We start from the raw sequence: 66,525 nt of genomic DNA, 5'->3' as shown, positions 1-66,525 counted from the left end.
TGGGGAAGGGGAGAGAGTGGGGAAGGGGAGAGAGTGGGGAAGGGGAGAGAGTGGAATGAGTAAGAAAAGTAGCGGGGAAAACGAGAGAGCGGGAACGAGTAAAAAGAGGCAGAACGTGTAGTGATGGGGAAAGTCGGGAGAGAGGGAAAGGGCGGGTCAGGGGACGACAGGGGAGAGAGACAAGAACAGGAAAGCCTTTTGATCTCGGGTCAGTCTCGGAGCTGTTTAATATTTGTAATTAAAGCCCTTGTTATTTGACATAAATTTAAATACTGAGCAAATTTTGTGAAGGCCCCAGTGAGATTTGAACCCACAACCCCTGGTTTACAAGACCAGTGCTCTAACCCCTGAGCTATGGAGTCACCTGCTCTGAGAAATACAGGGGAAGGAGAAGGAAAGAGAGGGGAAGGGAAAAGAGAGCGTGGAAGGAGTGAGAGACAGTGGAAGGGAGAGAGAGAGAGAGGGGGAAGGGAAGAGAGAGGGGGAAGGGGTGAGATAGGGGTGGAGAGAGAGAGGGGGGAAAGGAGAGAGAGGGGGAAGGGATGAGGGGAGAGGGTGAAAGAGGAGAGATACCGAGGGAAGGGGAAAGGGTGGAGAGTGAAGGGGGGAAAGGGAGAGGAGAGAGAGTGAGTGAAGGAGAGAGAGAGGGAGGAAGGGAGAGAGAGGGGGAAGAGGAGAGAGAAAGGGGGAGGAGAGAGAGAGAGAGAGAGGAGGAAATGGACAGAGGAGAGAGAGGGAATGTTTGAGAGAGAGGAAGATGTATGAGGGAGGAGGAAGGGGAAGGGAAAAGAGACAGAATGTGTCGTGATGGGGAAAAGAAAAGGACGGGAAAGGAGAACCTGTTGTTCCAGGGTCGGTCTCGGAGCTGTTTAATATTTATAATTAAAGCCCTTGTTAATTGACAATGAACTAAAACACTGAACTAATTTTGAGTAGGCCCAAGTGAGATTTGAACTCACCACCCCTGATTTACTAGACTAGTGCTCAAACCCCTGAGCTACAGAGCCACCTACTTCGGGGAATACACGGGAAGGAGCAGGAAAGAGAGGGGAAGGGAAAAGAGAGAGTGGAAGGAGTGAGAGAGAGGGGGAAGGGGAGAGAGAGAGAGGGGAAGGGGAGCGAATGGGGAAGGAGTGAGAGAGAGGGAGAAGGGAAGAGAGTGGGGAAGGAGTGAGAGAGAGGGAAAAGGGGAGACAGGGAGGAAGAGAGAGGGGAAGGGGAGAGACAGAGGGGGAGAGGAAAGAGGGGGGAAGGGGAGAGAGTGTGTGGAGGGGGGAGAGAGTGTGTGGAGGGAGGGAGAGAGTGGATGGAGTGAGAGAGGGAAGAGGAGAGAGGGGGAAGGAGTGTGGAGTGAATGAAAGTAGAGAGGGAAGTGGAGAGCAAGAGAGTGGGAAGGGAGGGAGGGGGAAGGAGAAAGTGGGGAGAGGGGAATGAATGAGAGGCGGGGAAAGCGAGATAGCGGGAAAGGGAGAGAGGGGTAAAAAGATGTAGAACGGGAGAGAGAGAGTGTTACAGAGGGGAACCTGTTGTTCCAGGGTCGGTCTCGGAGCTGTTTAATATCCTTGTTAACCGATGGCGAATTTAAATACAGAATTAACTTTGTGTAGGCCGCATTAATATTTGATCTTATACCAAACCACTGCTTTAACCCCTGCGCTATGGAGCCAGCTGCTCTAAAAATGACAGGGGAGGAGCAGGAAAGAGAGGGGAAGGGAAAAGAGAGAGTGGAAGGGGTGAGGGAGAGAGGGAAGGGTGAGGGAGAGAGGGAAGGGGAGAGAGAGAGAGGAACGGAAGAGAGTGGTGAAGGAGTGAGAGGGAGAGGGAAGGGTAGATGAGGAGAAAGAGAGAGGAGAGAGAGAGGGATGGGGAAAGAGAGGTTAAGGGAAGAGAGGGGGAAGGAGTGAGAAAGAGGAGAGAGCAGAAGGGGAGTGAGACAGGGAGAGGGGAGAGAAGTGAAGGGGAAGGGAAAAGAGGGGAAGGAGTGAGAGAGAGGGGGGAAGGGTGACAGGGAGGGGAGGGGGAGGGGAGAAAGAAGGGAAGGAGTGGGGAAGGGGAAAGGGAGAGAGATGGGGAAGGGAAAGAGAGGGGAAGGAGAGAGAGAGGGAGAAGAAAGGGAAAAGAGAGTGAGAGGAGGGAGGGTAAGTAGTGCGAGAAAGGGGGGAAGGGTGACAGGGAGGGGGTGGGGAGGGGAGACAGGGAGAGAGAGAGGTGGGGAGAGAGAAGGGAAGGAGTAGGAAAGAGGGAAGAGAGAGGGGAAGGGGAAAGGGAGAGAGATGGGGAAGGGAAAGAGAGGGGAAGGAGAGAGAGAGGTAGAAGGGAAGAATCTGAAAGGAAAGGGAAAAGAGAGGGGAAGTAGTGAGAGAGAGGAGGGGAAGGGGAAAGAAGTGAGAGAGTGGGGGGAGGGCAGAGAAAGGGGGAGAACCTGAAAGGAAATGGAAAAGTGGGAGGAATAAGAGACAGGTATTTAAATACTAAATTAGGCCCCAGTGAGATTTGAACCCATGACCCCTGGTTTATTAGACTAGTGCTCTAACCCCTGAGCTATGCAGCCACCTTCGCTAGAAATGATAGGGGAAGGAGTAGGAAAGAGAGGGGAAGGCAGAAGAGAGAGTGGAAGGAGTGAGAGAGGGGGGTAGGGGAAAGAGAGGGAGGGGAAGGGGAGAGAGGTGGGGGGGAAGGGGAGAGAGAGGGAGAAGGGGAGAGAGGGGGGAGAGAGGGGGGAATGGGCCAGAGGGGGAGGGGGAGAGTCTGATGGGAAAGGGGAGAGCGAGAGCGAGAGAAGGAGATAAAGGGAGGAGGGAGGGGGGCGAGAAGAGTGGAGACAGGGGAGGGGAGGGAGAGAGTCGGGGAGAACATTAAACGGGAGAGGGGATGGAGTGAGCGACAGTGGAAGGGGAAAGAGGGGGAAGGGGATGGAACGGGAGAGGGTGAGGGGGGAAGGGGAGATATAGGGGAATGAGAGTGAGGGGGGAAGGAAAGAGAGGGGGGCAAGGAGAGAGAGAGAGAGTGGAGAAAATGGGTAGAGGAGAGAGAGGCAACAGTAAATAGAGGAAGATGTGTGAGAGAGGTGGAAGGGGAAAGAGTGGGGAATGAGGGAAGGGGAGAGAGTGGAATGAGTGAGAAAAGTAGCGGGGAAAAGGAGAGAGCGGGAACGAGTAAAAAGAGGCAGAATGTGTAGTGATGGGGAAAGTCGGGAGAGAGGGAAAGGGTGGGTCAGGGGACGACAGGGGAGAGAGACAAGAACAGGAAAGCCTTTTGATCTCGGGTCAGTCTCACGACCCCTGGTTTACAAGACCAGTGCTCTAACCGCTGAGCTATGGAGCCACCTGTTTAGGGATACACAGGGGAAGGCACAGGAAAGAGAGGGGAAGGGAAAAGAGAGAGTGGAAGGAGTGAGAGAGAGGGGGAAGGGGAGAGAGAGAGGAGAAGGGGAGATTGAGAGCGAGGGAAGGAGAGAAAGGGAGGAGGGAGGGGGCGAGAAGAGTGGAGACAGGGGAGGGGAGAGAGAGAAGTGGGGGAGAAAATGAAAAGGGAGAGTGGAAGGACTGAGCAACAGTGGAAGGGTAGAGGAAAGGGAGAGAGAGAGTGGATATTGTTGCAGGGTCAGTCTTGGAGCTGTTAAATATTTATAATTAAAACCCTTGTTAATTGACGGTTAATTTTGAGGAGGCCTCATTAAGATTTGAACATGCAGCCCCTGGTTTATAAGTCTAGTGCTCTAACCCCTGAGCTACTAAGCCACATTTGCAGATGACAACAGGGAAAGGAATAGGAAAGAGAGGGGAAGGAAAAAGAGGGAGTGGAAGGATTGAGAGCGAGAGGGGGAAGTGAGAGAGGAAGGGGAAAGAGAGACAGGGGGATGGGGAGAGACAGGGGGAGGGGAGAGAGAGTGGAGAGAGTGGGGAAGGTGAGGCAAGGGAGAGTGAGAGAAAGGAATGAGTGAGAGACGGGGAAAGCAAGATGGTGGGAAAGGGAGAGAGTGGGGAATGGGCCAGAGGGGGAGGGGGAGAGTCTGATGGGAATGGGGAGAGAGTGAAGGAAGAGAGGAGGGAGTGGGCGGAAGGGGAGAGAGAGAGGGGGAAGTGGAGAGGTGAGAGAAGGCGAGGGGAGAGATAGCAAGGAAAGGGGAGAGAGAGAAGGCGATTGAGAGAGAGACCGGAGGATGGGGAGAGAGACAGGAGGAAACATAGAAACATAGAGAAACATAGAAACATAGAAAATAGGTGCAGGAGTAGGCCATTCGGCCCTTCTAGCCTGCACCGCCATTCAATGAGTTCATGGCTGAACATGCAACTTCAGTACCCCATTCCTGCTTTCTCACCATACCCCTTGATTCCCCGAGTAGTAAGGACTTCATCTAACTCCTTTTTGAATATATTTAGTGAATTGGCCTCAACAACTTTCTGTGGTAGAGAATTCCACAGGTTCACCACTCTCTGGGTGAAGACGTTTCTCTTCATCTCGGTCCTAAATTGCTTACCCCTTATCCTTCGACTGTGACCCCTGGTTCTAGACTTCCCCAACATTGGGAACATTCTTCCTGCATCTAACCTGTCTAACCCCGTCAGAATTTTAAACGTTTCTATGAGGTCCCCTCTCATTCTTCTGAACCCCAGTGAATACAAGCCCAGTTGATCCAGTCTTTCTTGATAGGTCAGTCCCACCATCCCGGGAATCAGTCTGGTGAACCTTCGCTGCACTCCCTCAATAGCAAGAATGTCCTTCCTCAGGTTAGGAGACCAAAACTGTACACAATACTCCAGGTGTGGCCTCACCAAGGCCCTGTACAATTGTAGCAACACCTCCCTGCCCTTGTACTCAAATCCCCTCGCTATGAAGGCCAACATGCCATTTGCTTTCTTAACCGCCTGCTGTACCTGCATGCCAACCTTCAATGACTGATTTACCATGACACCCAGGTATCTTTGCACCTGCCCTTTTCCTAATCTGTCACCATTCAGATAATAGTCTGTCTCTCTGTTTTTACCACCAAAGTGGATAACCTCACATTTATCCACATTATACTTCATCTGCCATGCCATGCATTTGCCCACTCACCTAACCTATCCAAGTCGCTCTGCAGCCTCATAGAATCCTCCTTGCAGCTCACACTGCCACCCAACTTAGTGTCATCCGCAAATTTGGAGATACTACATTTAATCCCCTCGTCTAAATCATTAATGTACAGTGTAAACAGCTGGGGCCCCCAGCACAGAATCTTGCGGTACCCCACTAGTCACTGCCTGCCATTCTGAAAAGTCCCCATTTGCTCCTACTCTTTGCTTCCTGTCTGACAACCAGTTCTCAATCCATGTCAGCACACTACCCCCAATCCCATGTGCTTTAACTTTGCACATTAATCTCTTGTGTGGTACCTTGTCGAAAGCCTTCTGAAAGTCCAAATATACCACATCAACTGGTTCTCCCTTGTCCAAGGGAGGAAGGGGAAAGAGAGGGGGAAATGGGTCGAGAACAGATGAGAGAGAGGGGCAAGGGGAAAGAGAGTGAGGGGAACAGGAGAGAGAGATGGGGGGAAGGGGAGAGGAAATAGAGGGGAAGGGGAGAGAGAGAGTGGATGTTGTTGCAGGGTCAGTCTTAAAGCTGATTAATATTTATAATTAAAGCCCTTTGACGGTTAATTTTGAGGAGGCCCAAGTAAGATTTGAACATACAACCAATGGTTAACAATTCAAGTGCTCTAACCCCTGAGCTACGAAGGCGCATTTGTGGATGACAACAGGGAAAGGAGTAGGAAAGAGAGCGAGAGGGGGAATGAGGAAGGGGAGAGATACCGAGGGAAGGAGAGAAGGTGGTGAAAGGGAGGAATCTGATGGGAATGGGGAGAGAGCAACAGAAGGGGATAAATGGAGGAGGGAGTGGGCGAGAGAGAGACCAGAGGAAGGGGAAAGAGAGACCGGAGGAAATGGGTAGAGAAGAGAGAGGGAACAGATGAGAGATACATATTTAAATACTTAACAAATTTTGAGTAGGCCCCAGTGAGATTGGAACTCACGACCCCTGGTTTACAAGACCAGTGCTCTAACCCCTGAGCTATGGAGCCACCTGCTTAATGGAAAACAGGGAAAGGAGCAGGAAAGAGAGGGGAAGAGAGACAGCGAGGCAGAGAGAGGCGAAGTGGAGAGCGAGAGTGGAAGGAGTGAGAGAGAGGGGAAGGGGAGAGAGAGGTGGAGGAACGGGAAAGAGTGGTGAAGGAGTGAGAGAGGGAAGGGTAGATTAGGAGAAAGAGAGAGGGGCAGCGGAGAAAGAGAGGTTAAGGGAAGAAAGGGGGAAGGAGTGAGAAAGAGTGAAGAAGAGGAGGGAGCAGAAGGGGAGTGAGACAGGGGGAGGGGAGAGAAGTGAAGGGGAAGAGAGGGAAAGGAGTGAGAGAGGGGGAAGGGGAGATAGAGAGAAAGAGAAGGGAAGGGGGAAGGGGGAAAGAGAGGGAGGGGAAGGGGAGAGAGATGGGAAACGGAAAGAGAGGGGAAGGGGAGAGAATGGGGAAGAGAGTGCCACACATGAGAGATGCATATTTAAATACAAAACAAATTTTGAGTAGGCCCCAGTGAGGCTTGATCCCACGACCCCTGGTTTACTAGACCAGTGCTCTAACCTCTGAGCTCTGGAGCCAGCTGCTTTGCGAAAGACAGGGGAAGGAGCAGGAAAGGAAAAGGGAGATTGTGATGGGAAATAGAAGAGCGAGAGCGAGAAGAGTGGAGACAGGGGAAGGACTGAGCAACAGTGGAAGGGGAGAGAGAGATGGGGGCAAGGGGAGAGGAAATAGAGGGGAAGGGGAGAGAGAGAGTGGATGTTGTTGCAGGGTCAGTCTTAAAGCTGATTAATATTTATAATTAAAGCCCTTTGACGGTTAATTTTGAGGAGGCCCAAGTAAGATTTGAAGATACAACCAATGGTTTATAAGTCGAGTGCTCTAACCCCTGAGCTATGAAAGCCGCATTTGCAGATAACAACAGGGAAAGGAGAAGGAAAGAGAGGGAGTGGATGAATTGAGAGCGAGAGGGAAGGGGATGAGGAGAGAAAATCTGATGGGAATGGGGAGAGAGCGACAAAAGGGGAGAGAGACCGGAGGAAGGGGAAAGAGAGGGAACAGAGAAGAGAGATGCATATTTAAATACTGAACCAATTTTGAGTGGGCCCCAGCGAGACTTAAACCCACAACTCCTAGTTTACAAGACCAGTGCTCTAACCCCTGAGCTATGGAGCCACCTACTTAATGGAAAACAGGGAAAGGAGCAGGAAAGAGAGGGGAAGAGAGACAGCGAGGCAGAGAGAGGCGAAGTGGAGAGCGAGAGTGGAAGGAGTGAGAGAGAGGGGAAGGGGAGAGAGAGGTGGAGGAACGGGAAAGAGTGGTGAAGGTGAGAGAGAGAAGGAAGGGTAGATTAGGAGAAAGAGAGAGGGGCAGCGGAGAAAGAGAGTAACGGGGAAAGAGAGGTTAAGGGAAAAAAGGGGGAAGGAGTGAGAAAGAGTGAAGAAGAGGAGGGAGCAGAAGGGGAGTGAGACAGGGGGAGGGGAGAGAAGTGAAGGGGAAGGGAAGAGAGGGAAAGGAGTGAGAGAGGGGGAAGGGGAGATAGGGAGGTGGGGAGAATGTAGAATGTAGAAGGGGGGAGAGAGAAGGGAAGGAGTAGGAAAGAGGGAAGGGGGAAAGAGAGGGAGGGCAAGGGGAGAGAGATGGGGAACGGAAAGAGAGGGGAAGGGGAGAGAGAGGGAGAAGGGAAGAATCTGAAAGGAAAGGGAAAGGAGAGAGAGAGGAGGGAGGGAAGAGAGAGTGAGAGAGAGGAGGGGAAGGAGAGAGAGGGGGAGGAAAGGAAAAGAGATGTTAAGGAGAGAGAGGGGGAAGGAGTGAGAGAGAGAGAGGGGGAGGGCAGAGAGAGGGAGAACCTGAAAGAAAAGGGAAAAGAGTGGGAGGAATGAGAGACAGGTACGTAAATACTAAATTAGGCCCCAGTGAGATTTGAACTCACGACCCCTGGTTTACTAGACCAGTGCTCTAACCCCTGAGCTACGGAGCCGCCTGCTTTGGGGAAGTCAGGGGAAGGAGCAAGAAAGGGAGCGGAATGGAAAAGAGCGACTGGAAGGAGTGAGAGAGAGGGGGAGGAGAAAGCGAGGGAGGGGAAGGGGAGAGAGAGGGGGGAAGAGGAGAGAGGGAGAAGGGGAGAGAGGGGGGAATGGGCCAGAGTGGGTAGGGGGAGAGTCTGATGGGAAAGGGGAGAGCGAGAGCGAGGGAAGGAGAGAAAGGGAGGTGGGAGGGGGCGAGAAGAGTGGAGACAGGGGAGGGGAGGGAGAGAGTGGGGGAGAAAATGAAAAGGGAGAGGGGAAGGAGTGAGTGACAGTGGAAGGGGAGAGAGAGAGGGGGAAGGGAAGAGAGAGGGGGAAGGGGAGAGAGAAAGGGGGAGGAGAGAGAGAGAGAGAGAAAGAGAGGAGGAGGAAATGGACAAAGGAAAGAGAGGGAATGTTTGAGAGAGAGGAAGATGTGAGAGGGAGGGGGAAGGGGAAGGGAAAGGAGACAGAACGTGTCGTGATGGGGAAAGTTGGAGAAGAGAAAAGGGCGGGAAAGGAGAACCTTTTGTTCCAGGGTCAGTCTCGGAGCTGTTTAATATTTATAATTAAAGCCCTTGTGAATTGACGATGAACTAAAACACTAAGCTAATTTTGAGTAGGCCTAAGTGAGATTTCATCTCACGACCCCTGGTTCACGAGACCAGTGCGCTAACCCCTGAGCTATGGAGCCACCTGTTTTGGGGAAGTCAGGGGAAGGAGTAGGAAAGGGAGGGAAAGGGAAAAGAGCGACTGGAAGGAGTGAGAGAGAGGGAAGAGTAAAGAGAGAGGGGAAGGGGAGCGAATGGGGAAGGAGTGAGAGGGAGGGAGAAGGGAAGAATCTGAAAGGAAAGGGAAAAGAGAGTAAGAGGAGGGAGGGAAGAGAGTGGGGAAGAAGTGAGAGAGAGGAGGGGAAGGGGAAAGAAGTGAGAGAGAAGGGGGAGGGCAGAGAGAGGGTAGGAGAACCTGAAAGGGAAAAGTGGGAGGAATAAGAGACAGGTATTTAAATAATAAATTATGCCCCAGATAGAATTGAACCCACGACCCCTGGTTTACTAGACCAGTGCTCTAAACCCTGAGCTACGGAGCCACCTACTCTGTTAAAGACAGGGGAAGGAGCAGGAAAGAGAGGGGAAGGGAAAAGAGAGAGTGGAAGGAGTGAGAGAGGCTGGAGGAAGGGGAGAGAGAGGGAGAAGGGGAGAGAGGGGGGAATGGGCCAGAGGGGGAGGGGGAGTCTGATGCAGAAGGGGAGAGTGAGAGCGAGAAAAGGAGATAAAGGGAGGAGGGAGGGGGCGAGAAGAGTGGAGACAGGGGAGGGGAGGGAGAGAGTGGGGGAGAAAATTAAACGGGAGAGGGGATGGAGTGAGCGACAGTGAAAGGGGAAAGAGGGGGAAGGGGATGGAACGGGAGAGGGTGAGGGGGAAAGGGAGATATAGGGGAATGAGAGTGAGGGGGGGGGAAGGAAAGAGAGGGGGGCAAGGAGAGAGAGAGAGAGAGAGAGAGGGGAGAAAATGGGTAGAGGAAAGAGAGGCAACAGTAAATAGAGGAAGATGTGTGAGAGAGGGGGAAGGGGAAAGAGTGGGGAATGAGGGAGAAAAATAGCGGGGAAAACGAGAGAGCGGGAACGAGTAAAAAGAGGCAGAACGTGTAGTGATGGGGAAAGTAGGGAGAGAGGGTCAGGGGATGATAGGGGAGAGAAACAAGAACAGGAAAGCCTTTTGATCTTGGGTCAGTCTCACGACCGCTGGTTTACAACACCAGTGCTCTAACCCCTGAGCTATGGAGCTACCTGTTTAGGGACAAACAGGGGAAGGCACAGGAAAGAGAGGGGAAGGGAAAAGAGAGAGTGGAAGGAGTGAGAGAGAGGGGGAAGGGGAGAGAGAGAGGGGAAGGGGAGATTGAGAGGGGGGAATGGGCCAGAGGGGGAGGGGTAGAGTCTGATGGGAAAGGGGAGAGCGAGAGCGAGGGAAGAAGATAAAGGGAGGAGGGAGGGGGCGAGAAGAGTGGAGACAGGGGAAGGGAGAGAGAGTGGGGGAGAAAATGAAAAGGGAGAGGGGAAGGAGTGAGCGACAGTGGAAGGGGAGAAAGAGAGGGAAAGGGAGAGAGAGAGTGGGGGAAGGGGAGGGAGAGAGGGAAGGGGAGGGAGAGAGGGAAGGGGAGAGGGAAGGGGAAGGGGAGAGAGAGGGGGGGAGGAGAGAGATGGGGGGATCAGAGACAGGGGGAAGGAGAGAGATAGCGAGGGAAGGGGAGAGGGAGAAGGGGAAGGTGCGAGAGCGACGGGGGAAGGAGAGAGAGAGAGGGAAGGGGAGAAAATGAAAAGGGAGATAGGAAGGTGTGAGCGAAAGTGGAAGGGGAGAGAGAGGGGGAAAGGGAGAGAGAGAGGGGGGAAAGGGGAGGGAGAGAGCGAAGGGGAGAGAAATGGGGATGGGGAAGGGGAGAGAGAAGGGGGAGAGAGATGGGGGGAAGTGGAGACAGCGGGGAAGGAGAGAGATAACGAGAGAAGGGGAGAGGGAGAAGGGGGAAGGTGTGAGAGACGGGGGAAGGAGAGAGAGAGAGAGGGAAGGGGAGAAGAGAGTGAGGGATGGGGAAAGAGGAGCGAGAGGGGCAGGGGAGAGAGGGGGAAGGAGAGAGAGGGGAAGGAGAGAGAGGGGAAGGAGAGAGAGAGGGGAAGGGGAGAGGGGAATGAGTGATAAAGAGAAACGGGGAAAGCGCAAGAGCGTAAAAAGAGGCAGAATGTGTAGTGATGGGGAAAGCAGGAAGAGAAGGAGAAGGAGAGTTTTCTGTCAGGGTCGGTCTCAAAGCTGCTTTATATTTATCAGTGAATTTAAACAATGAGGTTAATTTTGAGTAGGCCCCAGTGAGACTTGAACTCACGACCCCTGGTTTACTGTACCAGTGCTCTAACCCCTGAGCTATGGAGCCACCGGTTTTGGGGAAGACAAGGGAAGGAGCAGGAAAGAGAGAGGAAGGAAAAAGAGAGGGAAGGGAAGGGGGAATGGGGACAGTCTGATGGGAAAGGGGAGAGCGAGAGCGAGGGAAGGAGAGAAAGGGAGCAGGGAGGGGGTGGGAAGAGTGGAGACAGGGGAGGGGAGAGAGAGAGTGGGGGAGAAAAGAAGGACTGAGCGACAGTGGAAGGGGAGACATGGAGGAAGAGAGCGAGAGTGGATGTTATTGTATGGTCAGTCTTGGAGCTGTTTAATATTTATAATTAAAGCCCTTGTTAATTGATGGTGTATTTTGAGCAGTCCACAGTAAGATTTGAACATACAACCAATGGTTTATAAGTCTAGTGCTCTAACCCCTGAGCTACTAAGCTGCATTTGCAGATGACAACAGGGAAAGGAGTAGGAAAGAGAGGGGAAGGGAAAAGAGGGAGTGGAAGGAGTGAGAGCGAGAGGGAAGGGGAAAGAGAGGGGCAAGTGAGAGAGAGAGAGGAAGGGGAAAGAGAGACAGGGGGATGAGGAGAGAAAGGGGGAGGGGAGAGAGAGAAGGGGAGAGATAACGAGGGAAGGAGAGAAGGTGGAGGGTGAAGAGGGGAAGGGGAGAGGAGAGAGAAGAGAGAGTGAGCAAAGGGAAGAGAGATGGGGGAAGGGGTGAGATAGGGGAGGAGAGAGAGAGGGGGGAAGGTAGAGAGAGGGGGAAGGGGAGAGAGAGAGGGGGAGGAGAAAGAGAGAGTGAAGGAAATGGACAGAGGAGAGAGAGGGAATGTTTAAGAGAGAGGAAGTTGTGAGAGGGAGGGGGAAGGGGAAGGGAAAAGAGACAGAACGTGTTGTGATGTGGAAAGGACAACCTTTTGTTCCAGGGTGGGTCTCAGGGCGGTTTAATTTTTATAATTAAAGCACTTGTTTAATTGACAGTGAATTTAAATACTGAGCTAATCTTGAGCAGGCCGCAGTGAGATTTAAACCCATGACCCTTGGTTTACGAGACCAGTTCTCTAACCCCTGAGCTATGGAGCCACCTCTTCTGGTGTATATAGGGGAAGGAACAGGAAAGAGAGGGGAAGGGAAAAGAGAGAGTGGAAGGAGTGAAAGAGAGGGAGAAGGGGAGAGAGAGGGGAAGGGGAGCGAATGGGGAAGGAGTGAGAGAGAGGGAGAAGCGGGTGTTTGGGGAAGGAGTGAGAGAGAGATGGAAGGGGAGACAAGGAGGAAGAGAGAGGGGAAGGGGAGAGACAGAGAGGGAGAGGAAATAGATGGGAAGGGGAGAGAGTGTGTGGAAGGGAGGGAGAGAGTGGATGGAGTGAGAGAGAGGTTAGGGGAGAGAGGGGGAAGGAGTGGTTAGCGGACAGAGGGGTTGGGGAGAGAAGTAAGATAGATGAGGAAGGAGAGAGAGGGGAAGGAGTGGGGAGTGAATGAAAGTAGAGAGGGAAGGGGAGAGCAAGAGAGGGGAAGGGGAGAGAGAGGGGAATGGTAGTGAGGGGGAAGGAGAGAGGGTGAGGCGATTGAGGGGAAAGGGGCAGAGGGGAATGAGTGAAAGACAGGGTAAAAAGATGTAGAACGGGTCGTGATGGGGAAGGCAGAGAGGGATTTGGAAGGGGAGAGACGAGCCTGTTGTTCCAGGGTCGGTTTTGGTGCTGTTTAATATTTATAATTAAAGCCCTTGTTAATTGATGGTTAATTTAAATACTAAGTTAATTTTGAGTAGGCCCTAGAAAGATTTGAACACACAACCAATGGTTTATAAGTCTAGTGCTCTAACCCCAGAGCTATTAAGCCACATTTCCAGAAGGCAACAGGGAAAGGAGTAGGAATAGAAAAGAGAGAAAGGAGAATAAGTGAGAAAGTGAGATTTAAACTCACTACCCCTGGTTTACTCGACCAGTGCTCTAACCCCTGAGCTATGGAGCCACCTGCTCTGCAAAAGAAAGGGGAAGGAGAAGGAAAGAGAGGGGAAGGGAAAAGAGAGAGTGGAAGGAGTGAGAGAGACGGGGAAGGGGAGAGAAAGGGGAAGGAGTGAGAGAGAGGGGTAAGGGGAGACAGGAAGGGGAAGGAGTGAGAGAGACGGGGAAGGGGAGAGAGAGGGGAAGGAGTGAGAGAGAGAGGGAAGGGGAGAGAGAGGGGATGGAGTGAGAGAGAGGGGGAAGGGGAGACAGGAAGGGGAAGGGGAGAGAGCGAGGCGGGGAGGGGAGACAGGGAGGGGAAGGGGAGAGAGCGAGGTGGGGAGGGGAGACAGGGAAGGGAAGGGGAGTGAGCGAGGTGGGGAGAATGTAGAAGAGTGGAGAGAGAAGGGAAGGAGTAGGAAAGAGGGAAGAGAGAGGGGTAGGGTAAAGAGAGGGAGGGGGAGGGGAAGGGGAGAGAGATGGAGAAGGGAAAGAGAGGGAGAATGGGAGAGAGCGGGAGAGGAGTGAGAAAGAGTGAAGAAGAGGAGAGAGCAGAAGGGGAGCGAGACAGGGGGAGGGGAGAGAAGTGAAGGGGAAGGGAAGAGAGGGGAAGGAGTGAGAGAGAGGGGGAAGGGGAGACAGGGAGGGGAAGGGGAGAGAGCGAGTGGGGCGGGCAATAATCAAGGGAATAATGGAGGAATAATGGAGGCATGTGAAAAAGGAACGGCAGTAGTCATGGAGGATTTTAACCTTCATATCGATTGGTCAAATCAAATCGCACAGGGTAGCCTGGAGGAGGAATTCATAGAATGCATACGGGATTGTTCTTAGAACAGTATGTTACAGAACCTACAAGGGAGCAAGCTATCTTAGATCTGGTCCTGTGTAATGAGACAGGAAAAATAAACGATCTCTGAGTAAAAGATCCTCTCGGAATGAGTGATCACAGTATGGTTGAATTTGTAATACAGATTGAGGGTGAGGACGTTGTGTCAGAAACGAGCGTACTATGCTTAAACAAAGGGGACTACAGTGGGATGAGGGCAGAGTTAGACTGGAAACAAGGACTAAACGGTGGCATAATTGAGGAACAGTGGAGGACTTTTAAGGAGCTCTTTCATAGTGCGCAACAAAAATATATTCCAGTGAAAAAGAAGGGTGGAAAGAGAAGGGATAACCAGCCGTGGATAACCAAGGAAATAAAGGAGAGTATCAAATTAAAGACCAATGCATATAAGGTGGCCAAGGTTAGTGGGAAACTAGAAGATTGGGAACATTTTAAACAACAGCAAAGAATGACTAAAAAAGCAATAAAGAAAGGAAAGATAGATTACGAAGGTAAACTTGCGCAAAACATAAAAACAGATAGTAAAAGCTTTTACAGATATATAAAACGGAAAAGAGTGACTAAAGTAAATGTTGGTTCCTTAGAAGATTAGAAGGTGGATTTAATAATGGGAAATGTGGAAATGGCTGAGACTTTAAACAATTATTTTGCTTCAGTCTTCACAGTGGAAGACACAAAAACCATGCCAAAAATTGCTGGTCACAGGAATGTGGGAAGGGAGAACCTTGAGACAATCACTATCACTAGGGGGATAGTGCTGGACAGGCTAATGGGACTCAAGGTAGACAAATCCCCTGGTCCTGATGAAATGCATCCCAGGGTATTAAAAGAGATGGCGGAAGTTATAGCAGATGCATTTGTTATAATCTACCAAAATTCTCTGGACTCTGGGGAGGTACCAGCGGATTGGAAAGCAGCATTTGTAACGCCTCTGTTTTAAAAAGGGGGCAGACAAAAGGCAGGTAACTATAGGCCGGTTAGTTTAACATCTGTAGTGGGGAAAATGCTTGAAACTATCATTAAGGAAGAAATAGCGGGACATCTAGATAGGAATAGTGCAATCAAGCAGACGCAACATGGATACATGAAGGGGAAATCATGTTTAACTAATTTACTGGAATTCTTTGAGGATATAACGAGCATGGTGGATAGAGGTGTACCGATGGATGTGGTGTATTCAGATTTCCAAAAGGCATTCGATAAGGTGCCACACAAAAGGTTACTGCAGAAGATAGAGGTACGCGGAGTCAGAGGAAATGTATTAGCATGGATAGAGATTGGCTGGTGAACAGAAAGCAGAGAGTCGGGATAAATGGATCCTTTTCGGGTTGGAAATCGGTGGTTAGTGGTGTGCCACAGGGATCGGTGCTGGGACCACAACTGTTTACAATATACATAGATGACCTGGAAGAGGGGACAGAGTGTAGTGTAACAAAATTTGCAGATGACACAAAGATTAGTGGGAAAGCGGGTTGTGTAGAGGACACAGAGATGCTGCAAAGAGATTTAGATAGGTTAAGCGAATGGGCTAAGGTTTGGCAGCTGGAATACAATGTCGGAAAATGTGAGGTCATCCACCTTGGGGAAAAAAACAGTAAAAGGGAATATTATTTGAATGGGGAGAAATTACAACATGCTGCAGTGCAGAGGGACCTTGGGGTCCTTGTGCATGAATCCCAAAAAGTTAGTTTGCAAGTGCAGCAGGTAATCAGGAAGGCGAATGGGATGTTGGCCTTCATTGCGAGAGGGATGGAGTCCAAAAGCAGGGAGGTCCTGCTGCAACTGTACAGGGTATTGGTGAGGTCGCACCTGGAGTACTGCGTGCAGTTTTGGTCACCTTACTTCAGGAAGGATATACTAGCTTTGGAGGGGGTACAGAGACGATTCCGGAGATGAGGGGGTTACCTTATGATGATAGATGGAATAGACTGGGTCTTTAGTCGTTGGAGTTCAGAAGGATGAGGGGTAATCTTATAGAAACATTTAAAATAATGAAAGGGATAGACAAGATCGAGGCAGTGAGGTTGTTTCCACTGGTCGGGGAGATCAGAACTAGGGGGCACAGCCTCAAAATACGGGGGAGCCAATTTAAAACCCAGTTGAGAAGGAATTTCTTCTCCCAGAGGGTTGTGAATCTGTGGAATTCTCTGCCCAAGGAAGCAGTTGAGGCTAGCTCATTGAATGTGTTCAAGTTACAGATAGATAGATTTTTAACCAATAAGGGAATTAAGGGTTACGGGGAGAGGGCGGGTAAGTGGAGCTGAGTCCACGGCCAGATCAGCCTTGGTCTTGTTGAATGGCAGAGCAGGCTCGAGGGGCAAGATGGCCTACTCCTGTTCCTAATTCTTATGTTAAAGGAAAAGGAAAGGAGAGAGGAGGGAGGGAAGAGAGCAAGAGTGGGAGGGAGGAAGGGGAAAAATGTAGATCAGATAGAGGGAGAGAACCTGAAAGGAAAGGGGTATTTAAATAGCAAATTAGGCCCCATTGAGACTTGAACATCACAACGCCTGATTTACAATGCCAGTACTCTACACCCTGAGCTATGGAGTCACCTACTCTGAGCAAAACAGGGGAAGGAGCAGGAAAGAGAGGGGAAGGGAAAAGAGAGAGTGGAAGGAGTGAGAGAAAGAGGGGGAAGGGGAGAGAGAGTGGATGGAGTGAGAGAGGGAAGGTGAGACAGGGAGGAAGAGAGAGGGGTATGGGAGAGAGAGGGAGGGGAAGGGGAGCAAGAGGGGAAGGAATGAGAGGGAGGAGAGAGGAGCAGGGGGAGAGTGGGAAGACGGGAGTGAGAGGGGAAGGGGGAAAGAGAGGGGAAGGGGAGGGGGAGGGAGAGGGAAGGAGTGAGGAAAGAATGAAAGTAGAGAGGGTGAAGTGAGGGAGGGGGAAGGGGGGAGAGGGAAATAAAGATGTAGAATGGGTTGTGATGGGGAAGGGAGAGAGAGAAGGGGAGAGAGGGTGGAGAGAGTGGGTAGGGGAGAGAGGGAGAGGGGGGAAGGTGAGAGGGTGAGGCGAGGGAGATGGGAGAGAGTGAGAGAGGGGAATGAGTGAGAGACGGGGAAAGCAAGATGGTGGGAAAGGGAGAGAGGGGTAAAAAGATGTAGAACGGGTCATGATGGGGTTTATATATGTAAACCTATAAATACCTTGTGTAACCACCAGAGGGCTCATCCCCTGGAGTCCCTAGGGATCCCACAATCCCTTGGGAGCACCTGTACTTAAGGAGGCCTCACAGGCTGGAGAGGCACTCTGGAGACCTGTAATAAAAGACTAAGGTCACACTTTGCTTTGAGCCCACAGTATCTGGTCAGACTCTTTATTCATACACAACAACTGGCGACGAGATACAGATGACGAACCCAACGATGCAGAGAACAGTGGGCATCCTGGAGAAATTTTCGGAGGGAGATGATTGGGAAACCTTCGTGGAGCGACTCGACCAATACTTCGTGGCCAACGAGATGGAAGGAGAAACGAACGCTGCCAAACGAAGGGCGATTCTCCTCACCGTTTGCAGGGCACCAACGTATGGCCTCATGAAAAACCTGCTTGCTCCAGCGAAACCCACAGAGAAATCGTACGATGAGTTGTGCACACTGGTCCGGGAGCATCGGAACCCGAAGGAAAGTGTTCTGATGGCGAGGTACCGGTTCTACACGTACAAGAGGTCTGAAGGCCAGGAAGTGACAAGCTATGTCCCCGAGCTAAGGGGCCTTGCAGGACATTGCGAATTTTGAAGGACATTTGGAGCACATGCTCAAGGACTTCTTTGTACTTGGCATTGGCCACGAAACTGTACTTCGCAAACTTTTGACTGTAGAGACCCCAACCTTGAGTAAGGCCATAGCGATAGCCCGGGTGTTTATTGCCACCAGTGACAATACTAAGCAAATCTCTCAGCACACAAGTGCTGCTACAAGTACTGTGAACAAAGTGATGTTGTTTTATAAACCTTTTATGATGGGGGGAGAGAGAGCGGGGAGGTGGGGAGGGGGGCAAGGAGAGGAAAAAGAGGGGAAAGGGAGAGAGAGAGAGAGAGAGAAGGGGGAGTCTGAAAGGAAAGGGAAAAGTGAAAAGCCAGAGGCAGAAGAGAGAGATGCATATTTAAATACTAAACTAATTTTGAGTAAGCCCCAGTGAGATTTAAACTCACAACCCCTGGTTTACAAGACCAGAGCTCGAACCCCTGAGCTATGGAGCCACATGCTTTAATGATGACAGTGGAAGGACCAGGAAAGAGAGGGGAAGGGAGACAAGGCAGAAGTGAGAGGGGAAGGGGAGTGCGAGAGTGGAAGGAGTGAGAGAGAGTGGAAGGGAAGAGAGAGGGAGAGGAACGGGAGAGAGTGGTGAAGGAATGAGAGAGAGAGGGAAGGGTAGATTAGGAGAAAGAGAGAGGGGCAGTGGAGAGAGAGAGGGACGGGGAAAGAGAGGTGAAGGGAAGAAAGGGGGAAGGAGTGAAAAAGAGTGAAGAAGAGGAGGGAGCAGAAGGGGAGTGAGACAGGGGGAGAGGAGAGAAGTGAAGGGGAAGGGAAGAGAGGGAAAGGAGTGAGAGAGGGGGAAGGGGAGACAGGGAGGGGAAGGGGAGATGGGGAGGTGGGGAGAATGTAGAATGTAGAAGGGGGGAGAGAGAAGGGAAGGAGTAGGAAAGAGGGAAGGGGAAGGGGAGAGAGATGGGGAACGGAAAGAGAGGGGAAGGGGAGAGAGGGGGAGAAGGGAAGAATCTGAAAGGAAAGGGAAAGGAGAGAGAGAGGAGGGAGGGAATAGAGGGTGAGAGAGAGGAGGGTAAGGGGAGAGAAAGGGAGGAAGCGGAAAGAGATGTTCAGGGGGGAGAGGGGGATGGAGTGAGAGAGAGAGGGGGGGAGGGCGGAGAGGGGGAGAACCTGAAAGAAAAGGGAGGAAGGAATGAGAGACAGGTACTTAAATACTAAATTAGGCCCCAGTGAGATTTAATCCCACGACCCTTGGTTTACTAGACCATTGCTTCAACCCCTGAGCTATGGAGCCACCTGCTCTGGGAAAGACAGGGGAAGGAGCAGGAAAGAGAGTGGAAGGGAAAATAGATAGTGGAAGGAGTGAGAGAGAGAGGGGGAGGAGAAAGAGAGGGAGCGGAAAGGGAGAGAGAGGGGGGAAGAGGAGAGAGGGAGAAGGGGAGAGAGGGGGGAATGGACAAGAGGGGGAGGGGGAGAGTCTGATGGGAAAGGGGAGAGCGAGAGCGAGGGAAGGAGAGAAAGGGAGGTGGGAGGGGGTGAGAAGAGTGGAGACAGGGGAGGGGAGGGAGAGAGTGGGGGAGAAAATGAAAAGGGAGAGGGGAAGGAGTGAGTGACAGTGGAAGGGGAGAGAGAGAGCTGGGGGAAGGGAAGAGAGAGGGGGAAGGGGAGAGATACCGAGGGAAGGGGAGAGGGTGGAGGGTGAATGGGGGAAGGGGAGAGGAGGGAGAGTGAGCGAAGGAGAGAGAGAGGGAGGAAGGTAGAGAGGGGGGGAAGGGGAGAGAGAAAGGGGGAGGAGAGAGAGAGAGATGAGGAGGAAATGGACAAAGGAGAGAGAGAGAATGTTTGAGAGAGAGGAAGATGTGAGAGGGAGGGGGAAGGGGAAGGGAAAAGAGACAGAACGTGTCGTGATGGGGAAAGTTGGAGAAGAGAAAAGGACGGGAAAGGAGAACCTTTTGTTCCAGGGTCAGTCTCAGAGCTGTTTAATATTTATAATTAAAGCCCTTGTTAGTTGACGATGAACTAAAACACTGAACTAATTTTGAGTCAGCCCAAGTGAGATTTGAACTCACGACCCCTGTTCACTAGGCTAGTGCTCTAACCGCTGAGCTATGGAGCCACCTGCTCTGGTACAACCAGGGGAAGGAGCAGGAAAGAGAGGGGAAGGGAAAAGAGCGAGTGGAAGGAGTGAGAGAGAGGGGGAAGGGGAGAGAGAGGGGAAGGGGAACGAATGGGGAAGGAGTTCGAGAGAGCGAGGATAGCAGGGAAAGTGGGTAAAGTGGGAGAAGGGGAGAGTGGGGGGAACGGGCCAGAGGGGGAGGGGGAGAGTCTGATGGGAAAGGGGAGAGCGAGAGCGAGGGAAGGAGAGAAAGGGAGGTGCGAGGGGGGCGAGACGAGGGGAGGAGAGGGAGAGAATGGGGGAGAAAATTAAAAGTTAGAGGGGAAGGTGTGTGCGTCAGTGGAAAAGGAGAGAGAGAGAGACGGAAAAGGGGAGAGAGAGAGATAGAAGGAGCGAGGAAGGGGAAGGGGAGAGAGAGACGGAAGGAGAGAGATACCGAGGGAAGGGGAGAGAGACAGGGTGAGGGGAGAGAGTGTGAGCGAAGGGAAGAGAGGCAGGAGGAAATGGAGAGAGAGTGAGGGAAACATAGAAACATAGAAACATAGAAAATAGGTGCAGGAGTAGGCCATTCGGCCCTTCCAGCCTGCACCACCATTCAATGAGTTCATGGCTGAACATACAACCTCAGTATCCCATTCCTGCTTTCTCGCCATACCCCTTGATCCCCCTCGTAGTAAGGACTACATCTAACTCCTTTTTGAATATATTGAGTGAATTGGCCTCAACAACTTTCTGTGGTAGAGAATTCCACAGGTTCACCACTCTCTGGGTGAAGAAGTTTCTCCTCATCTCGGTCCTAAATGGCTTACCCCTTATCCTTAGATTGTGACCCCTGGTTCTGGACTTCCCCAACATTGGGAACATTCTTCCTGCATCTAACCTGTCTAAACCCGTCAGAATTTTAAACATTTCTATGAGGTCCCCTCTCATTCTTCTGAACTCCAGTGAATACAAGCCCAGTTGATCCAGTCTTTCTTGATAGGTCAGTCCTGCCATCCCGGGAATCAGTCTGGTGAACCTTTGCTGCACTCCCTCAACAGCAAGAATGTCCTTCCTCAAGTTAGGAGACCAAACCTGTACACAATACTCCAGGGGAGAGAGACAGGGGGAAGGGGTGAGATAGGGGAAGGAGAGAGAGAGGGGGAAGGGGAGAGAGAGGGGGGAAGGAGAGAGAGAGAGAAGAAAATGGGTAGAGGAGAGAGAGGGAACAGGTGACTCAGAGGAAGATGTGTGAGCGAGGGGGAAGGGGAAAGAGTGGGAGGGGAACGGGAGAGAGTGAGGAAGGAGAGAGAGTGGGGAGGGGGAGAGAGTGGGGAGGGGAGAGAGAGGGGAAGGGGAGAGAGTGGGGAAGTGGAGAGAGAGGGGAAGGGGAGAGAGTGGGGAAGGGGAGAGAGAGAGGAAGGGGAGAGAGTGAGGAAGGGGAGAGAATGGGGAAGGGGAGAGAGAGGGGAAGGGGAGAGAGTGGTGAAGGGGAGAGCGTGGGGAAGGGGAGGGAGAGAGGAAGGGGAGAGAGTGGGGAAGGGGAGAGAGAGGGGAAGGGGAGAGAGAGAGGCGGAGAGAGGGGGGAAGGGGAGAGAGGGAGTGAGGGGGAAGACGGGAGAGAGAGTTGGGAAGGGGACAGAGTGGGGAAGATGAGAGAGAGGGTAGAGAGTGGGTAGAGAGTGGGGAGGGAGAAAGGAAGAGAAGGGGGAATGGGCCAGAGGGGGAGGGGGAGAGTCTGATGGGAATGGGGAGAGCGAGAGCGAGGGAAGGAGAGAAAGGGAGGAGGGAGTGGGCGTAAAAAGTGGAGACAGGGGAGGGGAGGGAGAGAGTGGGGGAGAAAATGTAAAGGGAGAGGCGAAGGAGTGAGTGACAGTGGAAGGAGAGAGAGCGGAAGGCGAGAGAGAGAGGAGGAGGTGGAAGGGTAGAGGGAGAGGGGGAGGGGGAAGGGGAGGGAGAGAGGGGGAAAGGGAGCAAGAGGGAGGGGGAGGGGAAGGAGAGGGAGAGGGAGGAGGAAATGAGAAGTGAAGAGAGATGGAACGGATGAGAGAGTGGAAGATGTGAGAGAGGGGGGAATTGGAAAGAGAGAGGGGAAGGGGAGAGAGAGGGGAAGGGGAGAGAGAGGGGAATGAGTGATAAAGAGAAACGGGGAAAGCGAGAGAGCGGGAAAGAGTAAAAAGAGGCAGAATGTGGAAAGCAGGTAGAGAGGGAGAAGGGGAAAGGAGGGGTAAGGCGGTGAAAGGAGAACAGGAGAGTTTTTTGATCTCGGGTCGGTCTCAGAGCTGTTTAATATTTATAATTTAAATACTGAGCTAATTTTGAGTAGACCCCAGTGACATTTGAATCTACGACCCCTGGTTTATTAGACCAGTGCTCTAACCCCTGAGCTATGGAGGCACCTGCCCTGGGAAATACAGGGGAAGGAGCAGGAAAGAGAGGGGAAGGGAAAAGAGAGAGTGGAAGGAGTGAGAGAGAGGGGAAGGGGAGAGAGAGGGGAAGGGTCGAGAGATAGTCAGGTAGGGGAAAGATAGGGAGGGAGGGGGAGAGAGCGGTGAAGGAGTGAGAGAGCAACGAAGGAGTGAGAGAGCGGTGAATGGGAGAGAGGGGGAAGGGAGAGAGGGGTAGGAGTGAGAGAGAGTATAACGAGTGTTTAAGAGCGGGAAGGGGACTGGGGGGAAGGGGAGAGAGGGGGAAGGGGAGAGAGCGGGGTAGGGGAGAGAATGGGGGAGGGGAGAGCATGGGGAGGGCGAAAGGGAGAGAGTGGGGAATGGGCCAGAGGGGGAGGGAGAGAGTCTGATGGGAATGGGGAGAGCGAGAGCGAGGGAAGGAGAGAAAGGGAGGAGGGAGCGAGTGAGGGAGGGAGACAGGGGAGGAGAGAGAGAGAGTGGCGGAGAAAATGAAAAGGGAGAGGGGAAGGACCAACAGTGGACGGAGAGAGGGGGTAAGGGGAGAGAGAGGGGGGAGGGGAGAGAGAGAGTGAAGCAAAGAGAGGGAGGGGGAAGGGGAAGAGGGGGGGGAAAGGGGAGAGAGAGAGAAGCAGAGAGAGAAAGTGGGGAAGAGGAGAGAGAGGGGAATGAGTGATAAAGAGAAACGGGGAAAGTGAGAGAGAGGGAACGAGTAAAAAGAGGCAGAATGTGTAGTGATGGGTAAAGCAGGGAGAGAGGGAGAAGGGGAAAGGACGGCTAAGGGGGCAAAATGAGAACAGGAGAGTCTTCTGTTTCAGTGTCGGTCTCAGAGCTGTTTAATATTTATAATTAAAGTCTTTGTTAATTGATGGTGAATTTAAATACTGAACTAATTTTGAGTAGGCCCCAGTGAGATTTGAACTCACAACCCCTGGTTTACAAGACCAGTGCTCGAACTCCTGAGTTATGGAGCCACATGTTTTGTGAAAAACAGGGGAAGGAACAGGAAAGGGAGGGGAAGGGAAAAGAGAGAGTGGAAGGAGTGAGAGAGAGGGGGAAGGGGAGATTGAGAGGGGGGAATGGGCCAGAGGGGGAGGGGGGACAGTCTGATGTGAAAGGGGAGAGCGAGAGCGAGGGAAGAAGATAAAGGGAGGAGGGAGAGGGCGAGAAGTGTGGAGACAGGGGAAGGGAGAGAGAGAGTGGGGGGGAAGGGGAGGGTGAGCGGCAAGGGGAGAGAAATGGGGAAGGGGAATGGGAGAGAGAGGGGGGAGGGGAGAGAGATGGGGGGAAGGGGAGACAGAGGGGAAGGAGAGAGATAGCGAGGGAAGGAGAAAGGGAGAAGGGGGAAGGTGCAAAAGCGACGGGGGAAGAAGAGAGAGAGTGGGAAGGGGAGAAGAGATTGAGGGATGGGAGAAGAGGAGCGAGAGGGGAAGGGGAGAGAGGGGGAAGGAGAGAGAGGGGAAGGAGAGAGAGGGGAAGGAGAGAGAGAGGAGGAATTGGGTAGAGGAGAGAAAGGGAATGGGTGAGAGAGAGTGGGGAAGGGGAGAGAGTGGGGAAGGGGAGAGAGGGGAATGAGTGATAAAGAGAAACGGGGAAAGCGAGAGAGCGTAAAAAGAGGCAGAATGTGCAGTGATTGGGATAGCAGGAAGAGAGGGAGAAGGAGAGTTTTCTTTCAGGGTCGGTCTCAGAGCTGTTTTATATTTATAGCTTTTGTGAACTAACAGTGAATTTAAATACTGAGCTAATTTTGAGAAGGCCTCAGTGAGACTTGGACTCACGACCCCTGTTTTACTCAACAAGTGCTCTAACCCCTGAGCTATGGAGCCACCTGCTGTGGGAAATACAAGTGAAGGAGCAGGAAAGAAAAAGAGAGGGAGGAGAAGGGGAGAATGGGAAAGGAGAGAGCGAGAGCAAGGGAAGGAGAGAAAATAAGAACTGAACAACAGTGGAAGGGGAGACATGGAGGAAGAGAGAGAGAGAGAGAGTCGATGTTATTGCATGGTCAGTCTGGGAGCTGTTTAACATTTAGAATTAAAGCTCTTGTTAATTGACGGTGAATTTTGAGTCGGCCCCCAGTAAGATTTGAACATACAACCAATGGTTTATAAGTCTGCTGTTCTAACCCCTGAGCTACTAAGCCGCATTTACAGATGACAACAGGAAAGGAGTAGGAAAGAGAGGGGAAGGGGAAAGAGTGGGGGGAAGGAGTTAGAGAGAGAGAGGAAGGGGAAAGAGAAACAGTGGGATGGGGAGAGAAAGGGGGAGGGGAGAGAGAGAAGGGGAGAGAGGGTGGAGAGAGTGGGTAGGGGAGAGAGAGAGAGGGGGGAAGGTGAGAGGGTGAGGCGAGGGAGAAGGGAGAGAGTGAGAGAGGGCAATGAGTGAGAGACGGGGAAAGCGAGATAGTGGGAAAGGGAGAGAGGGGTAAAAAGATGCAGAGCGGGTCATGATGGGTGTTATATCTGTAAATCTGTAAATACCTTGTGTAACCACCAGAGGGCTCATCCCCCGAAGTCCCAAGGGCTCCCACAATCCCTTGGGAGCACCTGTATTTCAGGAGGCCTCACAGGCTGGAGAGGCACTCTGGAGACCTGTAATAAAAGACTAAGGTCACACTTTGCTTTGAGCCCGCAGTATCTGGTCAGACACTTTATTCATACACAACAACTGGCGACGAGATACAGATGACGAACCCAATGATACAGAGAACAGCGGGCATCCTGGAGAAATTTTCGGAGGGAGATGATTGGGAAACCTTCGTGGAGCGACTCGACCAATACTTCGTGGCCAACGAGATGGAAGGAGAAACGAACGCTGCCAAACGAAGGGCGATTCTCCTCACCGTTTGCAGGGCACCAACGTATGGCCTCATGAAAAACCTGCTTGCTCCAGCGAAACCCACAGAGAAATCGTACGATGAGTTGTGCACACTGGTCCGGGAGCATCGGAACCCGAAGGAAAGTGTTCTGATGGCGAGGTACCGGTTCTACACGTACAAGAGGTCTGAAGGCCAGGAAGTGACAAGCTATGTCGCCGAGCTAAGGGGCCTTGCAGGACATTGCAAATTTTGAAGGACATTTGGACCACATGCTCAAGGACTTCTTTGGACTTGGCATTGGCCACGAAACTGTACTTCGCAAACTTTTGACTGTAGAGACCCCAACCTTGAGTAAGGCCATAGCGATAGCCCAGGCGTTTATTGCCACCAGTGACAATACTAAGCAAATCTCTCAGCACACAAGTGCTGCTACAAGTACTGTGAACAAAGTGATGTTGTTTTATAAACCTTTTATGATGGGGGGAGAGAGAGGGGGGAGGTGGGGAGAGGGAAAAAGAGGGGAAGGGGAGAGAGAGGGAGAAGGGGGGAGTCTGAAAGGAAAGGGAAAAGTGAGAGCGAAAGTGAAAAGGCAGAGGCAGAAGAGAGTGCCAGAAATGAGAGATGCATATTTAAATACTAAATTAAGTTTGAGTTGGCCCCAGTAAGATTTGAACCCACAATCCCTGGTTTACAAGACCAGTGTTCTGACCCCTGAGATATGGAGCCACCTGCGTTAATGATGACAGGGGAAGGAGCAGGAAAGAGAGGGGAGAAGTGAGAGGGGAAGGGGAGAGCGAGAGTGGAAGGAGTGAGAAAAAGGGGGAAGAATAGATTAGGAGAAAGAGAGAGAGGCAGCTGAAAGAGAGAGGAAAGGAGTGAGACAGAAGGAAAGGGGAGAGGGGAAGAATCTGAAAGGAAAGGCCAGTGGGAGGAATAACACACAGATATTTAAATACTAAATTGGCCCCAGTGAGATTTGAACCCACAAACACTGGATTACTAGACCAGTGCTCTCACCCCTGAGCGATGGATCCACCTGTTCTGGGAAATAGGGGGGAAGGAGCAGGAAAGAGCGGGGGAAGGGAAAAGAGAGAGTGGAAGGAGTGAGAGAGGGGGAAGGGGAGAGAGCGGTTGGAGTGATAGAGGGAAGATGAGACAGGAGGAAGAGAGAGGAGTATGGGAGAGAGAGGGAGGAGAAGGGGAACAAGAGCGGAAGGAGTAAGAGTGAGGAGAAAGGAAAAGAGAGGGGACGGGTGAGAGAGAGGGAAGGAGTGAGGAAAGAATGAAAGTAGAGAAGGGAAGGAGAGAGGGGGAAGGAGAGAGGGTGAGGCGAGGGAGGGGGAAGGGGGGAGAGGGGAATGAGTGAGAGACGGGGAAAGCGAGATAGCGGGAAAGGGAGAGAGGGGTAAAAAGATGGAGAACGGGTCGTGATGGGGAAGGGAGAGAAAGATTTGGAAGGGGAGAGAGAGTGTCAGAGAGACGAGAAGAGGAGAGGGGGAAGAGTGTGAGGGGAGCCTGTTGTTCCAGGATCGGTCTCAGAGCTGTTTAATATTTATAATTAAACCCCTTGTTAATTGACAGTGAATTTAAATACTGAACTAATTTTGAGTAGGCCCCAGTGAGATTTGAACTCACGACCGCTGGTTTACAAGACCAGTGCTCTAACCCCTGAGCTATAAAAAGAGAGAGTGGAAGGAGTGAGAGAGGGGAAAGGGGAGAGAGAGGGGAAGGAGTGAGAGAGAGGGAAGGGGAGACAGCAAGCAAGAGAAGGAGGTGGAGAAAGAAAGGGATTGGATGGAGAGAAAGAGTGTGTGGAAGGGTGGGGAGAGAGAAGGGAGGGGTGAGTGAGAGGGAGGAGGGGAGAGAGTGGGTGAAGGCGTGAGAGAGTAGTGAATGGGAGAGATGGGGGAAGGGGAGAGAGGGGGGAAGGTGAGAGAGGGGGGAAGGGGAGTGTGAGGGGAAGGGAGAGAGAGGGAAGGATAGAGAGTGAGGGGAGAGAGGTGGAAGGAGAGAGGGTGAGGCGAGGGAAAGGGAAGAGGCAGAGGGGAATGAGTGAGAGACGGGGAAAGCGAGATAGCGGGAAAGGGAGAGAGGGGTAAAAAGATGTAGAACGGGTTGTGAGGGGGAAGGGAGAGAGAGATTTGGAAGGGGAGAGAGAGCGTAAGAGAGACGAGAAGAGGAGAGGGGGAAGGGTGTGAGGGGAGCCTGTTGTTCCAGGGTCAGTCTCAGAGCTGTTTAATATTTATAATTAAAACCCTTGTTAATTGACGGTGAATTTAACTGCTGAACTAATTTTGAGTAGGCCCCAGTGAGATTTGAACTCACGACCCTTGGGGACAGGGAGGAAGAGAGAGGGGAAGGGGAGTGAGAGAGGCGGGGAGGGGAAAAAGAGGGAGGGAAGGGGATAAAGTGGCGAAGGAGTGAGAATGCGGTGAATGGGAGAGGGGGGGCGGAAGAGGCGGGAGAGGAGAGAGACGGAGAAGCGGAGAGAGGGAGAAGGGAGGAAGGGGAGAGAGAAAGGGAAGGGGAGAGAGGGAGGAGGAAGGGGAGAGAGGGTGAAGGGGAGAGATCGCGAGGGGGAAGGGTAGAGAGAGGGAGTGGGAAGGGAAGAGAAGAAAGAGGGAATGGATGAGAGAGAGGGGGAAGGGGAAAGAGAGGGAGGGGAACGGGAGAGAGAGGGGAAGGGTAGAGAGAGGGGGAAGGGGAGGAGAGAGTGAGGGATGGGGAAGAGGATAGAGAGGGAATGGGTGAGAGAGAGAGGGGAGAGAGTGGGGGAAGGGGAGAGGGAGGGGATTGAGTGATAAAGAGAAACGGGGAAAGCGAGAGAGCGGGAAAGAGGCAGAATGTGTCGTGATGGGGAAAGTGACGAAAGGAGAACAGGATAGACTTTTCTTTCAGGGTTGGTCTCAGAGCTGTTTTATATTTATAGCCTTTGTTAATTGACGGTGAATTTAAATACTGAGCTAATTTTGAGTAGGGCTCTCTGAGATTTTAACTCACGACCTCTGGTTTACTAGACCAGTGCTCCAACCCCTGAGCTATGGAGCCACTTGCTTCAGGAAGAACAGGGGAAGGAGCAGGAAAGAGAGCGGAAGGGAAAAGAGAGAGTGGTGAAGGAGTGAGAGAGGGAGGGGGAAAAAGAGTAAGGGAGGAAGAGAGAGGGGAAGGGGAGAGAATGTGTGGAAGGGAGGGAGAGATTGGATGGAGTGAGAGAGGGAAGGGGAGAGAGGGGGAAGGAGTGGTTAGTGGACAGACGGGTTGGGGAGAGAAGTAAGATAGACGAGGAAGGAGAGAGAGGGGAAGGAGTGGGGAGAGAATGAAAGTAGAGAGGGAAGGGGAGAGAGAGGGGGAAGGAAAGAGAGGGGGGAAGGAGAGAGAGAGAGGGGAGAAAATGGGTAGAGGATAGAGAGGGAACAGTAAATAGAGGATGATGTGTGAGAGAGGGGGATGGGGAGAGAGTGGGGAAGGGGAGAGAGAGGGGAAGGGGAGAGAGTGGGGAAGGGGAGAGAGTGGGGAAGGGGAGAGAGAAGGGAAGGGGAGAGAGAGGGGAAGGGGAGAGAGTGGGGAAGGGGAGAGAGTGGGGAAGGGGAGAGAGTGGAATGAGTGAGAAAAGTAGCTGGGGAAACGAGAGAGCGGGAACGAGTAAAAAGGGGCAGAATGTGTAGTGATGGGGAAAGTAGGGAGAGAGAGAAAGGGGACGATAGGGGAGAGAGAGAAGAACAGGAAAGCCTTTTGATCTCGGGTCAGTCTCGTAGTTGTTCAATATTTGTAATTGAAGCCCTTGTTAACTGACATAAAATTAAATACTGAGCTAATTTTGGAAGGCCCCGTTGAGATTTGAGCCCACAACTCCTGGTTTACAAAACCAGTGCTCTAACCCCTGAGCTATGGAGCCACCTACTCTGAGCAAGACAGGGAAGGAGCAGGAAAGAGAGGGGAAGGGAAAAGAGAGAGTGGAAGGAGTGAGAGAGAGTGCGGATAGCGGGGAAAGTGGGTAGAGAGGGAGAAGGGGAGAGAGGGGGAATTGGCCAGAGGTGGAGGGGGAGAGTCTGATGGGAAAGGGGAGAGCGAGTGCGAGGGAAGGAGAGAAAGGGAGGTGGGAGGGGGCGAGACGAGGGGAGGAGAGGGAGAGAATGGGGGTGAAAATTAAAAGGGAGAGGGGAAGGCGTGTGCGACAGTGGTAGGGGAGAGAGAGAGAGAGAGGGAAGGGGAGAGAGAGAGATAGAAGGAGAGAGGAAGGGGAAGGAGTGAGAGAGAGGGAAGGAGAGAGATACCGAGGGAAGGGGAGAGAGACAGGGTGAGGGGAGAGAGTGTGTGCGAAGTGAAGAGAGACAGGAGGAAGGAGAGAGAGAGTGAGGGAAACATAGAAACATAGAAACATAGAAAATAGGTGCAGGAGTAGGCCATTCGGCCCTTCGAGCCTGCACCACCATTCAATGAGTTCATGGCTGAACATACAACTTCAGGGCCCCATTCCTGCTTTCTCGCCATACCCCTCGATCCCCCTAGTAGTAAGGACAACATCTAACTCCTTTTTGAATATATTTAGTGAATTGGCCTCAACAACTTTCTGTGGTAGAGAATTCCACAGGTTCACCACTCTCTGGGTAAAGTAGTTTCTCCTCATCTCGGTCCTAAATGGCTTACCCCTTATCCTTCGACTGTGACCCCTGGTTGTGGACTTCCCCAACATCGGGAACATTCTTCCTGCATCTAACATGTCCAGTCCCATCAGAATTTTAAACATTTCTATGAGATCTCCTCTCATTCTTCTGAACTCCAGTGAATACAAGCCCAGTTGATCCAGTCTTTCTTGATAGGTCAGTCCTGCCATCCCGGGAATCAGTCTGGTGAACCTTCGCTGCACTCCCTCAATAGCAAGAACATCCTTCTTCAGATTAGGAGACCAAAACTGTACACAATACTCCAGGGGAGAGAGACAGGGGGAAGGGGTGAGATAGGGGAAGGAGAGAGAGAGGGAAGGGGAGAGAGAGAGAGGGGAAGGAGAGAGAGAGAGAAGAAAATGGGTAGAGGAGAGAGAGGGAACAGGTGAGACAGAGGAAGATGTGTGAGCGAGGGGGAAGGGGAAAGAGTGGGAGGGGAACGGGAGAGAGTGAGGAAGGAGAGAGAGTGGGGAGGGGGAGAGAGAGGGGAAGGGGAGAGAGTGAGGAAGGGGGGAGAGTGGGGAAGGGGAGAGAGTGGGGAACTGGAGAGAGTGGGGAAGGGGAGAGAGAGAGGAAGGGGAGTGAGTGGGGAAGGAGAGAGAGTGTGGAAGGGGACAGAGAGGGGAAGGTGAGAGAGTGGGGAAGGGGAGAGAGAGGGGAAGGGGAGGGAGCGGGAAGGGGGAGAGGGGAATGAGTGAGAGACAGGGAAAGCGAGAAAGGGAGAGAGGGCTAAAAAGATGTAGAATGGGGAAAGGCGGAGAGAGATTTGGATGGAGAGAAAGTGTAACAGAGATGAGAAGAGGAGAGGGGAGGCATGTTGTTCCAGGGTCGGTCTTGGAGCTGTTTAATATTTATAATTAAAGCCCTTGTTAATTGACGGTAAATTTAAATACTGAGCTAATTTTGAGTAGGCCCCAGTGAGATTTGAACTCACGACCCCTGAAGTTCGGGAGAAAGAGAGAGGGGAAGGGGAGAGAGAGAGGCGGGGAGGGGAGGTGGAGAGAGCAGGGTGGGGGAAGAGGGGAGAGAGAGTTGGGAAGGGGAGAGAGTGGGGAAGATGACAGAGGCGGGAGAGAGTGGGTAGAGAGTGGGGTGGGAGAAAGGAAGAGAGGGGGGAATGGGCCAGAGGGGAAAGGGGAGAGTCTGATGGGAATGGGGACAGCGAGAACGAGGGAAGGAGAGAAAGGGAGGAGGGAGTGGGCTTAAAAAGTGGAGACAGGGGAGGGGAGGGAGAGAGTGGGGGAGAAAATGAAAAGGGAGAGGGGAAGGAGTGAGTGACAGTGGACGGAGAGAGAGGTGGAAGGGGAGAGAGTGGGGGGGAAGGGGAGAGAGAGAGGGGGAAGGGGAAGGAGAGAGGGGGAAGGGTAGTGAGATGGAGGGGAAGAAGAGGGAGAGGGAGGAGGAAATGAGTAGAGAAGAGAGAGGGAACGGATGAGAGAGTGGAAGATGTGAGAGAGGGGGGGGGAATGGGAAAGAGAGAGGGGAAGGGGAGAGAGAGTGGAAGGGTAGAGAGAGGGGAAGAGGAGAGAGAGGGGAATGAGTGATAATGAGAAACAGGGAAAGCGAGAGAGCGGGAAAGAGTAAAAAGAGGCAGAATGTGGAAAGCAGGTAGAGAGGGAGAAGGGGAAAGGATGGGTAAGGCAGCGAAAGGAGAACAGGAGAGTTTTTTGATCTCGGGTCGGTCTCGCAGTTGTTTAATATTTATAATTTACATACTGAGCTAATTTTGAGCAGACCCCAGTGATATTTGAATTTACGACCTCTGGTTTACTAGACCAGTGCTCTAAGCCCTGAGCTATGGAGTCACCTGCCCTGGGAAATACTGGGGAAGGAGCAGGAAAGAGAGGGGAAGGGAAAAGAGAGAGTGGAAGGAGTGAGAGAGAGGGGAAGGGGAGATGGAGAGGCGAAGGGGAGAGAGAGGGGAAGGGGAGAGAGAGAGTCGGGTAGGGAAAAGATAGGGAGGGAGGGGGAGAGAGTGGAGAAGGAGTGAGAGAGCGGCGAAGGAGTGAGAGAGCGGTGAATGGGAGAGAGGGGGAAGGGAGAGAGGGGTAGGAGTGAGAGAGAGTATAACGAGTGTTTAAGAGCGGGAAGGGGAGTGGGGGGAAGGGGAGTGAGGGGGAAGGGGAGAGAGTGGGGGAGGGGAGAGCGTGGGGAGGGAGAAAGGGAGAGAGTGGGGAATGGGCCAGAGGGGGAGGGAGAGAGTCTGATGGGAATGGGGAGAGCGAGAGCGAGGGAAGGAGAGAAAGGGAGGAGGGAGGGAGTGAAAAAAGTGGAGACAGGGGAGGAGAGAGAGAGAGTGGCGGAGAAAATGAAAAGGGAGAGGGGAAGGAGTGACCAACAGTGGACGGAGAGAGGGGGTAAGGGGAGAGAGGGGGGGAGGGGAGAGAGAGGGGGGAGGGGAGAGAGAGGGGGGAGGGGACAGAGAGGGGAAGTGGAAAGAGAGAGGGAAGCAGAGAGAGGGAGGGGGAAGGGGAAGGGGAAGCGGGGGGAAAGGGGAGAGAGAGGATGAAGGGGAGAGAGAAGGCGAAGGGGAGAGAGAGGGGGAAGGGGAGTGAGAAGGGGGAAAGAGAGAGAGAGGGGGAAGCGGAGAGAGGGAGGGGGAAGGGGAGAGATAACGAGGAAAGGGGAGAGGGAGAAGGGGGGAAGTGGATTGAGAGATGGGGAAGGGGAGAGAGGGAGGGAAGGGGAGAGAGACGGGGAAGGGGAGTGAGAAGGGGGAAAGGGAGAGAGACAGGGGAAGGGCAAAGTGAGGGGGTAAGGGGAGACTGGGGGAAGGTGAAAGAGAGGGGGGAAGAAGAGAGAGAGGGAGGAAGAAATGGGTTGAGAAGAGAGAGGGAACGGATGAGAGAGAGGAAGATGTGAGAGAGAGAGGGGGAATGGGAAAGAGAGAGGGGATGAGGAGAGAGAGGGGGAAGGAGAGAGAGACCGGAGGAAGGGGAAAGAGAGGGACGAGAAGGAGAGAGAGAGGGAGGAGGAAATGTGTAGAGAGAGAGAGGGAACGGATGAGAGAGAGGAAGATGTGATACAGAGGGGGAAGGGAAAAAGAGGGGAGGGGTAGGGGAGAGAATGGGGAAGGGGAGAGAGAGGGGGAAGGGGAGAGAGAGGGGAATAAGTGATAAAGAGAAACAGGAAAGCGAGAGAACGGGACAGAGTAAAAAGAGGCAGAATGTGTAGTGATGGGTAAAGCAGGGAGAGAGGGGAGAAGGGGAAAGGACGGGTAAGGGGGCAAAGGAGAACAGGCGAGTCTTCTGTTCCAGGGTCAGTCTCAGAGCTGTTTAATATTTATAATTAAAGCACTTGTTAATTGATGGTGAATTTAAATACTGAACTAATTTTGAGTAGGACCCAGTTAAATTTGAACTCACAACCCGTAGTTTACTTGACCAGTGCTCTAACCCCTGAGCTATGGAGCCACCTGCTGTGGGAAAAACAGGGGAAGGAGCAGGAAAGAGAGGGGAAGGGAAAAGAGTTAGTGGAAGAAGTGAGAGAGAGGTGGAAGGGGAGAGAGAGAGGGGAAGTGGAGATTGAGAGGGGGGAATGGGCCAGAGGGGGAGGGGGAGAGTCTGATGGGAAAGGGGAGAGCGAGAGCGAGGGAAGAAGATAAAGGGAGGAGGGAGGGGGCGAGAAGAGTGGAGACAGGGGAAGGGAGAGAGAGTAGGTGAGAAAAAGAAAAGGGAGAGGGGAAGGAGTGAGCGACAGTGGAAGGGGAGAAAGAGTGGGAAAGGGAGAGAGAGAGGGGGGAAGGGGAGGGAGAGAGGGAAGGGGAGAGAAATGGGGAAGCGGAAGGGGGGGAGGGGAGAGAGATGGGGGGAAGGGGAGACAGCGGGGAAGGAGAGACATTGCGAGGGAAGGGGAGAGGGAGAAGGGGGAAGATTCGAGGGCCACGGGGGAAGGTGAGAGAGAGAGGGAAGTGGAGAAAATGAAAAGGGAGAGAGGAATGAGTGAGCGAAAGTGGAAGGGGAGAGTGAGGGGGAGAGAGAGATGGGGGAAGGGGAGACAGCGGGGAAGGAGAGAGGGAGAAGGGGAAAGGTGCAAGAGCGACGGGGGAAGGGGAGAGAGAGAGGGAAGGGGAGAAGAGAGTGAGGGATGGGGGAAGAGGAGCGAGGGATGGGGGAAGAGGAGCGAGAGGGGAAGGGGAGAGAGAGGAGGAATTGGGTCGATGAGAGAAAGGGAATAGGTGAGAGAGAGTGGGGAAGGGGAGAGAATGGGGAAGGGGAGAGAGGGGAATGAGTGACAAAGAGAAACGGGGAAAGCGAGAGAGCGTAAAAAGAGGCAGAATGTGCAGTGATGGGGAAAGCAGGAAGAGAGGGAGAAGGAGAGTTTTCTGTCAGGGTTGATCTCAGAGATGTTTTATATTTATAACTTTTGTAAAATAACAGTGAATTTAAACACTGAGCTAAGTTTGAGTAGGCCCCAGTGAGACTTGAACTCACGACCCCTGGTTTACTAGACCAGTGCTCTAACCCCTGAGCTATGGAGCCAGCTGTTCTGGGAAATACAGGGGAAGGAGCACGAAAGAGAGAGGAAGGAAAAAGAGAGGGAGGGGAAGGGGAGATTGAGCCAGACGGGGAGGGGGAGAGTCTGATGGGAAAGGAGAGAGCGAGAGCGAGGGAAGGAGAGAAAGGGAGGAGGGAGGGGGCGAGAAGAGTGGAGACAGGGGAGGGGAGAGAGAGAGTGGGGGAGAAAATTAAAAGGGAGAGAGGAAGGACTGAGCGACAGTGGAAGGGGAGAAGGGGAGACATGGAGGAAGAGGAGAGAGAGAGTGGATGTTGTTCCAGGGTCAGTCTTGGAGCTGTTTAATATTTAAAATTAAAGCCCTTGTTAATTGACGGTGAATTTTGAGGAGGCCCATTACATTTTGAACATACAACCGATGGTTTATAAGTCTAGTGCTCTAACCCCTGAGCTACTAAGCCACATTTGCAAACGACAACAGGGAAAGGAGTAGGAAAGAGAGGGGAAGGGAAAAGAGAGAGTGGAAGGAGTGAGAGCGAGAGGGAAGGGGAAAGACAGGGGGAAGTGAAAGAGAGAGAGGAAGGGGAAAGAGAGACAGGGGGATGGGGAGAGAAAGGGGGAGGGGAGAGAGAGAAGGGGAGAGAGGGTGGAGAGAGTGGGTAGGGGAGAGAGGGAGAGGGGGGAAGGTGAGAGGGTGAGGCGAGGGAGACGGGAGAGAGTGAGAGAGGGGAATGAGTGAGAGACGGGGAAAGCAAGATGGTGGGAAAGGGAGAGAGAGCTAAAAAGATGTAGAACAGGTCATGATGGGTGTTAGATCTGTAAACCTGTAAATACCTTGTGTAACCACCAGAGGGCTCATCCGCGAATGTCCCAAGGGATCCCACAATCCCTTGGGAGCACCTGTACTTAAGGAGGCCTCACAGGCTGGAGAGGCACTCTGGAGACCTGTAATAAAAGACTAAGGTCACACTTTGCTTTGAGCTCGCAGTATCTGGTCAGACTCTTTATTCATACACAACAACTGGCGACGAGATACAGATGACGAACCCAACGATGCAGAGAACAGCGGGCATCCTGGAGAAATTTTCGGAGGGAGATGATTGGGAAACCTTCGTGGAGCGACTCGACCAATACTTCGTGGCCAACGAGATGGAAGGAGAAACGAACGCTGCCAAACGAAGGGCGATTCTCCTCACCGTTTACAGGGCACCAACGTATGGCCTCATGAAAAACCTGCTTGCTCCAGCGAAACCCACAGAGAAATCGTACGATGAGTTGTGCACACTGGTCCGGGAGCATCGGAACCCGAAGGAAAGTGTTCTGATGGCGAGGTATCGGTTCTACACGTACAAGAGGTCTGAAGGCCAGGAAGTGGCAAGCTATGTCACCGAGCTAAGGGGCCTTGCAGGACATTGCAAATTTTGAAGGACATTTGGAGCACATGCTCAAGGACTTCTTTGTACTTGGCATTGGCCACGAAACTGTACTTCGCAAACTTTTGACTGTAGAGACCCCAACCTTGAGTAAGGCCATAGCGATAGCCCAGGTGTTTATTGCCACCAGTGACAATACTAAGCAAATCTCTCAGCACACAAGTGCTGCTACAAGTACTGTGAACAAAGTGATGTTGTTTTATAAACCTTTTATGATGGGGGGAGAGAGTGGGGGGGAGGGCAAGGAGAGGGAAAAAGAGAGAAAGATAGAGAGAGAGGGAGAAGGGGGAATCTGAAAGGAAAGGGAAAAGTGAGAGTGAGAGTGAAAAGACAGAGGCAGAAGAGAGTGATGCATGTTTAAATACTAAACTAATTTTGAGTAGGCCCTACTGACATTTGAACTCACAATGCCTGGTTTACAAGACCAGTGTTTCAAACCACTGAGCTATGGAGCCGCAGGATTTTGGAATGACAGTGGAAGGAGCAAGAAAGAGAGGGGAAGGGAAAAGAGAGAGTGGAAGGAGTGAGAGAGAGGGGAAGGGGTGAGAGAGTGGGGGAAGGAGTCAGAGAGAGGGGGAAGAGCGAGATAGCGGGAAGGGAGAGAGGGGGAAAGGGGAGAGAGAGTGGGGAAGAGGAGAGGGGGGAGAGTGGGGAGGGATAGAGAAAGAGAGAGAGGGGGGAATGGGCCAGAGTGGGAGAGGAAGAGTCTGATGGGAAAGGGTAGAGCGAGAGCGAGGGAAGTAGATAAAGGGAGGAGAGAGGGGAGCGAAAAAGTGGAGACAGGGGAGGGGAGGGAGAGAGTTGGGGAGAAAATGAAAATGGAGAGGGGAAGGAGTTAGCGACAGTGGAAGGGGAGAGAGAGAGCGGGGGAAGGGGAGAGAGAGAGAGGGAAGGGGAGAGAGAGAGTATGCAAAGGGGAGAGAGAGAGGGGGAAGGAGAGAGAGAGAAAGGGAGGCAAGGGGAAAGAGGGAGGGGGAAGGGGAGAGAGAGAGGAAAGGGGAGAGAGAGAGGAAAGGGGAGAGAGAGAGGCGGAAGGGGAGAGAGAGAGGAAAGGGCAGAGAGAGAGAGGGGGAAGGGGAGAGAGAGAGAGGGTGAAGGGGAGAGAGAGAGGAAAGGGGAGAGAGAGAGAGGAGGAAGGGGAGAGGGGAATGAGTGAGAAAAGTAGCGGGGAAAGCAGAAAGAGACAGAATGCGTAGTGATGAGGAAAGCAGGGAGAGATAGAGAAGGGGAAAGGAAGGGTAAGGAGAACAGGAGAGCATTTGTTCCAGGGTGGGTCTCGGAGCTGCTTAATATTTATAATTAAAGCCATTGTTAATTGACGATGAATTTAAATACTGAGCTAATTTTGAGTCGTCCCATGTGAGATTTGAACTCAATCCCTGGAGAGAGGGAGGAAGAGAGAGGGGAAAGAGAGAGAGAGAGAGAGAGGTGTATGGGGTGGTCCCGGGGGTCAGGTTCACCTCTGACCTTCTAAGCAGTTCGAATTGCCCCCACTCTCTTGGGTTCTAGATTATGGATTAATTTGGGGTGTGATAAAGTGGAAGAGACAACTGGTTTGGTGCAAAAAAAATTTGATTTTATTAAGGATAAGAAAATACAATGTCACTCTTATAATTACACTAATAAAGAACAGTACATCACACATTCAAAGGGGGTACAGTGAAAATTATACCTCCCACCTCCCCATACCTAATCCTAGCTAGGTTAGACTCCAGGGCAGGCAGGGACTATGCTTACCAATCCTTTCTGGTCAGTTAGTGGTAGTTGCCGGTTTCGTGGTTCGTTGGATTCTGTAGGTTCTGCTTGCCGTACCCCGAACGTCAGAGAAGACTTCTTACTGCTCAATCTTCAGTTGGGCTGAGTCCACTGATGCGGTAGGGCGCGTTTTGGATTTGTGGGGTAAGTACGCGTTTTCTTTCGTTAGAAATAGGTTTCAAAGTCCTTTTGGGTAACGTTTTCACCTGTTGGTAGTCAGGCCGAGATTGTAGAGTGGAACCTTTCGATTCTTTGGTTTCTTCCTTGTGAAGTTTTGTTCCGAGGTTGGTCGAACGCGGTGATTTTTAGTGGTACCCACGTTGGCTGTGATCGGTTGCTGCCGCGCAGGTGATGTTCTTACTTCCTTTTTGATTTCAGGACGTCAAGGCTGGAGATGTTAGTTTACAACTGTCGCGTTGGTTTCTCTCCCTTCTTGATGGCCAAGGCATATTATGGCATACCCTTTGTGAAAACAGTTATACTGCAGGAGCTGTCCTTATCTTCGCGCCAAATCAGACCAAAATCCTTTGTTTAATTTTGGTGGGCTCAATAAAAGTTAATATGTCTCGGGTGGGCTGATCTTCTCAATCTGTTTCTTGATGGAAATATTAGCTTGGTAATCACAATGTTCTTTGTGCTTGGTTTTTGCATGCAGGCTAGAGTGGGCCTTTTTATTTATGCATCGGCTGAAAATGGCTTTCCAGGTTCAGGTTGATGGCTGGCCATCTCTGAGTTAATTGTTGCAATGTTAATGTCTCTTGTGGAGAAGGGTTTTTGAGTATCCATTTTCCCCACAATCTATTTTAGTCTCAATGCCCCAAACAGTTTCAATAATCAAACTGCCTTCTTTATTTAGCTCTACTAAACCTGCCCACAGACTTAATTTGTCGTGTAGAATCCCAAATTCGATGAAAGTTTGTAGTTTCTTCCATGAGTATTTTAAGACTTCAAACTTTCTGGTCGATAGTTCCAAGTTAAATTTCCTTTCCAATGAGTCCAAACACTGTGGTGTAGTTTCCCACGAATTTTCCCACGAAGCGAGGGGAAGGGAGACAGCGAGGAAGAGAGGGAGGTGGGGAAAGAGAGGGAGGGGTTGGAGAGAGAGAGTGTGTGGAAGGGAAGGAGAGAGTGGATGGAGTGAGAGAGGGAAGGGGAGAGAGGGGGAAGGAGTGGTTAGTGGATAGAGGGGTTGGGGGAGAGAAGTAAGATAGATGAGGAAGGAGAGAGAGGAAGGAGTGGGGAGCGAATGCAAGTAGAGAGGGAAGGGGAGAGCAAGAGAGAGGAAGGGGAGAGAGAGGGTGAGGCAATGGAGCAAGAGGGGAATGAGTGAAAGACGGGGAAAGCAAGATACCGGGAAAAAGGGTCGTGATGGGGAAGGGAGAATTAGAGTGGAAGGAGGAGAGGGGAAGTGAGAGAGGGGAAGGGGAGAGCGAGAGTGGAAGGAGTGAGAGAGGGGGAAGGGGAGAGCGAGAGTGGAAGGAGTGAGAGAGAGGGGAGGGGAGAGAGAGGGAGAGGAATGGGAGAAAGTGGTGAAGGAGTGAGAGAGAGAGGGAAGGGTAGATTAGGAGAAAGAGAGAGGAGCAGGGGAGAGAGAGTGACGGGGAAAGAGAGGTTAAGGGAAGAGAGGGGAAGGAGTGAGAAAGAGTGAAGAAGAGGAGAAAGCAGAAGGGGAGTGAGACAGGGGGAGGGGTAGAGAAGTGAAGGGGAAGGGAAGAGAGGGGAAGGAGTGAGAGAGAGGGGGAAGGGGACACGAAGGGGAGAGAGGGAAGTGGGGAGGGGAAGGGGAGAGAGAGAGGTGGGGAGAATGTCGAAGGGGGAGAGAGAAGGGAAGGAGTAGGAAAGAGGGAAGAGAGAGGGGAAGGGGAAAGAGAGCGAGGGGAAGGGGAGAGAGATGGGGAAGGGAAAGAGAGGGGAAGGGAGAAGGGAAAAATCTGAAAGGAAAGGAAAGGACAGTGAGAGAAGAGAGTGCGGAGAGAGTGAGAAAGGAGTGAGAGAGAGAGAGGGGGAGGGCAGAGAGAGAGGGAGAACCTGAAAGGAAAGGGAAAAGAGAGAGACTGGAGGAATGGAAATGGGGGAGGAATGAGAGACGGGTATTTAAATAATAAATTAGGCCCCAGTGAGATTTGAACTCACGACCGCTGGTTAACTAGACCATTGCTCTAACCCCTGAGCTATGGAGCTACCTACTTGGAAAAAAAACAGGGGAAGGAGCAGGAAAGAGAGGGGAAGGGAAAAGAGAGAGTGGAAGGACAGAGGGAGAGGGGGAAGCGGAGAGAGAGAAAGGAGGAAGGGGAGAGAGAATGGATGGAGTGAGAGAGGGAATGTGAGTGAGGGAGGAAGAGAGAGGGGTATGGGAGAGAGAGGGAGGGGAAGGGGAGCAAGAGGGGAAGGAGTGAGAGAGAGGAGGAGGGGGAGAGCGGGAAGACGGGAGTGAGAGGGGAAGGGGAGGGGAAGAGAGAGGGAAGGAGTGAGGAAAGAATGAAAGTAGAGAGGGTGAGGCAAGGGGAATGAGTGAGAGACGGGGAAAGCGAGATAGCGGGAAACGATGTTGAATGGGTCGTGATGGAGAAGGGAGAGAGAGTGCAAGAGTGTGAGGAGAGCCTTTTGTTTTGTGGTCGGTCTCGGAGCTGTTTAATATTTATAATTTAAGCCCTTGTTAATTGACATAAATTTAAACACTAAGCTAATTTTGAGGAGGCCCCAGTGAGATTTGAACCCACAACCCCTGGTTTACTGAACCAGTGCTCTAACCCCTGAGCTATGGAGCAACCTGCCGTGATAAAAACAGAGCAAGGAGCAGAAAAGAGAGGGAAAGGGAAAAGAGAGAGTGGAAGGAGTGAGAGAGAGGGGGAAGGGAAAGAGAGGGAGGGGAAGGGGAGAGAGAGTGGATAGCGGGGAGAAGGGGAGAGAGGGAGAAGAGGAGGGAGGGGGGAATGGGTCAGAGGGGGAGGGGGAGTCTGATGGGAAAGGGGAGAGCGAAAGTGAGGGAAGGAGATAAAGGGAGGAGGGAGGGGGCGCGAGAAGAGTGGAGACAGGGGAGGGGAGGGAGAGAGTGGGGGAAAAAATTAAACGGGAGAGGGGAAAGAGTGAGCGATAGGGGAGAGGGAGTGGAAGGGGAGAGAGAGACGGGGAAAGGGAAGAGATTCCGAGGGAAGGGGAGAGGGTGAAGGGTGAAGGGGAGAGATAGGGGAAGGAGAGAGAGGAGGGGGGGAGGAAGATAGGGGGGAAGGAGAGATAGAGAGATGGGAGAAAATGGGTAGAGGAGAGAGAGGGAAGAGGAAATAGAGGAAGATGTGTGAGAGAGGGGGAAGGGGAAAGAGTGGGGAAGGGGAGAGAGAGCGGAAGGATAGACTTTTTTTTCAGGGTCGGTCTCAGAGGTGCTTTATATTTATAGCCTTTCCCCCCTATCCACTCTCTCCCCTCTCTCTCCCCTCTCTCTCCCCTTCCCCTCCCTCTCTTTCCCTTCCACCTCTCTCTCACTCCTTCCACTCTCTCATTTCCCTTCCCCTCTCTTTCCTGCTCCTTCCTCTGTTTTTACCAGAGGGCTCATCCTTTGGAGTCCCAAAGGCTCCCACAATCCCTTGGGAGCACCTGTACTTAAGGAGGCCTCACAGGCTGGAGAGGCACTCTGGAGACCTGTAATAAAAGACTATGGTCACACTTTGCTTTGAGCCCGCAGTATCTGGTCAGACTCTTTATACATACACAACAACTGGCGACGAGATACAGATGACGAACCCAACGATGCAGAGAACAGCGGGCATTCTGGAGAAATTTTCGGAGGGAGATGATTGGGAAACCTTCGTGGAGCGACTCGACCAATACTTCGTGGCCAACGAGATGGAAGGAGAAACGAACGCTGCCAAACGAAGGGCGATTCTCCTCACCGTTTGCAGGGCACCAACGTATGGCCTCATGAAAAACCTGCTTGCTCCAGCGAAACCCACAGAGAAATCGTACGATGAGTTGTGCACACTGGTCCGGGAGCATCGGAACCCGAAGGAAAGTGTTCTGATGGCGAGGTATCGGTTCTACACGTACAAGAGGTCTGAAGGCCAGGAAGTGACAAGCTATGTCACCGAGCTAAGGGGCCTTGCAGGACATTGCAAATTTTGAAGGACATTTGGAGCACATGCTCAAGGACTTCTTTGTACTTGGCATTGGCCACGAAACTGTACTTCGCAAACTTTTGACTGTAGAGACCCCAACCTTGAGTAAGGCCACAGCGATAGCCCAGGCGTTTATTGCCACCAGTGACAATACTAAGCAAATCTCTCAGCACACAAGTGCTGCTACAAGTACTGTGAACAAAGTGATGTTGTTTTATAAACCTTTTATGATGGGGGGAGAGAGAGGGGGGAGGTGGGGAGGGGGGCAAGGAGAGGAAAAAGAGGGGAAAGGAAGAGAGAGAGAGAGGGAGAAGGGGGGAGTCTGAAAGGAAAGGGAAAAGTGAAAAGCCAGAGGCAGAAGAGAGAGATGCATATTTAAATACTAAACTAATTTTGAGTAAGCCCCAGTTAGATTTCAACTCACAACCCCTGGTTTACACGACCAGAGCTCTAACCCCTGAGCTATGGAGCCACCTGCTTTAATGATGACAATGGAAGGGACAGGAAAGAGAGGGGAAGGGAGACAAGGCAGAAGTGAGAGGGGAAGGGGAGAGCGAGAGTGGAAGGAGTGAGAGAGAGTGGAAGGGAAGAGAGAGGGAGAGGAACGGGAGAGAGTGGTGAAGGAGTGAGAGAGAGAGGGAAGTGTAGATTAGGAGAAAGAGAGAGGGGCAGGGGAGAGAGAGAGGGACGGGGAAAGAGAGGTGAAGGGAAGAAAGGGGGAAGGAGTGAAAAAGAGTGAAGAAGAGGAGGGAGCAGAAGGGGAGTGAGACAGGGGGAGTGGAGAGAAGTGAAGGGGAAGGGAAGAGAGGTAAAGGAGTGAGAGAGGGGGAAGGGGAGACAGGGAGGGGAAGGGGAGATGGGGAGGTGGGGAGAATGTAGAATGTAGAAGGGGGGATAGAGAAGGGAAGGAGTAGGAAATAGGGAAGGGGGAAAGAGAGGGAGGGGAAGGGGAGAGAGATGGGGAATGGAAAGAGAGTGGAAGGGGAGAGAGAGGGAGAAGGGAAGAATCTGAAAGGAAAGGGAAAGGAAAGAGAGAGGAGGGAGGGAATAGAGAGTGAGAGAGAGGAGGGGAAGGGGAGAGAAAGGGAGGAAGCGGAAAGAGATGTTCAGGGTAGAGAGGGGGAAGGAGTGAGAGAGAGAGAGGGGGAGGGCGGAGAGGGGGAGAACCTGAAAGAAAAGGGAAAAGAGTGGGAGGAATGAGAGACAGGTACTTAAATACTAAATTAGGCCCCAGTGAGATTTAAACCCACAACCCCTGGTTTACTAGACCAGTGGTCTAACCCCTGAGCTATGGATCCACCAGCTCTGGGAAACACAGGGGAAGGAGCAGGAAAGAGAGTGGAAGGGAAAATAGAGGGTGGAAGGAGTGAGAGAGAGGGGGAGCAGAAAGAGAGGAAGGGGAAGGGGAGAGAGAGGGGAGAAGAGGAGAGAGGGAGAAGGGGAGAGAGGGGGGAATGGACAAGAGGGGGAGGGGGAGAGTCTGATGGGAAAGGGGAGAGCGAGAGCGAGGGAAGGAGAGAAAGGGAGGTGGGAGGGGTGAGAAGAGTGGAGAGAGGGGAAGGAGTGAGCGACAGTGGACGGAGAGAGAGGGGGGAAGGGGAGAGAGAGGGGAAGGGGAGAGAGAGAGTCGGGTAGGGGAAAGATAGGGAGGGAGGGGGAGAGAGTGGTGAAGGAGTGAGAGAGTGGCGAAGGAGTGAGAGAGCAGTGAATGGGAGAGAGGGGTAGGAGTGAGTGAGAGTATAACGAGTGTTTAAGAGCGGGAAGGGGAGTGGGGGGAAGGGGAGAGAGGGGGAAGGGGAGAGAGTGGGGAATGGGCCAGAGAGGGAGGGAGAGAGTCTGATGGGAAGGGGGAGAGAGAGAGCGAGGGAAGGAGAGAAAGGGAGGAGGGAGGGAGTGAGGGAGGGAGACAGGGGAGGAAAGAGAGAGTGGCGGAGAAAATGAAAAGGGAGAGGGGAAGGAGTGACCAACAGTGGACGGAGAGAGGGGGTAAGGGGAGAGAGAGGGGGAGGGGAGAGAGGGGGAGAGAGAGAGGGAAGCTGAGAGAGAGAGTGTGGAAGAGGAGAGAGAGGGGAATGAGTGATAAAGAGAAACGGGGAAAGTGAGAGAGCAGGTAAGAGTAAAAAGAGGCAGAATGTGTAGTGATGGGTAAAGCAGGGAGAGAGGGAGAAGGGGAAAGGACGGCTCAGGGGGCAAAATGAGAACAGGAGAGTCTTTTGTTCCAGCGTCGGTCTCAGAGCTGTTTAATATTTATAATTAAAGTCTTTGTTAATTGATAGTAAATTTAAATACTGAACTAATTTTGAGTAGGCTCCAGTGAGATTTGAACTCACGAACCCTGGTTTACTAGACCAGTCCTCTAACCCCTGAGCTATGGAGCCACCTGTTTTGGGAAAAACATGGGAAGGAGCAGGAAATAGAGGGGAAGGGAAAAGAGAGAGTGGAAGAAGTGAGAGAGAGGGGAAGGAGTGAGAGAGAGGAGAGAGGAAAAGAGAGGGGGAAGGTGCGAGCGGGAAGGCCGGAGTGAGAGGGGAAGGGGAAAAGAGAGGGGAAGGGGGGAGAGGGGAATGAGTGAGAGACAGGGAAAGCGAGAAAGGGAGAGAGGGCTAAAAAGATGTAGAATGGGGAAAGGCAGAGAGAGATTTGGATGGAGACAAAGTGTAACAGAGATGAGAAGTCTGTTGTCCCAGGGTCGGTCTCGGAGCTATTTAATATTTATAATTTAAATACTGAGCTAATTTTGAGTAGACCCCAGTGATATTTGAATCTGCTACCCCTGGTTTACTCGACCAGTGCTCTAACCCCTGAGCTATGGAGTCACCTGCCTTGGGAAATACAGGCGAAGGAGCAGGAAAGAGAGGGGAAGGGAGAAGAGAGAGTGGAAGGAGTGAGAGAGAGGGGAAGGGGAGATGGAGAGGCGAAGGGGAGAGAGACAGGCGGGGAGGGGAAAGATAGGGAGGGAGGATGAGAGAGTGGAGAAGGAGTGAGAGAGCGGCGAAGGAGTGAGAGAGCGGTGAATGGGAGAGAGGGGGAAGGGAGAGAGGGGTAGGAGTGAGAGAGAGTATAACGAGTGTTTAAGAGCGGGAAGGGGAGTGGGTGGAAGGGGAGAGAGGGGGAAGGGGAGAGAGTGGGGGAGGGGAGAGCGTTGGGAGGGAGAAAGGGAGAGAGTGGGGAATGGGCCAGAGGGGGAGGGAGAGAGTCTGATGGGAATGGGGAGAGCGAGGGCGAGGGAAGGAGAGAAAGGGAGGAGGGAGGGAGTGAAAAAAGTGGAGACAGGGGAGGAGAGAGAGAGAGTGGCGGAGAAAATGAAAAAGGAGAGGGAAAGTTGTGACCAACAGTGGACGGAGAGAGGGGGTAAGGGGAGAGAAAGGGGGGAGGGGAGAGAGAGGGGAAGTGGAGAGAGAGAGGGAAGCAGAGAGAGAGGGTAGGGGAAGGGGAAGGTGGGGCAAAGAGGAGAGAGAGGGGGAAGGGGAGAGAGAAGGCGAAGGGGAGAGAGAGGGGGAAGCGGAGAGAGGGAGGGGGAAGGGGAGAGATAGCGAGGAAAGGGGAGAGGAAGAAGGGGGGAAGGGGATTGAGAGATGGGGAAGGGGAGAGAGAGGGGGGAAGGGGAGAGAGATGGGGAAGGGGAGTGAGAAGGGGGAAAGGGAGAGAGACGGGGCCAGGGCAAAGAGAGGGGGGAAGGGGAGACAGGGGGAAGGTGAAAGAGAGGGGGTGAAGAAGAGGGAGAGGGAGGAGGAAATGGGTAGAGAAGAGAGAGGGAACGGATGAGAGAGAGGAAGATGTGAGAGAGACAGGGAGAACGGGAAAGAGAGAGGGGATGAGGAGAGAGAGGGGGAAGGAGAGAGAGACCGGAGGAAGGGGAGAGAGACAGGAGGAAGGGGAAAGAGAGGGAGGGGAAGGAGAGAGAGAGAGGGAGGAGGAAATGGGTAGAGAAGAGAGAGGGAACGGATGAGAGAGAGGAAGATGTGATAGAGAGGGGGAAGGGGAAAAAGAGGGAGGGGAACGGGAGAGAGTGGGGAAGGGGACAAAAAGCAGAAAGGGAGAGGGGAATGAGTGATAAAGAGAAACGGGGAAAGCGAGAGAGCGGGAAAGAGTTAAAAGAGGCAGAATGTGTAAAGCAGGGAGTGAGGGAGAAGGGGAAAGGACGGGTAAGGGGGAAAAAGCAGAACAGGCGAGTCTTCTGTTCCAGGGTCAGTCTCAGAGCTCTTTAATATTTATAATTAAAGCCCTTGTTAATTGATGGTGAATTTAAATACTGAACTAATTTTGAGTAGGCCCCAGTGAGATTTGAACTCACGACCCCTGGTTTACAAGACCAGTGCTCTAACCCCTGAGCTATGAAGCCACATGTTTTGGGAAAAACAGGGGAAGGAACAGGAAAGAGAGGGGAAGGGAAAAGAGTGAGTGGAAGGAGTGAGAGAGAGGGGGAACGGGAGAGAGAGAGGGGAAGTGGAGATTGAGAGGAGGGAATGGGCCAGAGGGGGAGGGGGGACAGTCTGATGGGAAAGGGGAGAGCAAGAGCGAGGGAAGAAGATAAAGGGAGGAGGGAGGGGGCGAGAAGAGTGGAGACAGGGGAAGAGAGAAAAAGTGGGGGAGAAAATGAAAAGGGAGAGGGGAAGGAGTGAGCGACAGTGGAAGGGGAGAAAGAGAGGGAAAGGGAGAGAGGAGGGGAAGGGGAGGGAGAGAGGGAAGGGGAGAGAAATGATGAAGGAGAAGGGGAGAGAGAGGGGGTGAGGGGAGAGAGATGGGGGGAAGGGGAGACAGTGGGGAAGGAGAGAGATAGCGAGGGAAGGGGAGAGTGAGAAGGGGGAAGGTGCGAGAGCGACGGGGGAAGAAGAGAGAGAGAGGGAAGGGAAGAAAATGAAAAGGGAGAGAGGAAGGAGTGAGCGAAAGTGGAAGGGGAGAGGGAGGGGGAAAGGGAGTGAGAGAGAGGGGGGAAGGGGAGGGAGAGAGGGAAGGGGAGCGAAATGGGGAAGGGGAAGGGGAGAGAGAGGGGGGGAGAGAGATGGGGGGAAGGGGAGACAGCGGGGAAGGCGAGAGATAACGAGGGAAGGGGAGACGGAGAAGGGGGAAGGTGCGAGAGCGACGGGGGAAGGAGAGAGAGAGAGGGAAGGGGAGAAGAGAGTGAGGGATGGGGAAGATGAGCGAGAGGGGAAGGGGAGCGAGGGGGAAGGAGAGAGAGAGGAGGAATTGGCTAGAGGAGAGAAAGGGAATGGGTGAGAGAGAGTGGGGAAGGGGAGAGAGCGGGGGAGGGGAGAGCGTGGGGAGGGAGAAAGGGTGAGAGTGGGGAATGGGCCAGAGGGGGAGGGGGAGAGTCTGATGGGAATGGGGAGAGCGAGAGCGAGGGAAGGAGAGAAAGGGAGGAGGGAGGGAGTGAGGGAGAGAGACAGGGGAGGAGAGAGAGTGGCGGAGAAAATGAAAAGGGAAGGGGAAGGAGCGACCAACAGTGGACGGAGAGAGGGGGTAAGGGGAGAGAGAGGGGGAAGGGGGAGGGGAGAGAGAGGGAAGCAGAGAGAGGGAGGGGGAAGGGGAAGGGTGGAAAAGGGGAGAGAGAGGGGGAAGGGGAGAGAGGGAGGGGGAAGGGGGGAAAGGGGAGAGAGAGGGAAGCAGATAGAGAGAGTGGGGAAGAGGAGAGAGAGGGGAATGAGTGATAAAGAGAAATGGGGAAAATAAGAGAGCGGGTAAGAGTAAAACGAGGCAGAATGTGTAGTGATGGTTAAAGCAAGGAGAGAGGGAGAAGGGGAAAGTGCGGCTCAGGGGGCAAAATGAGAACAGGAGAGTCTTTTTTTCCAGGGTCGGTCTCAGAGCTGTTTAATATTTATAATTAAAGCTCTGGTTAATTGACAGTGAATTTAAATATTGAGCTAACTTTGAGTAGGCCCCAGTGAAATTTGAACCCACGACCCCTGGTTTACAAGACCAGTGCTCTAACCCCTGAGCTATGGAGCCACCTGTGTTAGGAAAGACAGGGGAAGGAGCAGGAAAGAGAGGGGAAGGGAAAAGAGAGAGTGGAAGGAGTGAGAGAGAGGGGGAAGGGGAGAGAGAGGGAGGGGAAGGGAGACAGCGAGGAAGAGAGGGAGGTGGGGAAAGAGAGGGAGGTGAGAGAGAATGTGGAAGGGTGGGGAGAGAGGGGGGAAGGAGTGGGAGAGAGGGGGAGGGGAGATATTGGGGCGGAGAGAGATGGGAAGGAGTGAGAGAGAGGGGAGGAAGGGGAGATGGGAAGAATAGAGAGGGGAAAAGGAGAGAGAGGTTAAGAGGAGAGAGGGGGAAGGAGTGAGAGAGAGAGGGGGAGGGCAGAGAGTGGAAGGGGAGAGAGTGAGAGAGAGGGAAGGGGAGACAGCGAGGAAGAGAGTGAGGTGGGGAAAGAGAGGGAGGGGATGGAGAGAGAGAGAGTGTGTGGAAGGGTGGGAGAGAGAAGGGTAGGGAAGGAGTGGGAGAGAAGGAAGGAAAGGGAGACTGGGAGAAAGAGAGAGGGGAAGGGGAGAGAGAGGTTCAGGGGGGAGAGAGGCGGAAGGAGTGAGAGAGAGGGGGAGGGGAGAGAGGGGGAAAACCTGAAAGGAAAGGGAAAAGAGAAAGACAGGAGGGTGGGAAAAGGGGAAAGGGAGAGAGTGGAAGGAGTGAGTGAGAGGGGGAAAGGGGAGCAAGAGGCAGGGGAAGGGGAGAGAGTGGGGAAGGGAAGAGAGAGGGGAGGGAGGGAGAAGGCGGGGAGAGGGGAATGAGGGAAAACGGGGAGAGTGAGAGAGGGAAGGGGAGAGAGAGGGAGCTGGTAGAGAGAGGGGAAGGGGAGTGTGAGGAGAAGAGAGAGAGAGGGGGAAGGATAGAGAGTGAGGGAAGAGAGGGGGAATTAGAAAGAGGGTGTGGTGAGGGAGGAGGATGGGGGAGAGGGGAATGAGTGAGAGACGGGGAAAGCGAGATAGCGGGAAAGGGAGAGAGGGGTAAAAAGATGTAGAACGGGTCGTGAGGAGGAAGGGAGAGAGAGATTTGGAAGGGGAGAGAGAGTGTAAGAAAGACGAGAAGAGGAGAGGGGGAAGGGTGTGAGGGGAGCCTGTTGTTCCAGGGTCGGTCTCAGAGCTGTTTAATATTTATAATTAAACCCCTTGTTAATTGACGGTGAATTTAAATACTGAACTAATTTTGAGTAGGCCCCAGTGAGATTTGAACCCACAATCCCTGGAGACAGGGAGAAAGAGAGAGGGGAAGGGGAGAGAGAGAGGCGGGGAGGGGAAAGAGGGAGGGAGGGGGAGAGAGTGGCGAAGGAGTGAGAGAGAGGGGAATGGGAGAGAGGGGGAAGGGAGAGGGGGGGGAAGGGGAGAGCAGAAGGGGAGAGAGGGGTGATGGGCTGGAAGTGGAGGGGAGAGTCTGATGGGAATGGGGAGAGAGAGGGGGGAAAGGAGAGAAAGGGAGGAGGGAGGGGTGGTGAGAAGAGTGGAGAGAGGGGAAGGAGTGAGCGACAGTGGACGGAGAGAGTGGGGGAAGGCGAGAGGAGGGGCAAGGGGAGAGAGAGGGGGAAGGGGAGAGAGGGATGGAAGGGAGAGAGAGGGGGAAGGGGAGAGAGGGAGGGAAGGGGTGAGAGAGAGAGAGGAAGGTGAGAGAGAGGGGAAGGAGTGAGAGAGAGGGGACAAGAGGAAAGAGAGAGGGGAAGGAGTGAGAGAGAGGGGAAGGAGTGAGAGAGGGGAAGGAGTGCGAGAGAGGAAGGGGAGAGAGAGGGGAAGGAGAGAGAGTGGGGAAGGAGTGAGAGAGGGGAAGGGGTGAGAGAGGGGAAGGAGTGAGAGAGGGGAAGGGGATAGAGAGGGGAAGGGGAGAGAGGGGAAGGGGAGAGAGTGGGGAAGGAGTGAGAGGCGGAAGGGCAGACAGCGAGGAAAAGAAGGAAGTGGGTAAAGAGAGGAAGGGATGGAGAGAGAGTGTGTGGAAGGGAGGGAGAGAGAGTGGAAGGAGTGGGAGAGAGGGGGAGGGGAGTGAGCGAATGGGGAGAGAAAGGGGACAAGAGGAAAGAGAGAGGGGAAGGAGTGAGAGAGAGGGGAAGGGGAGAGAGAGGGGAAGGAGTGAGAGAGAGGGGACAAGGGGAAAGAGAGAGGGGAAGGGGAGAGTGAGGGGAAGGAGTGAGAGAGAGGGGAAGGAGTGAGAGAGAGAGGGGAAGGGGAGAGTGAGGGGAAGGAGTGAGAGAGAGGGGACAAGAGGAAAGAGAGAGGGGAAGGAGTGAGAGTGGGGGGACAAGGGGAAAGAGAGAGAGGAAGGAGTGAGAGAGAGAGGGGAAGGGGAGAGAGAGGGGAAGGAGTGAGAGAGAGAGGGGAAGGGGAGAGAGATGGAGGGAAGAGGAGAAGGGAGAGGAGGGGAAGAGAGGGAAGGGGATGGAGAGAGAGAGTGTGGAAGGGAGGGAGAGAGAGTGGAAGGAGTGGGAGAGAGGGGGAGGGGAGAGAGCGAGAGGAGTGAGAGAGAGGGGGAAGTGGAAGAGGATGGGGAGATTGGGTGGAAGAGAGAGCGGCAGGGAGAGAGAGGGAGGACAGGAAAAGAGAGGTTAAGGGGAGAGAGGGGGAAGGGATGAGAGAGAGAGGGGTGGGAGAGAGAGGAGGATAACCTGAAAGGAAAGGGCAAAGAGCGAGATAGGAGGGAGGGAAACGAGTGGGAGAAATGAGAGACGGGTATTTAAATACTAACATTAGGCCCCAGTGAGATTTGAACTCACGACCCACTGCTCTCACCCCTGAGCGATGGAGCCACCTGCTCTGGGAAACACGGGAATGAGCAGGAAAGAGAGGGGAAGGGAAAAGAGAGAGCAGAAGGTGTGAGAGAGAGGGGGAAGGGGAAAGAGAGAGGGGGAGGAGTGAGAGAGAGAGGAGGGGGAGAGAGAGAGAGCGGTGAGGGGAGACAGCGAGGAAGAGAGGGAGGTTGGGAAAGAGAGGGAGGGGATGGAGAGAGTAAGGGGAAGGAGTGAGTGAGGGAAGGAGAGAGGGGAATGAGTGAGAGATGGGGAAAGCGAGATAGTGGGAAAGTGAGAGAGGGGTAAAAAGATGCAAAACGGGTCGTGATGGGGAAGGGTGAGAGAGATTTGGAAGTGGAGAGAGAGTGTAAGAGAGACGAGAAGAGGAGAGGCGGAAGGATGTGAGGGGAGCCTGTAGTTCCAATGTCGGTCTCGGAGCTGTTTAATATTTATAATTAAAGCCCTTGTTAACTGATAGTGAATTTAAATACTGAGCTAATTATGAGTAGGCCCCAGTGAGATTTGAACTCACGACCCCTGGGGACAGGGAGGAAGAGAGGGGGGGAGGGGTGTGAGAGAGGCGGGGAGGGGAAAGAGAGGGAGGGAGGGGGAGAGAGTGGCGAAGGAATGAGAGCGCAGCGAAGGATTGAGAGAGTGGCGAATGGGAGAGAGGGGTAGGAGAGAGAGAGAGGGTAACGAGTGTTTAAGAGTGGGAAGGGGAGTGAGGGGGGGGAAGGGGAGAGAGGGGGGAAGGAGAAAGTGAGAGAGGGGGTAATGGGCCAAAGGAGGAGGGGGAGAGTCTGAGGGGAAAGGTGAGAGCGAGAGCGAGGGAAGGAAATAAAGGGAGGAGGGAGGGGGCCGAGAAGAGTGGAGACAGGGGAGGGGAGGGAGAGAGTGGGGGAGAAAATGAAAAGGGAGAGGAGAATGCATGAGCGACAGTGGAAGGGGAGGGAGAGGGGGAAGGGGAGAGTGAGAAAAGTAGCGGGGAAAGCAAGAGAGTGGGACCGAGTAAAAAGAGGCAGAATATGTAGTGATGGGGAAAGCAGGGAGAGAGGGAGAAGTGGAAAGGAGGCCATAGGAGAGAGAGACAAGAACAGGAAAACCTGTTGTTCCAGGGTCGGTTTAATATTTATAATTAAAGTCCTTGTTAACTGACAGTGAATTTAAATACTGAGCTAATTTTGAGTGGGCCCCAGTGAGATTTGAACTCACGACCCCTGAAGATAGGGAGAAAGAGAGAGGGGAAGGGGAGAGAGAGAGGCGGGGAGGGGAGGTGGAGAGAGTGGGGAAGGGGAGAGAGGGGGGAAGGGAGAGAGGGGGGAAGACGGGAGATACATTTGGGAAGGGGAGAGAGTGGGGAAGATGAGAGAGAGTCTGATGGGAATGGGGAGAGAGAGGGGGGGGAAGGAGAGAGAGGGAGGGTGAGAAGAGTGGAGAGAGGGGAAGGAGTGAGCGACAGTGGATGGAGAGAGAGGGGTGGAGAGAGAGGGATGGAAGGGGAGAGAGAAAGGGAAGGGGAGAGAGAGGGAGAGGGGGGGAAGGGGTGAGAGAGAGAGGAAGGTGAGTGCGAGGGGAAGGAGTGAGTGAGACGGAAGGGGAGAGAGGGGGAAGGGGAAAGAGAGAGGGGAGTGAGAGAGAGGGGAAGGAGTGAGAGAGAGGGGAAGGGGAGAGAGAGGAGGGGAAGGGGAGAGAGAGAGGGGGAAGGGGAGAGAGAGAGGGGGAAGGGGAGAGGGAGAAGAGGAGAGAGAGGGAGGTGAAGGAGAGGGAGAGGGAGGAGGAAATGAGTAGAGAAGAGAGAGGGAACGGATGAGAGAGTGGAAGATGTGAGAGAGGGGGTGGGGATGGGAAAGAGAGAGGGGAAGGGAAGAGAGAGGGGGAAGGGGTGAGAGAGCGGAATGAATGATAAAGAGAAATGGGGAAAGCGAGAGGCGGGAAAGAGTAAAAAGTGGCAGAATGTGCAGTGATGGGGAAAGCAGGGAGAGAGGGAAAGGAGAACAGGAAAGTCTTCTGTTCCAGGGTTGGTCTCAGAGCTGTTTAATATTTATAATTTAAATACTGAGCTAATTTTGAGTCGACCCCAGTGATATTTGAATCTACGACCCCTGGTTTATTAGACCAGTGCTCTAACCCCTGAGCTATGGAGTCACCTGCTCTGGGAAATACAGGGGAAGGAGCAGGAAAGAGAGGGGAAGGGAATAGAGAGTGTTGAAGGAGTGAGAGAGAGGGGAAGGGGAGAGAGAGAGGCGAAGGGGAGAGAGACAGGCAGGGAGGGGAAAGATAGGGAGGGAGGGGGAGAGAGTGGAGAAGGAGTGAGAGAGCGGCGAAGGTGTGAGAGAGCGGTGAATGGGAGAGAGGAGGAAGGAAGAGAGGGGTAGGAGTGAGAGAGAGTATAACGAGTGTTTAAGAGCGGGAAGGGGAGTGGGGGGAAGGGGAGAGAGGGGGAAGGGGAGAGAGTGGGGAATGGGCCAGAGGGGGAGGGAGAGAGTCTGAGGGGAATGGGGAGAGCGAGAGCGAGGGAAGGTGAGAAAGGGAGGAGGGAGAGAGTGAAAAAAGTGGAGATAGGGGAGGAGAGAGAGAGAGTGGTGGAGAAAATGAAAAGGGAGAGGGGAAGGAGTGACCAACAGTGGACGGAGAGAGGGGGTAAGGGGAGAGAGAGGGGAAGTGGAGAGAGAGAGGGAAGCAGAGAGAGGGAGGGGGAAGGGGAAGGGGGGAAAGGGGAGAGAGAGGGGGAAGGGGAGAGAGAAGGCGAAGGGGAGAGAGAAGGGGGAAGGGAGAGAGACGGGGGAAGGGCAAAGAGAGGGGGGAAGGGGAGACAGGGGGAAGGTGAAAGAGAGGGGGGGAAGAAGAGGGAGAGGGAGGAGGAAATGGGTAGAGAAGAGAGAGGGAACGGATGAGAGAGAGGAAGATGTGATAGAGAGGGGGAAGGGGAAAAAGAGGGAGGGGAACGGGAGAGAGTGGGGAAGGGGATAGAAAGCAGAAGGGGAGAGGGGAATGAGTGATAAAGAGAAACGGGGAAAGCGAGAGAGCGGGAAAGAGTTAAAAGAGGCAGAATGTGTAAATCAGGGAGAGAGGGAGAAGGAGAAAGGACGGGTAAGGGGGAAAAAGGAGAATTTTCTGTTCCAGGGTCAGTCTCAGAGCTGTTTAATATTTATAATTAAAGCCCTTGTTAATTGATGGTGAATTTAAATAATGAGCTAATTTTGATTAGGCCCCAGTGAGATTTGAACCCATGACCCCTGGTTTACGAGACCAGTGCTCTAACCCCTGAGCTACCGAAGCACCTTCAGTAGAGAAGACAGTGCAAGGAGCAGGAAAGCGAGGGGAAGGGAGACAGGGAGGACGAGAGAGGGGAAGGGGAGAGCGAGAGTGGAAGGAGTGAAAGAGGGGGGAAGCGGAGAGAGAGGGAGAAGAACGGGAGAGAGTGATGAAGGAGTGAGAGAGAGAGGGAAGAGTAGATTAGGAGAAAGAGAGAGGGAAGGGGAAAGAGAGGTTAAGGGAAGAGAGGGGGAAGGAGTGAGAAAGAGTGGAGAGCAGAAGGGGACAGAAGTGAAGAGGAAGGAAGGATTGAGAGAGAGGGGGAAGGGGAGAGAGGGGGAAGGAGTGAGAGAGAGAGAGAGGGGAGAACCTGAAAGGAAAGGGAAAAGAGAGAGATGGGTATTTAAATACGAAATTAGGCCCCATGGAGATTTGAACTCTCGACTCCTACTTTACTCGACAAGTGCTCTAATCCCTGAGCTATGGAGCCACCTGCTCTGGGGATGATAGGGGAAGGAGCAGGAAAGAGAGGGGAAGGGAAAAGAGAGAGTGGAAGGAGTGAGAGAGAGGGGAAGGGGAGCGAGAGCAAGGGGAAAGGGAGAGAGAGCGAGGGGAAGGGGAGTAGGAGGGGAAGGATTGAGAGAGAGGAGTGAGGTAAAGAGAGGGGGAGGGGGAGAGCAGTAAGGGGGAGCGAGAGGGGAAGGGGAGAGAGAAAGGGGAAGGGGATAGAGAGAGGGGAAGGGGATAGAGAGGGAAGATGGAGGAGGAAGGAGAGAGAGTGGAAGAAATGAGCAAAGAATGCAAGGGAAGGGGGAAATAGAGGGAGGGGAAAGGGAGAGAGATGGGGAAGGTACAGAGAGGGGAAGGGGAGAGAGAGGAGAAGGGAAAAATCTGAAAGGAAAGGCAAAGTAGAGAGAGAAGAGAGTGGGGAGAGAGTGAGGAGGAGTGAGAGGGAGGAAGGGGAAAGAGAGGTGAAGGGGAGAGAGGCGGAAGGAGTGAGAGAGAGAGGGGAGGGCAGAGAGATGGGGAGAACCTGAAAGAAAAGCGAAAAGAGTGGGAGGAATGAGAGACGGGTATTTAAATACTAAAGAAAAGAGAGGGGAAGGGAAAAGAGAGAGTGGAAGGAGTGAGAGAGAGAGGGAAGGGGAAAGAGAGGGAGGAAGGGGAGAGAGAGGGAGGGGAAAGAGAGAGAGTGGAAGGAGTGAGAGGGGGGAAAGGGAAGACAGTGAGGAAGAGAAGCAGGTGGAGAAAGAGAGGAAGGGGATGGAGAGAGAGAATGTGGAAGAGGGGGAGAGAGAGCAGAAGGAGTGAGAGGGAGGGGAAGGGGAGAGGGAGGGGAAGATGAGAGAGGGAGAAGGAGAGCAAGTGGATAGAGGGGAGAGAGTGGATAGAGGGGAGAAGGGGAGAAGGGGAGAAGAGGAGAGAGTGGATAGAGGGGAGAAGGGGAGAGAGTGGATAGAGGGGAGAAGGGGAGAGAGTGGATAGAGGGGAGAAGGGGAGAGAGTGGATAGAGGGGAGAGAGTGGATAGAGGGGAGAAGGGGAGAGAGAGAGAAGGGGAGACAGGGTGGAAATGGGCCAGAGGGGGAGAGGGAAGAGTCTGATGGGAAAGGGAAGAGCGAGAGCGAGGGAAGGAGAGAAAGGGAGGTGGGAGGTGGGAGGGGGGCGAGAAGGGGAGGGGAGGGAGAGAGTGGGGGAGAAAATGAAAAGGGAGAGGAGAATGCATGAGCGACAGTGGAAGGGGAGGGAGAGGGGGAAGGGGAGAGTGAGAAAAGTAGCGGGGAAAGCAAGAGAGTGGGACCGAGTAAAAAGAGGCAGAATATGTAGTGATGGGGAAAGCAGGGAGAGAGGGAGAAGTGGAAAGGAGGCCATAGGAGAGAGAGACAAGAACAGGAAAACCTGTTGTTCCAGGGTCGGTTTAATATTTATAATTAAAGTCCTTGTTAACTGACAGTGAATTTAAATACTGAGCTAATTTTGAGTAGGCCCCAGTGAGATTTGAACTCACGACCCCTGAAGATAGGGAGAAAGAGAGAGGGGAAGGGGAGAGAGAGAGGAGGGGAGGGGAGGTGGAGAGAGTGGGGAAGGGGAGAGAGGGGGGAAGGGAGAGAGGGGGGAAGACGGGAGATACATTTGGGAAGGGGAGAGAGTGGGGAAGATGAGAGAGAGTCTGATGGGAATGGGGAGAGAGAGGGGGGGGAAGGAGAGAGAGGGAGGGTGAGAAGAGTGGAGAGAGGGGAAGGAGTGAGCGACAGTGGATGGAGAGAGAGGGGTGGAGAGAGAGGGATGGAAGGGGAGAGAGAAAGGGAAGGGGAGAGAGAGGGAGAGGGGGGGAAGGGGTGAGAGAGAGAGGAAGGTGAGTGCGAGGGGAAGGAGTGAGTGAGACGGAAGGGGAGAGAGGGGGAAGGGGAAAGAGAGAGGGGAGTGAGAGAGAGGGGAAGGAGTGAGAGAGAGGGGAAGGGGAGAGAGAGGAGGGGAAGGGGAGAGAGAGAGGGGGAAGGGGAGAGAGAGAGGGGGAAGGGGAGAGGGAGAAGAGGAGAGAGAGGGAGGTGAAGGAGAGGGAGAGGGAGGAGGAAATGAGTAGAGAAGAGAGAGGGAACGGATGAGAGAGTGGAAGATGTGAGAGAGGGGGTGGGGATGGGAAAGAGAGAGGGGAAGGGAAGAGAGAGGGGGAAGGGGTGAGAGAGCGGAATGAATGATAAAGAGAAATGGGGAAAGCGAGAGGCGGGAAAGAGTAAAAAGTGGCAGAATGTGCAGTGATGGGGAAAGCAGGGAGAGAGGGAAAGGAGAACAGGAAAGTCTTCTGTTCCAGGGTTGGTCTCAGAGCTGTTTAATATTTATAATTTAAATACTGAGCTAATTTTGAGTCGACCCCAGTGATATTTGAATCTACGACCCCTGGTTTATTAGACCAGTGCTCTAACCCCTGAGCTATGGAGTCACCTGCTCTGGGAAATACAGGGGAAGGAGCAGGAAAGAGAGGGGAAGGGAATAGAGAGTGTTGAAGGAGTGAGAGAGAGGGGAAGGGGAGAGAGAGAGGCGAAGGGGAGAGAGACAGGCAGGGAGGGGAAAGATAGGGAGGGAGGGGGAGAGAGTGGAGAAGGAGTGAGAGAGCGGCGAAGGTGTGAGAGAGCGGTGAATGGGAGAGAGGAGGAAGGAAGAGAGGGGTAGGAGTGAGAGAGAGTATAACGAGTGTTTAAGAGCGGGAAGGGGAGTGGGGGGAAGGGGAGAGAGGGGGAAGGGGAGAGAGTGGGGAATGGGCCAGAGGGGGAGGGAGAGAGTCTGAGGGGAATGGGGAGAGCGAGAGCGAGGGAAGGTGAGAAAGGGAGGAGGGAGAGAGTGAAAAAAGTGGAGATAGGGGAGGAGAGAGAGAGAGTGGTGGAGAAAATGAAAAGGGAGAGGGGAAGGAGTGACCAACAGTGGACGGAGAGAGGGGGTAAGGGGAGAGAGAGGGGGGAGGGGAGAGAGAGGGGAAGTGGAGAGAGAGAGGGAAGCAGAGAGAGGGAGGGGGAAGGGGAAGGGGGGAAAGGGGAGAGAGAGGGGGAAGGGGAGAGAGAAGGCGAAGGGGAGAGAGAAGGGGGAAGGGAGAGAGACGGGGGAAGGGCAAAGAGAGGGGGGAAGGGGAGACAGGGGGAAGGTGAAAGAGAGGGGGGGAAGAAGAGGGAGAGGGAGGAGGAAATGGGTAGAGAAGAGAGAGGGAACGGATGAGAGAGAGGAAGATGTGATAGAGAGGGGGAAGGGGAAAAAGAGGGAGGGGAACGGGAGAGAGTGGGGAAGGGGATAGAAAGCAGAAGGGGAGAGGGGAATGAGTGATAAAGAGAAACGGGGAAAGCGAGAGAGCGGGAAAGAGTTAAAAGAGGCAGAATGTGTAAATCAGGGAGAGAGGGAGAAGGGGAAAGGACGGGTAAGGGGGAAAAAGGAGAATTTTCTGTTCCAGGGTCAGTCTCAGAGCTGTTTAATATTTATAATTAAAGCCCTTGTTAATTGATGGTGAATTTAAATAATGAGCTAATTTTGATTAGGCCCCAGTGAGATTTGAACCCATGACCCCTGGTTTACGAGACCAGTGCTCTAACCCCTGAGCTACCGAAGCACCTTCAGTAGAGAAGACAGTGCAAGGAGCAGGAAAGCGAGGGGAAGGGAGACAGGGAGGACGAGAGAGGGGAAGGGGAGAGCGAGAGTGGAAGGAGTGAAAGAGGGGGGAAGCGGAGAGAGAGGGAGAAGAACGGGAGAGAGTGATGAAGGAGTGAGAGAGAGAGGGAAGAGTAGATTAGGAGAAAGAGAGAGGGAAGGGGAAAGAGAGGTTAAGGGAAGAGAGGGGGAAGGAGTGAGAAAGAGTGGAGAGCAGAAGGGGACAGAAGAGAAGAGGAAGGAAGGATTGAGAGAGAGGGGGAAGGGGAGAGAGGGAGGAAGGGGAAAGAGGGGGAAGGAGTGAGAGAGAGAGAGAGGGGAGAACCTGAAAGGAAAGGGAAAAGAGAGAGATGGGTATTTAAATACGAAATTAGGCCCCATGGAGATTTGAACTCTCGACTCCTACTTTGCTCGACAAGTGCTCTAATCCCTGAGCTATGGAGCCACCTGCTCTGGGGATGATAGGGGAAGGAGCAGGAAAGAGAGGGGAAGGGAAAAGAGAGAGTGGAAGGAGTGAGAGAGAGGGGAAGGGGAGCGAGAGCAAGGGGAAAGGGAGAGAGAGCGAGGGGAAGGGGAGTAGGAGGGGAAGGATTGAGAGAGAGGAGTGAGGTAAAGAGAGGGGGAGGGGGAGAGCAGTAAGGGGGAGCGAGAGGGGAAGGGGAGAGAGAAAGGGGAAGGGGATAGAGAGAGGGGAAGGGGATAGAGAGGGAAGATGGAGGAGGAAGGAGAGAGAGTGGAAGAAATGAGCAAAGAATGCAAGGGAAGGGGGAAATAGAGGGAGGGGAAAGGGAGAGAGATGGGGAAGGTACAGAGAGGGGAAGGGGAGAGAGAGGAGAAGGGAAAAATCTGAAAGGAAAGGCAAAGTAGAGAGAGAAGAGAGTGGGGAGAGAGTGAGGAGGAGTGAGAGGGAGGAAGGGGAAAGAGAGGTGAAGGGGAGAGAGGCGGAAGGAGTGAGAGAGAGAGGGGAGGGCAGAGAGATGGGGAGAACCTGAAAGAAAAGCGAAAAGAGTGGGAGGAATGAGAGACGGGTATTTAAATACTAAAGAAAAGAGAGGGGAAGGGAAAAGAGAGAGTGGAAGGAGTGAGAGAGAGAGGGAAGGGGAAAGAGAGGGAGGAAGGGGAGAGAGAGGGAGGGGAAAGAGAGAGAGTGGAAGGAGTGAGAGGGGGGAAAGGGAAGACAGTGAGGAAGAGAAGCAGGTGGAGAAAGAGAGGAAGGGGATGGAGAGAGAGAATGTGGAAGAGGGGGAGAGAGAGCAGAAGGAGTGAGAGGGAGGAGAAGGGGAGAGGGAGGGGAAGGTGAGAGAGGGAGAAGGAGAGCAAGTGGATAGAGGGGAGAGAGTGGATAGAGGGGAGAAGGGGAGAAGGGGAGAAGAGGAGAGAGTGGATAGAGGGGAGAAGGGGAGAGAGTGGATAGAGGGGAGAAGGGGAGAGAGTGGATAGAGGGGAGAAGGGGAGAGAGTGGATAGAGGGGAGAAGGGGAGAGAGTGGATAGAGGGGAGAAGGGGAGAGAGTGGATAGAGGGGAGAAGGGGGAGAGTGGATAGAGGGGAGAGAGTGGATAGAGGGGAGAAGGGGAGAGAGAGAGAAGGGGAGACAGGGTGGAAATGGGCCAGAGGGGGAGGGGGAAGAGTCTGATGGGAAAGGGAAGAGCGAGAGCGAGGGAAGGAGAGAAAGGGAGGTGGGAGGTGGGAGGGGGGCGAGAAGGGGAGGGGAGGGAGAGAGTGGGGGAGAAAATGAAAAGGGAGAGGAGAATGCATGAGCGACAGTGGAAGGGGAGGGAGAGGGGGAAGGGGAGAGTGAGAAAAGTAGCGGGGAAAGCAAGAGAGTGGGACCGAGTAAAAAGAGGCAGAATATGTAGTGATGGGGAAAGCAGGGAGAGAGGGAGAAGGGGAAAGGAGGCCATAGGAGAGAGAGACAAGAACAGGAAAACCTGTTGTTCCAGGGTCGGTTTAATATTTATAATTAAAGTCCTTGTTAACTGACAGTGAATTTAAATACTGAGCTAATTTTGAGTGGGCCCCAGTGAGATTTGAACTCACGACCCCTGAAGATAGGGAGAAAGAGAGAGGGGAAGGGGAGAGAGAGAGGAGGGGAGGGGAGGTGGAGAGAGTGGGGAAGGGGAGAGAGGGGGGAAGGGAGAGAGGGGGGAAGACGGGAGATACATTTGGGAAGGGGAGAGAGTGGGGAAGATGAGAGAGAGTCTGATGGGAATGGGGAGAGAGAGGGGGGGGAAGGAGAGAGAGGGAGGGTGAGAAGAGTGGAGAGAGGGGAAGGAGTGAGCGACAGTGGATGGAGAGAGAGGGGTGGAGAGAGAGGGATGGAAGGGGAGAGAGAAAGGGAAGGGGAGAGAGAGGGAGAGGGGGGGAAGGGGTGAGAGAGAGAGGAAGGTGAGTGCGAGGGGAAGGAGTGAGTGAGACGGAAGGGGAGAGAGGGGGAAGGGGAAAGAGAGAGGGGAGTGAGAGAGAGGGGAAGGAGTGAGAGAGAGGGGAAGGGGAGAGAGAGGAGGGGAAGGGGAGAGAGAGAGGGGGAAGGGGAGAGAGAGAGGGGGAAGGGGAGAGGGAGAAGAGGAGAGAGAGGGAGGTGAAGGAGAGGGAGAGGGAGGAGGAAATGAGTAGAGAAGAGAGAGGGAACGGATGAGAGAGTGGAAGATGTGAGAGAGGGGGTGGGGATGGGAAAGAGAGAGGGGAAGGGAAGAGAGAGGGGGAAGGGGTGAGAGAGCGGAATGAATGATAAAGAGAAATGGGGAAAGCGAGAGGCGGGAAAGAGTAAAAAGTGGCAGAATGTGCAGTGATGGGGAAAGCAGGGAGAGAGGGAAAGGAGAACAGGAAAGTCTTCTGTTCCAGGGTTGGTCTCAGAGCTGTTTAATATTTATAATTTAAATACTGAGCTAATTTTGAGTCGACCCCAGTGATATTTGAATCTACGACCCCTGGTTTATTAGACCAGTGCTCTAACCCCTGAGCTATGGAGTCACCTGCTCTGGGAAATACAGGGGAAGGAGCAGGAAAGAGAGGGGAAGGGAATAGAGAGTGTTGAAGGAGTGAGAGAGAGGGGAAGGGGAGAGAGAGAGGCGAAGGGGAGAGAGACAGGCAGGGAGGGGAAAGATAGGGAGGGAGGGGGAGAGAGTGGAGAAGGAGTGAGAGAGCGGCGAAGGTGTGAGAGAGCGGTGAATGGGAGAGAGGAGGAAGGAAGAGAGGGGTAGGAGTGAGAGAGAGTATAACGAGTGTTTAAGAGCGGGAAGGGGAGTGGGGGGAAGGGGAGAGAGGGGGAAGGGGAGAGAGTGGGGAATGGGCCAGAGGGGGAGGGAGAGAGTCTGAGGGGAATGGGGAGAGCGAGAGCGAGGGAAGGTGAGAAAGGGAGGAGGGAGAGAGTGAAAAAAGTGGAGATAGGGGAGGAGAGAGAGAGAGTGGTGGAGAAAATGAAAAGGGAGAGGGGAAGGAGTGACCAACAGTGGACGGAGAGAGGGGGTAAGGGGAGAGAGAGGGGGGAGGGGAGAGAGAGGGGAAGTGGAGAGAGAGAGGGAAGCAGAGAGAGGGAGGGGGAAGGGGAAGGGGGGGAAAGGGAGAGAGAGGGGGAAGGGGAGAGAGAAGGCGAAGGGGAGAGAGAAGGGGGAAGGGAGAGAGACGGGGGAAGGGCAAAGAGAGGGGGGAAGGGGAGACAGGGGGAAGGTGAAAGAGAGGGGGGGAAGAAGAGGGAGAGGGAGGAGGAAATGGGTAGAGAAGAGAGAGGGAACGGATGAGAGAGAGGAAGATGTGATAGAGAGGGGGAAGGGGAAAAAGAGGGAGGGGAACGGGAGAGAGTGGGGAAGGGGATAGAAAGCAGAAGGGGAGAGGGGAATGAGTGATAAAGAGAAACGGGGAAAGCGAGAGAGCGGGAAAGAGTTAAAAGAGGCAGAATGTGTAAATCAGGGAGAGAGGGAGAAGGGGAAAGGACGGGTAAGGGGGAAAAAGGAGAATTTTCTGTTCCAGGGTCAGTCTCAGAGCTGTTTAATATTTATAATTAAAGCCCTTGTTAATTGATGGTGAATTTAAATAATGAGCTAATTTTGATTAGGCCCCAGTGAGATTTGAACCCATGACCCCTGGTTTACGAGACCAGTGCTCTAACCCCTGAGCTACCGAAGCACCTTCAGTAGAGAAGACAGTGCAAGGAGCAGGAAAGCGAGGGGAAGGGAGACAGGGAGGACGAGAGAGGGGAAGGGGAGAGCGAGAGTGGAAGGAGTGAAAGAGGGGGGAAGCGGAGAGAGAGGGAGAAGAACGGGAGAGAGTGATGAAGGAGTGAGAGAGAGAGGGAAGTGTAGATTAGGAGAAAGAGAGAGGGAAGGGGAAAGAGAGGTTAAGGGAAGAGAGGGGGAAGGAGTGAGAAAGAGTGGAGAGCAGAAGGGGACAGAAGTGAAGAGGAAGGAAGGATTGAGAGAGAGGGGGAAGGGGAGAGAGGGAGGAAGGGGAAAGAGGGGGAAGGAGTGAGAGAGAGAGAGAGGGGAGAACCTGAAAGGAAAGGGAAAAGAGAGAGGTGGGTATTTAAATACGAAATTAGGCCCCATGGAGATTTGAACTCTCGACTCCTACTTTACTCGACAAGTGCTCTAATCCCTGAGCTATGGAGCCACCTGCTCTGGGGATGATAGGGGAAGGAGCAGGAAAGAGAGGGGAAGGGAAAAGAGAGAGTGGAAGGAGTGAGAGAGAGGGGAAGGGGAGCGAGAGCAAGGGGAAAGGGAGAGAGAGCGAGGGGAAGGGGAGTAGGAGGGGAAGGATTGAGAGAGAGGAGTGAGGTAAAGAGAGGGGGAGGGGGAGAGCAGTAAGGGGGAGCGAGAGGGGAAGGGGAGAGAGAAAGGGGAAGGGGATAGAGAGAGGGGGAAGGGGATAGAGAGGGAAGATGGAGGAGGAAGGAGAGAGAGTGGAAGAAATGAGCAAAGAATGCAAGGGAAGGGGGAAATAGAGGGAGGGGAAAGGGAGAGAGATGGGGAAGGTACAGAGAGGGGAAGGGGAGAGAGAGGAGAAGGGAAAAATCTGAAAGGAAAGGCAAAGTAGAGAGAGAAGAGAGTGGGGAGAGAGTGAGGAGGAGTGAGAGGGAGGAAGGGGAAAGAGAGGTGAAGGGGAGAGAGGCGGAAGGAGTGAGAGAGAGAGGGGAGGGCAGAGAAATGGGGAGAACCTGAAAGAAAAGCGAAAAGAGTGGGAGGAATGAGAGACGGGTATTTAAATATAAGAAAAGAGAGGGGAAGGGAAAAGAGAGAGTGGAAGGAGTGAGAGAGAGAGGGAAGGAGAAAGAGTGGGGAAGGGGAGCGAGAGGGAGGGGAAAGAGAGAGAGTGGAAGGAGTGAGAGGGGGGAAAGGGAAGACAGTGAGGAAGAGAAGCAGGTGGAGAAAGAGAGGAAGGGGATGGAGAGAGAGAATGTGGAAGAGGGGGAGAGAGAGCAGATGGAGTGAGAGGGAGGGGAAGGGGAGAGGGAGGGGAAGGTGAGAGAGGGAGAAGGAGAGCGAGTGGATTGAGGGGAGAGAGTGGATAGAGGGGAGAAGGGGAGAAGAGGAGAGAGTGGATAGAGGGGAGAAGGGGAGAGAGTGGATAGAGGGGAGAAGGGGAGAGAGTGGATAGAGGGGAGAAGGGGAGAGAGAGAGAAGGGGAGACAGGGGGAATGGGCCAGAGGGGGAGGGGGAAGAGTCTGATGGGAAAGGGAAGAGCGAGAGCGAGGGAAGGAGAGAAAGGGAGGTGGGAGGTGGGAGGGGGGCGAGAAGGGGAGGGGAGGGAGAGAGTGGGGGATAAAATCAAAAGGGAGAGGGGAAGTAGTGAGTGACAGTGGAAGGGGAGGGAGAGAGAGAGGGGGAACGAGTAAAAAGAGGCAGAATGTGTAGTGATGGGGAAAGTAGGGAGAGAGGGAAAGGGCGGGTCAGGAGACGATAGGGGAGAGAGAGAAGAACAGGAAAGCCTTTTGATCTCGGGTCAGTCTCGGAGCTGTTTAATATTTGTAATTTAAGCCCTTGTTATTGACATAAATTTAAATACTGAGCTAACTTTGTGAAAGCCCCAGTGAAATTTGAACCCACGACCCCTGGTTTACAAGACCAGTGCTCTAACACCTGAGGTATGGAGCCAGCTGTTCCAAGGCTGACAGGGGAAGGAGCAGGAAAGCGAGGGGAAGGGCGACAGGGAGGCAGAGAGAGGGGAAGGGGAGAGCGAGAGTGGAAGGAGTGAGAGAGGGGGGTTGGGGAGAGAGAGGGAGAAGAACGGGAGAGAGTGGTGAAGGAGTGAGAGAGAGAGGGAAGGGTAGATTAGGAGAAAGAGAGAGGGGCAGGGGAGAGAGAGAGGGACGGGGAAAGAGAGGTAAAGGGAAGAGAGGGGGGAAGGAGTGAGAAAGAGTGAAGAAGGGGAGAGAGCAGAAGGGGAGTGAGACAGTGGGAGGGGAGAGAAGTGAAGGGGAAGGGAAGAGATGGGAAGAAGTGAGAGAGAGAGGGAAGGGGAGACAGGGAGGGGAAGGCGAGAGAGAGAGGTGGGGAGGGGAGACAGGGAGGGAAGAGAGAGAGGGAGGTGGGGAGGGGAGACAGGGAGGGAAGAGAGAGAGGGAGGTGGGGAGAATGTAGAAGGGGTGGAGAGAGAAGGGAAGGAGTAGAAAAGAGGGAAGAGAGGGGGAAAGAGAGGGAGGGGAAGGGGAGAGAGTGGGGGAAGGGGATACAGGGAGGGGAAGTGGGGAGAATGTAGAAGGGGGAGAGAGAAGGGAAGGAGTAGGAAAGAGGGAAGAAGAAAGAGAGGGAGGGGAAGGGGAGAGAGATCGGGAAGGGAAAGAGAGGAGAGGGGAAGGGAAGAGAGAGGGAGAAGTGAATAATCTGAAGGATAGGGAAGGAGAGAGGAGGGAGGGAAGAGAGAGTGAGAGAGAGGAGGGGAAGGGGAGAGAAAGGGAGGAAGGGGAAAGAGATGTTAAGGGGAGAGAGGGGGAAGGAGTGAGAGAGAGAGGGGGAGGGCAGAGAGGGGGAGAACCTGAAAGAAAAGGGAAAAGAGTGGGACAGGAGGGAGGGAAAAGGGGGAAGCAAGTGGGAGGAATTTGAGACGGGTATTTAAATAATAAATTAGGCCCCAGTGAGATTTGAACTCGTGACCCACTGGTTTACTAGATCAGTGCTCTAACCCCTTAGCTATGGAGCCACCTGTTCTGGGAAAGACAGGGGAAGGAGCAGGAAAGAGAGGGGAAGGGAAAAGAGAGAGTGAAAGGAGTTTGAGAGAGCGGGGATAGCGGGGAGAGTGGGTGGAGAGAGAGAAGTGGAGAGAGGGGGAATGGGCCAGAGGGGAAGGGGGAGAGTCTGATGGGAAAGGGGAGAGCGAGTGCGAGGGAAGGAGAGAAAGGGAGGTGGGAGGGGGCGAGACGAGGGGAGGAGAGGAAGAAAATGGGGGAGAAAATTAAAAGGGAGAGGGGAAGGCATGTGCGACAGTGGAAGGGGAGAGAGAGAGAGAGGGGGAAGGGGAGAGAGAGAGATAGAAGGAGAGAGGAAGGGGAAGGGGAGAGAGAGGGGGAAGGAGAGAGATACCGAGGGAAGGGGAGTGAGAGAGGGTGAGGGGAGAGAGTGTGAGCAAAGGGAAGAGAGACAGGAGAAAGAGGAGAGTGAGGGAAACAGAGAAACATAGAAACATAGAAAATAGGTGCAGGAGTAGGCCATTCGGCCCTTCAAGCCTGCACCACCATTCAATGAGTTCATGGCTGAACATGCAAGTTCAGGGCCCCATTCCTGCTTTCTCGCCATACCCCTTGATCCCCCAAGTAGTAAGGACGACATCGAACTCCTTTTTGAATATATTTAGTGAACTGGCCTCAACAACTTTCTGTGGTAGAGAATTCCACAGGTTCACCACTCTCTGGATGAAGAAGTTTCTCCTCATCTCGGTCCTAAATGGCTTACGCCTTATCCTTCGACTGTGACCCCTGGTTGTGGACTTCCCCAACATCGGGAACATTCTTCCTGCATCTAACATGTCCAGTCCCATCAGAATTTTAAACATTTCCATGATTCTTCTGAACTCCAGTGAATATAAGCCCAGTTGATCCAGTCTTTCTTGACAGGTCAGTCCCGCCATCCCGGGTATCAGTCTGGTGAACCTTCGCTTGACTCCCTCAATAGCAAGAATGTCCTTCTTCAGATTAGGAGACCAAAACTGTGCACAATACTCCAGGGGAGAGAGACAGGGGGACGGGGTGCGATAGGGGAAGGAGAGAGAGAGGGGGAAGGGGAGAGAGAGAGGGGAAGGAGAGAGAGAGAGAAGAAAATGGGTAGAGGAGCGAGAGGGAACAGGTGAGACAGAGGAAGATGTGTGAGCGAGGGGGAAGGGGAAAGAGTGGGAGGGGAATGGGAGAGACTGAGGAAGGAGAGAGAGTGGGGAGGGGGAGAGAGTGGGAGGGGAGAGAGATAGGGAGTGGGGAGAGAGATTGGATGGAGTGAGAGAGGGAAGGTGAGACAGGGCGGAAGAAAGAGGGGAGTGGGAGAGAGAGGGAGGAGAAGGTGAGCAAGAGGGGAAGGAGTGAGAGAGAGGAGAGAGGAAAAGAGAGGGGGAAGGTGCGAGCGGGAAGGCCGGAGTGAGAGGGGAAGGGGAAAAGAGAGGGAAAGGGGAGGGAGCGGGAAGGAGGGAGAGGGGAATGAGTGAGAGACAGGGAAAGCGAGAAAGGGAGAGAGGGCTAAAAAGATGTAGAATGGGGAAAGGCGGAGAGAGATTTGGATGGAGAGAAAGCGTAACAGAGATGAGAAGAGGAGAGGGGAGGCATGTTGTTCCAGGGTCGGTCTCGGAGCTGTTTAATATTTATAATTAAAGCTCTTGTTAATTGACGGTGAATTTAAATATTGAGCTAATTTTGAGTCGGCCCCAGTGAGATTTGAACTCACAACCCCTGAGCTATGGAGCCACCTGTTTAAGGAAAGACAGGGGAAGGAGCAGGAAAGAGAGGGGAAGGGAAAAGAGAGAGTGGAAGGAGTGAGAGAGAGCGGAGGAAGTGGAGATGGGAGGAATAGAGAGGGGAAAAGGAGGGAGAGGTTAAGAGGAGAGAGGGGGGGAAGAGTGAGAGAGAGAGGGGGAGGGCAGAGAGGGGGAAGGGGAGAGAGTGAGAGAGAGGGAAGTGGAGACAGCGAGGAAGAGAGTGAGGTGGGGAAAGTGAGGGAGGGGATGGAGGAGAGAGAGTGTGTGGAAGGGTGGGAGAGAGAAGGGAAGGAGTGGAGAGAAGGGAGGAAGGGGAGACTGGGAGAAAGAGAGAGGGAAGGTGAGAGAGAGATTCAGGGGAGAGAGGCAGAAGGAGTGAGAGAGAGGGGGAGGGGAGAGAGAG

At 53.2% G+C, this 66,525-nt stretch overlaps 12 non-coding genes across 12 annotated transcripts; all 12 read right to left on the bottom strand.

Annotated features, from left to right (window-relative positions):
* Positions 1-289: 289 nt before the first annotated feature.
* trnat-ugu (transfer RNA threonine (anticodon UGU)) lies at positions 290-362 on the bottom strand. The gene has a single exon. It is a non-coding gene; the product is annotated as a tRNA-Thr (tRNA).
* A 5,626-nt stretch (positions 363-5,988) lies between these two features.
* Positions 5,989-6,061, bottom strand: trnat-ugu (transfer RNA threonine (anticodon UGU)). Its single transcript has one exon. It is a non-coding gene; the product is annotated as a tRNA-Thr (tRNA).
* A 493-nt stretch (positions 6,062-6,554) lies between these two features.
* Positions 6,555-6,627, bottom strand: trnat-agu (transfer RNA threonine (anticodon AGU)). The gene has a single exon. It is a non-coding gene; the product is annotated as a tRNA-Thr (tRNA).
* A 1,327-nt stretch (positions 6,628-7,954) lies between these two features.
* On the bottom strand, positions 7,955-8,027 carry trnat-agu (transfer RNA threonine (anticodon AGU)). Its single transcript has one exon. It is a non-coding gene; the product is annotated as a tRNA-Thr (tRNA).
* A 2,874-nt stretch (positions 8,028-10,901) lies between these two features.
* Positions 10,902-10,974, bottom strand: trnat-agu (transfer RNA threonine (anticodon AGU)). The gene has a single exon. It is a non-coding gene; the product is annotated as a tRNA-Thr (tRNA).
* A 6,869-nt stretch (positions 10,975-17,843) lies between these two features.
* On the bottom strand, positions 17,844-17,916 carry trnat-ugu (transfer RNA threonine (anticodon UGU)). Its single transcript has one exon. It is a non-coding gene; the product is annotated as a tRNA-Thr (tRNA).
* Positions 17,917-33,812: 15,896 nt separating this feature from the next.
* trnat-agu (transfer RNA threonine (anticodon AGU)) lies at positions 33,813-33,885 on the bottom strand. Its single transcript has one exon. It is a non-coding gene; the product is annotated as a tRNA-Thr (tRNA).
* A 5,270-nt stretch (positions 33,886-39,155) lies between these two features.
* trnat-agu (transfer RNA threonine (anticodon AGU)) lies at positions 39,156-39,228 on the bottom strand. Its single transcript has one exon. It is a non-coding gene; the product is annotated as a tRNA-Thr (tRNA).
* A 514-nt stretch (positions 39,229-39,742) lies between these two features.
* trnat-agu (transfer RNA threonine (anticodon AGU)) lies at positions 39,743-39,815 on the bottom strand. The gene has a single exon. It is a non-coding gene; the product is annotated as a tRNA-Thr (tRNA).
* A 3,646-nt stretch (positions 39,816-43,461) lies between these two features.
* Positions 43,462-43,534, bottom strand: trnat-agu (transfer RNA threonine (anticodon AGU)). Its single transcript has one exon. It is a non-coding gene; the product is annotated as a tRNA-Thr (tRNA).
* A 1,891-nt stretch (positions 43,535-45,425) lies between these two features.
* On the bottom strand, positions 45,426-45,498 carry trnat-ugu (transfer RNA threonine (anticodon UGU)). The gene has a single exon. It is a non-coding gene; the product is annotated as a tRNA-Thr (tRNA).
* A 1,531-nt stretch (positions 45,499-47,029) lies between these two features.
* On the bottom strand, positions 47,030-47,102 carry trnat-ugu (transfer RNA threonine (anticodon UGU)). The gene has a single exon. It is a non-coding gene; the product is annotated as a tRNA-Thr (tRNA).
* Between the last annotated feature and the right edge of the window lie 19,423 nt (positions 47,103-66,525).

This window comes from Pristiophorus japonicus, unplaced genomic scaffold (assembly GCF_044704955.1).
Source record: "Pristiophorus japonicus isolate sPriJap1 unplaced genomic scaffold, sPriJap1.hap1 HAP1_SCAFFOLD_221, whole genome shotgun sequence".
Lineage (NCBI taxonomy): Eukaryota > Metazoa > Chordata > Chondrichthyes > Pristiophoridae > Pristiophorus > Pristiophorus japonicus.
This window is presented reverse-complemented; position numbering and strand designations above follow the sequence as displayed.